The 71454-nt window shown below is 45.5% G+C and overlaps 1 protein-coding gene across 3 annotated transcripts; it reads left to right on the forward strand.

The window, feature by feature from the left end:
• Positions 1–12573: 12573 nt before the first annotated feature.
• MAPK6 (mitogen-activated protein kinase 6) lies at positions 12574–41839 on the forward strand. 3 transcript variants are annotated; one of them, XM_017805058.1, is made up of 6 exons: positions 12574–12778; positions 32803–34015; positions 34738–34882; positions 37874–38038; positions 38665–38866; positions 39469–41839. In XM_017805058.1, exons 2-6 carry the CDS (start codon positions 33461–33463, stop codon positions 40565–40567), a joined length of 2166 nt encoding a protein of 721 aa, XP_017660547.1. In that variant the 5' UTR covers positions 12574–12778; positions 32803–33460; the 3' UTR covers positions 40568–41839. The 3 variants fall into 3 exon arrangements, with proteins under 3 accessions (XP_017660547.1, XP_017660548.1, XP_017660549.1); XM_017805059.1 differs by lacking the exon at positions 12574–12778 and adding an exon at positions 27280–27388; XM_017805060.1 differs by lacking the exon at positions 12574–12778 and adding an exon at positions 27828–27910.
• Positions 41840–71454: the final 29615 nt, after the last annotated feature.

The raw sequence follows: 71454 nt of genomic DNA on the forward strand, positions 1-71454 counted from the left end.
AATGGGTGTTTATTCTGATAGAATTTAACAGTTAGAGAAGGGGTGGGGGTTTTGCTAATTAAACAGAAAAAAATATGGTATCTTTGTTATGGCTGGCATGATCAACATTAATTAAACCTCTTATTCAGACACAAAATATTCACTATTGCATAAACAGTGCCTGCACTTTCCCCATACAACACTAATAGAGTCAGTGGTAAAGTTCTTGTCAGCATCAGGAGGCCAAAGGGGTTTCATGCTGTTCTGGCCCTTCCTGGTATTTGCTGCCTCACAGATCAGTGTATTGCAGAATCCTCTGTTCAAAAGAAGGCAGAAAACATGTTTTCCCTCTCCTTGCCCTGGCCTTTCCTCATCAGAACAAGAGAGAAAAGCAGGAGGCTGAAGCAAAACAAACATGACCAGGGCAGGATGGGACCAACTCAGGTGCAGTGAACTGCTCACTCATTTTATTACAGCTGCGATAGTCTATGTAAGAGAAAGCCACCTCCACTGCCCAGCAAGCCCCCCAGGCTGCTGCCACTGCACTGGGAGGGCTTTGTCCTGTGCAAGGGGGTGCTTTCCCCAGAAACAGACCCAAACTGCTGCACTGTGTTGTGGCTTCGTTCTTTAGCTGGTTCAGCACCCAGAAATCCCACCTCTTTGCAGCACAGTGTGTCGATCATGGCTTTGGCACTGATGTCAGATTCCCTGCTGTCAGAGCAGCAAACCAACCCCTGCCCTGTCTAGTTCTGACAATCCCATATCTTGTGCTATAAAGGCCCCTGAACAGCCTGTGCTGCAGGAGACTGGATGGCCACACCAGCATGGGTGACCCAGCTGTGGTGGTGGGGCAGTGCTGGCTCCCTCAGCAAAGACACATGAACTGCAGTTGTTTGTGTTTCCAGTGCACAATCAGGCAGGACATCCGCAGTCACCTACAGGGAGTTTAAACTGATCAGGATGCAACTTTTCGACCACTGGAATGGTAATTTTTTTAATTGCCCCACCTTGATTGCATGCAACCATCTGCCCTTCAAGGAGAAAATGCAAGGAAGGATGTTTTAACACTGAGGTCAACCTCTTCTAATTGCTCCTCCAGGCCTGCTTTGCAAACTTCCCATTTGACCACTGCCGAGACTCAGACCAGTATTCATCCAAATGGAGGCTGCTTTTGCTGCCATTCATTTATCTCTTGATCATTAACTACAGAAATTAATGTGGACTTTCAGTTCATATGTATATTAAAAGCAGATATACAGCACCATGTTGCATTACAGACCCCTGCAGTATACATATAACCAAGGGGGTCAGGTTCTACAGCACCGTCCTTCCTGATTTTTAAAGCATAAAGCCATGTGGAAGCAACTTCAAATCTCAGCCTTGCTTTGGTTCGTTTGGGGTTGGTTTGTTGGTTTGGTTTTTTTCTTAGTAAAAAGCTTTTCAGAAATGATCCACAAAGCCTGGCCTTGAGGCTGTTGGTCTGATGGGAATCAGTGTTGCACCGATGGAGATCGCGTGGTGCTGGGAGCAGCCGGCCCTGGCTCGGGTGCTCCCAAGGACCTGCCGTCCCCTCTGCAAGTCTTCCTGCTCCCCTAGCACTCATTTCCTGCCCCTGAGGAGCAGAGCTTGTCCCTTCCCTCCTCCCAGCAGCAGCGTGACGTTGTGTGTTTATTTTGAAAAGCTGTCTGCAAAACTCTTCAGGGTTACTCTCTATTGTAAGGGGAAAAATTAAAGTCAAGTGAAGTCTCCTCTCTAAAAAAAACACCAAAGCAAGTGCCTTTGCTTTGTGTAGCAGGGTGCACTGGCTTCTGCATCTGCAAAGGATAATGGTTACAGATTTTTCCAGCATGAAATGACTTATAGGTTAAATTTGTCCCACAGGTCTTTAAGGCCAGGCCCACATTAGAAGCTTATGATAATGAAATGCTGGTTAAAGAAAAAAAAGTTATGCCATTTCTGTATTATTAAAATGCCATTGTAGGTATATAATTAAATCAATGTAATCTTCTTCCTGTTTAGGTTATTTAACTTACTGAACTGGGAGATGCTCTGCCAGCAGAACTAACCTTAGTAGGAAAGTTTGTCTTTTTTACTGTATTGAGAAAATCTGGTGTTAGAGACAGGGCTGTTATGTCAAGGCTTTTTTTTTTGGTCTAGATTGTGTCTTCAGAGCAGAGATTTAAGAGTATTTTGAATAGCAGATAGTTGCCAGACTGCCTTTAGCTGCCTGACTCCTGGGGACCAAATCTGTTGCCTGTCAGTGTCACTTCAGACAAGGTGACCGTCTGTTCGTACCACCCAGCAGCATCAGTCTTGCCAAATTAAAAATGAAATCTGTTAGACAGAGGACATGCACTCTTTCCTAAAGAAATATCAGCATCAAAATCATGGGACAAAAAAAAATATTTATTTCATTTGCATGTACAGCTTAAGTGAATCACATAACTGAGGTATCAAAGCAACTTTTGAGTGGAGAATCTGAGTACTCTTTTGATTCTGATTCAGCAAACTGCTTAAGCATATGCTTATCTCTGCTATAGATCTGCCTGGTTAAAAAGTAAAAGAGAGAGCTGTAGTGTAGTAGCCAAATCTCCAATGCTGATTAAAGGCTTTTCTTCCCTCTGTGGTTTTCTTTTGTCTGTGGCTTATGAAGGAAAAAAAAAAAAAAAGAAAGTAAAGCGAAGAGCAGCTTCTGGCTGACCTGGCAGCTCTAAGAAGTGGCTGAAAGGTGCAGAATGGCCTGTTATCCAGGGTGAAGAACAACATATCCAGCTCATAGAGGGGAAGAGTTGTTCCCACATTCTCCAAGGCTTGCAGTGGTGTTTGTCAAGCTGCAGTTCCACTCAAGGAGCCAGGGAAGCTATTCCTGACATCAGGTACCCCATCCAAGCACTGTTGTGTCCTACGTTCTTAGCATTGCTGGGTTTATAACAGATATGGAGAATAGGCTGCTAAAAAGAGTAAGTGAAGTAGGCTCCCAGCTTGGATTACAATAGAGAGGGAAGGCACAAAGTCATGGCTGGAGCATGAGCAGACTGCGGAGTGGTCATGAATCAGGGAGAGCAGAAGCTCAAAAATCCCTCATGCAAGTGTTGGAAAAGTTTACAGTCCTTACTCCCAGTGGGCAGCAAAACAGATGTGGTAATTAAGGCAAAGAACTTCATCATCACATACAGGGACTGATGTTCAGAAATGCTGACAGCTCAGGAACAGCTTTGGTGGTTCAAGCAAGAGATGTGCAGAGCTGCTGGGTGCACTGGGTATGGGCTGCTGCTCTGGCAAGCAGGGCTGGGCTCCCGGCTTTCCTGCTCTCCCTCTGCCTTAGTCCTTCCCATAGAGGCCCCCAGCTTCTGTTCTCCTCACCAGCCTGAAACCCTGTGCCCTGCCCGCAAGAGAGATTTGAATTTTCAGCAAACCTGTGCTAAGGTAGTTATTTTGGGCAGAGCTTCTGTAAAAATCTGTGGTTTCAGCAGTTTTGCTTTGAGTTTTGGGTGGAAAACCTGCACTTAACATGGGGTTCACATGCTGCAAAACAATCAGGCAGAACAATCACCCAACTTCTGAAAGTTAAAGTTTCAGGTTTGTTCAGCCCCAGAATACCCTCTTTTCTGTTCCCAGGGTGCTGGATTGTAAAGGTGTCTCTCAGTGAGAGCAAAGTCAGTGTGTATCCTTCTGCTTCTCACCCTTCTCCCTCCACAGGAGCTTTTATCTTAGGGACTTCCAGCTGGTGTCTGGATCCTTCTCCCAGCAAGGGCACCCCAACCTTGTCTGCTGTGTGTGGCACTGAGACCCCACAGCACAGTGCCTGGTAATGCACTGGCCATCAGCTCTCTCGGGGTAGCCCTGGCTGAGGAGCTGGGAGAGACAGGACCTGCTGCTCAGCCTCTGGAGGGGTGAGGGGGGAGAGAGGCAGGACAGAGTTGATGTGATCCCTCTGGGGGAGGTCTAATCTGAGGCCCGGGGAATGGCATGGCTGGGTGCTTTAACGGCAAACAGGGTGGCAGTCTGGAATTTCAGTCCCAAACTTCCCTCTGATTGCAAGAGTGGTGAACAGTAAAGGCAGACATCTGAGAAACATGGGGAATGGTCAACCCTTTGTAGTGGGGATGATGACACAGAGTGATGGCATGGCCTGAGGCAGTCCTGCTGCTTATCAGTACAGTCCTACAGACTTCTTGGCCCTTTGGGTGTGTGTTGAATATAATGGTTGAACCTTAGAAACTCTTGACCTGCTTCTCTTTGGCCTGGGCCTGTTGCTGGTTCCCAGGTACTCACTGGTCCTGCTTCGTGGGCAGTGTCTGGATTGTTATCAAGCCCCGATTCTGAGAGGACTGTATATCATGGAGTTCAATCTCTATTTCAGTGCTAATCCACTTGCAGTTCAAAGATGCAGTTTTCTTTCCCTCCCCTTGTCCTGCAGTCCTAGTTGCATGCTGGAGGATTTCTCCCTGTCCTTTGAAGGATGAGGTTGTGGCCGTGCCCCTTATTCTATGACGAGCTCAGTATATTTTGGAAATGCCTGTTCTGAAATTCATGGGTAAAGAAAGAAGTGGCCCAATGCAAGTGGGCTCCCAGCCCTCCCTCCCTTCCCTGTCTTCCCAGCCCTGAGGAGAATCAGTACTGGTCTCAGGACTCAGTGTGATATCTGAATTCATGAAATAGCTCTGTCTGTAATGGGATAAATGAAGATCCAACTATTAATACCATAGAATGTTGGAAAAGCCTGTCTGATTTGAGATCCAAATGAGCATCGTGTTTCTATGTGTCATTGTTTTTGTCCACCCCTAATGCCACCCCCTCTCCAAATGCACAAATGGAGCATCTAGAAGAAGCAAGCTCTGTGACTTCTCAAGCTAAGGACAGACACTGCTCCATTTGTCCTCCTCTAGTGTGCTTTGCATGTAGGAGCTGGAAGTCATTAACTGGCATGTTTCCACCTACTTTGCACTCTGATCTAAGCTTATTATGGCAGAGTTTCCTCTTTGGATCTGTACAGTGCTGGTTTTGCTGCTGCTCTGATAAAAGAATAGCTGTTTGGTGGCTTAAACACTACGCTTTTGCTTCCACTATGCCCTTGTGGCCTGCTCAGAAGATATGGGCTTAATAATGCAGGGTCATGGGTACTTACAGTCCCACCTGCATGGTGGGAAGGAAGTGTGTGCCTGTTTAAATGGGAAGCTGTCTGGGATACAGGAAATCTGCTCTGGAGCAGGCAGTGCTGGGAGGCCCTGGCAGTATATATGAGCCATATGTAACCTGCAGCATTATTAAGTATGTTTCTTGTCCCATGGGACAAAGCGAGGAAATGAGCCCCATTCATCTTTGCAATCAGTGAGATTTTGTCTGAGCCAGTGGGGTGGAACTCAAAATGTTGACTAACCTTCTGGCAAAAGAAAGGATTGAAATAAAAAAGGGTAATACTGCACCAACCTTGACTGTAGTGAACTCAGCAGATGGGGACAAAAGGTTTAAGAAGTAAGAAATCAAAAACAAATCTGTGACTAGGTGGTCCTGGAGAGATTTAATTGAGGGATATCTAAACTGTTTATCTGTTCCCAGGGGTAAGGAGAGTCATGAATAAACCTGTGTGTGCTTTGATGGACAGTTAGTGGCTCATTCAGTTCTGTCCCTTATCTCACCATGAGAAATGGTTATTGTACAAAGCCCTATCCAGCCTGGGTGTATAAATGTATTAAACAGTTTTCATGTGAACTTGATATGCTGATCTAAAGTACTCTGTAAGTATACAGGTACATACCACCAGTGACAGCAACTGGTTCGAAAAGGAAAAAATATGGCATCCTTCAGGCTGTTATTATAATCACTGAGGGCAGCTGCAGTTTCCCTGAGAATAGCTGCTATTTCATTTTACCGCAAGAACATTTGTATAAAGGATTTTATGGCACTTTAAGCTGCCTGATCCTCACTCACAATATAACCTCTGTTGAATTTTCTGCCTTCCCTTTTTCCCTTTCCTCTTCCCTCTGTTCTCCCTCCCTGTAATACTTCTGTTTGTTCCACAGTTTGAGCTTCTGACAGAGGTTTTGCTACCTTCACCAGCATTGGGCACTGTTCATTTACAGGGTCAAGACTGAGCCAGCTACAGTGAGGACGTGGCAGGAATATTTCCATGTTCGGGGTGGTGTATCTGTTGTAGATGTTATGCTTCTAGTCTCTGAATATACACATCCAAACCTCTTGGGTCAGGTTCATAGGCAGCAGGGTGAATCACTCCTTATGGATTTACCTCTCATGGTTGGGCATGTAGAGCAAGCACTGACACCATCTCTTATGAACAAACTTCTATCTTCAGAGAGCTCTCCCTCTGCACTGCTCTCGTGACACCCCACCTGGAGTGTTGCACCCATCTCTGGGACCCCCAACATGAGAAGGACATGGACCAGTTGGAGCAAGCTCAGAGGAGGCCACAAAGACGTTCACAGGACTGGAGCACCTCTCCTATGAAGACAGGCTGAAAGAGCTGGGGTTGTTCAGCCTGGAGAAGAGAAGGCTTCTCCAGGAAGAGCTCAGAGCACCTTCCAGTACGTAAAGGGGACTACAAGAAAGCTGGAGAAGGACTTTTGACAAGGACATGTAGTGGGACAAGGGGGAATAGCTTTAAACTGAAAGAGGGTAGATTTAGATTAGATATGGGGAATAAATTCTTCACTATGAGGGTGGTGAGGCACTGGCACAGGGAAGTTGTGGGTGCCCCATCCCTGGAAGTGTTCAAGGTCAGCTTGGCTGGGGCCTTGAGCAACCTGATCTCATGGAAGTTGTCCCTGTCCATGGCAGAGGGGGTGGAACTAGATGATCTTTAAGGTCCCTTCCAACCCAAACCATTTTGTGATTCCATGATTCTATGAATTTGTAGGACTCTATAAGGATGACTGTATCTGAGCTGCCCTGTTACAGTTTCCTCCCAGCTGTGACCTTAAGACTAAATGTTTTACCATCCAAGTTGTTGAAATTACTTTAGGTTGGCCTAGGGAAGGCTGAAGGGGAGGCTGAGCAGGTAAAGCAGGTAGAGCAGAGTGCTGGGTTTCTCAAGCAATATCTCAACCTGCTCGAGCATCTCTATATGAGAGTTGCTGATGCTGAAGGCAAAATAACGAGAGTTTGACCACAAGCTCTGGAGGGAGATGCCAGACAAGAGTATCCCATAGACAGCTCCACTGACAACTCTGTCATGCTGAGCCAGCAGAAGGCCAAGGACTGGCCAGGTGGCCAGCACCCGGCAGGCAGAGCAGCCCACGCAGGTGGCAGGGCTGAGGCCCTGGTGCCAAATCTGCAGTGTGATTAACCTCAGTGGTGGGCACTCCAGCCTCAGGTACCTGGCCTGGCAGTGGCAGCTCTCATAAGTAGAGGTGCTAACTGGACATTGAGACAACTGAGGGCCATATGGAATTTTCCTTTGTTTTTTTCCTGCCGAGCCTTGGAGGTCAGTGCTGGACACCTCTTAATGAGCATGCAAATGAGCAGCCCAAAACCTGAGCCTCCAGAAGCACGGGGCAGCTTAGGGCCCTTTGTTACCTTGTCCCTGGCAGAGCTTGACCAGGACATGGCATGTACTTTGTTCCCTGTGTCCCTCAGGATCTGCCCAGGGCCCCTGGGAGCACAAGCTCCAAAGAAAGCCAGGGCACAAGGGGGAGAAGGACCTGCCTGTGCCGGACTGGTCCAGCCCTGGTGGAAGCCAGGGGCCCTCCCTGGAGCTGTGGACTCTGAGCTGTGTGAGCTTGTTCCCGTACACTGCCCTAATCTCTCCTCAGCTGTCCTGCCTGTGCACTGACTGGTGTGTACAGGTTGCAGGGCTGATTTCGGAGTAGGAGTGGGGTTTTTTGTTTGTTTAGTTTGGCTTTTTTTTCCCTCCTAGGGCAGCACTGTCAGGTCTGGGCCAGCGGGCAGGGCTGTAGCAGCCTTTCCGCAGGAGGCTGGGCAGTCTGCTGACACTGAGGGAAAAGTGGAGTTTGGTTTGGTTTTTAATGAAAAGAAAAATCTTTTCCTTTCTTTTCTGGATCAGTGCTCTTTGTAAGAACATTAAATTGCCTTGTTCTTCCTCACCCAGCCCTTTCCACAAAACACTCTTCTCTATATGTCTCTTTTAACAACTTCTCTTGTTTGAGTTAATCATTCTAATTACAAAATAGCTCTGGGCTGCTGGTGCAGGCTTGGCAAAGTCATGCAGCTCTCCTGAGATGGATCCCTGTGCAGGGCAATGCCATCAGGGATAAAGCTCCTCTAGAAACCTGGCTGGAAGGGAGGTCTGGTGTTCTGCTTGGTTGGCACCCCAAGAGCAGGGTCCTGAACGAGGCTTTCTTTTCTGGGCTTGCTGATGGGACTGAACAGTGTGTCATTGGCTTGCACAGCCAGCCTGTGTATTATGACAGGTGGAGCAGAGAGAATTGTGGGTGTGGAGAAGTGTGGGTGTAAAGAAACTTACTCAGTGGAGGGGTGAGGTAGGAAGGAGTGAATAGGGAAGAGCCAGAGGCGTAGGTGTCAATTAGGATACTGATGAGGTGGCTCCTGCTCACGTGCTGCTCTGGCATCACCCATGACCTTCTCCTGGGCAAACACTCTCTGTGGGGGTTGTTGGAGTAAGGAGCATCTCACCCTCTGACACCCTCAGGAATTTATCACAAGGTCCTGGAGCTCCATGGAATGACAGCTCTGGCATCTCCAGTGTCACAGTTCCTGTCCAGCAGCAACGGGTACAAATTCGTGCCCTGTTTGCTGCAGGCACAACCGTACATGTAATGGCATTCAAACATGTGGTGCCCATGTCACTCAGCCTTAGAAACCCCTGAGGTGACAGTGGTGCTACTGGACTCACTGGTGCTCCTGATTGCAGGGCATGGCTGTGTCCAGGGAGCTCTGTCAGAGATGAGTGTTATGTTACAGGGGGTGACCACAGCCATCTGGTTCTGCAGTTCCCTCACTCTCCTTGGCACCACATTTCTCCCCTTCCTCCCCAGCCCTCAGCTCTTCAGAGTGTGCAAAGCAGCCAGGTCCCCGGGTGACGGCAGGCAGAGCCCCTTACACCAGGCAGCACCACTGGGGGTGTGTATCAGGGAAACTGAGCATCCTTGGATGAGGAACAGGTGTCCTGGCATTATCTGCCCCACTCTCATCGTATATAATGCTCAGTAGAGACAAGGAAGAAATGAAAGTTGCTGTTTCCCATCTGCTTCTTTAAATATAGGTGCCATGTAACTGAATCCCAAATCTCAAGGAGGTGTGCTGAAAATACAGGAGTCCACGGTGAGGTCAGTCATGGGTCACAAAGCATCAAAACACAATCTCTGCCACCACGAGACAGGGAAGGAGGTTAATGTTTCACAGTATAGTCCGCTGAGCAGTGTAGCTCTGTCAGTGTTTCACTTGGTAGAAATTATTTATTGACAGTCAGGGTTTCCAGACTGTCCCAAGGAAAATTCTTTGTGTAACTGTTGGTATTTCTTCCAAGTTAAGCTATGAGGAACATGAGTTGAAAACTGACCCAGGGATGCACACTCCTATCAATCAGTCACATTTAGGAAAGGAAAGATTAAAACACTCTGAGGCAGAGCCAAGCACTTAAAAGAAAGAATTCTTTGCATTGATTCCAGTGGTAAAATGCCAGGACAAGCCTTGTGATTTCCTGGACCAAAATCAGAGAAATGAAAAATATGAATAGGCCAAATACTGAGATCCTCATTACAGAAAAGGGCCACTTGAGGTTACCTAAGATCTGGCCTCTCATCAGGGAGATACAACAATTAAGGCAGCTCTGGTTGCAGTCCTCAGCCATAGCCTTGTGCTCAGCATCCTCAGCAACCTTCTTCTTCCTCATCTGCCAGCTTTCTGTTCCCATGCCAATTAAAAAAAAAAAAGGAGACAAAACTACCTGCTCTATTTTTAATCCTGTTTGTCTGTAGATAAACTGCGTGTTAGATGATTAATAGATCTTTATCACTCCATAAAGTTTAGACTATAAAAAGCCTACCCCTCTCTTTTGACTGCTAAATAACTATGTAAGCCTTGCTGCTGTTACTTGAAATCTAAATTAAGACAGCACTTTTGAGAGCATTTCTTAGTATCTCAAGTGGACCACGTGGCCTTCGCAGAGCCAGAGGGGAGTTTGTCCTCTTGTGTGGCCTTTGAGAAGCTCGACTGCTTCCTTCAACTAGGAAGACAAACCATGGAGCCTGTCTGATTAAGAAAAATTTGGGAATGGGTGCAGGCTGTGTTTGACCATTCCAGGGGCTGTACCCAGCAGTTTGCACATGGGGGTTGTACCTTTAAACCCTAGTGATGCTAATTAAATTAGAATTTGCATATGATGAGTGTTTGGGGATTGTGGTGCCAGCGTGGCTCTTCACATTGACCCCTCTGTTCCAAGGGCAAATGTGATTTTGCCTTTTTTTTTTTTTTCCCTTTTTAACTAAGAGCATAGGTTGGAATGATGTGGCATTTGAGCAGACATTACACAAAGCCTGAAAAAGCCTTAACCTCAAAGGTACTTGTCAACAGAGGCTGTAGCCTCTTCTGAACCAAGACCACGGATTTGGATTAAACTCGCAACTTCTGTCACTGAAAGGAGCAAATCTGAGCCCGGGCTTCTGTGCCTCCTCAAACTTTGTACACTGATCCAGTAGCCACCAAGTCCAGCTGGTAACTGATGGTTACCCACAAAGACAGTTATAAAAGCTGTTACAATGTTGGAAGCTATTAAATCTGTCATCTCATCCAGCCTGTATCTGAAAATATTTATCTTCCATCACACATTCACCTTCAATTAATAATTCAGTGGTTGCTAAGACTTTTTAGCCTTTGTTCACCAGTTTTTCTTCTAATTTAAAATGATATATCAGCCTGGGTGCATTAAGTGGCTGATTCCAACCTCATGTATCTGTCCTACTCAGGAGGCAGGAGCAGTGGTGGAGCTGGAGGGAGGGTCTGCTGGGGATTAAAGCCAGCGTGGCGAGTCTGTTCCTCTAGCACTCCCAAAATCCGGGAAGAAAGAATCCAACTTCTGCAACTACTGTGTTAGTGTAATTACTAAACCAGAGAAGAGGGTATCTTCCTGCAGCCTCTTGTCATCTACTCAATATTCCCCATTCCTCCAGTATGTCCAGGGGTCTGACTCTGCTTTATGTACAAACGTTTGCAGCAAGTTATGGAGACCAGTTTTAAATGGTCTGTCTTCCGGGATGTTGACAATGGTTGTGGAGAAGACCTGACAAGTGGTGTTTTCTGCAGTGTATTAATAACACAAATCCTCTTGTACAGATTGCAGCAAATAAAACCTTCATATCAATCAGCTAAAAATAATATCGGTGTTAACTCAGATTGTTTGCAAACTTGATCATGGAGGATTAGGCTAATGAAATGAAAGGAGGGGGGAATGCTTTTGCTTGAATAGGAAAAAATAGAAAATTTCTGATGAAGATTTTACCGTGGTGTGCTGAGAACTGATGTTACTGCATGAGTTTGGCATCTCCTAATGGTTTTACTTTGTGTACCCTGCTGAGCACTGAGCCAAATGCTTTTCTGTGGATTTGTTCTGTTACAAACTATTTGTTATTTAGCCTCATGGCCACTTCTGGAGTCTGTGTCTGTATGTCTGATTAAATGGTTGCTTATTACCTTTTTAGAGCTATACAGCCAACAAGGCGATGCTCAGCCAGGGCTGCCACAGTAACACTCTTTCTCTAACAAGGAGGAGGGAGTTGTACAGAATTAAAAAAACAGTGCCAACCCTCCAAAACCCAGCATGTGAGAGGTGTGTTTATATTGAATTATTGGATACAGTTGTGCAACCCTATATGCAACCAAGTGTAGTCAGGCTGCCTCTCCTGCCAGGGATGCCACCCACATCTGTCTGGGTTATGCCTGCATCAGCTGTTTCCTCCAGCCCTCCACCTCATGCTGAGCCTGCTGTTGCTGGGTGTTGCTGCTCTGCCTCCTGCAGCTCCCCCAGGTTCCCCGGGGCTGAGGCTCTGCTCCTCACAACACCCCAGCCTGCAGGGAGCTCCTCCTACTCCTCCTCAGGTCTCCTGAGCTTGCCCATCCACAGACCCTGATGAGCCAAGGTAACACAACCAGCCCGGAGGTGAGTTAGCCACCATTAAAGAAATGGTTTTGTAAATGTGTCTGTAGACAACAGCAATTCAGCAATTCCCTGCAAGGAACTGCCAGGCAAGACTCCTGCAGGTAGCTCTTTGCAGGAAGTGTAGAAGCTTGCTGGAAATACACTGAAATCCAAGAAACACCACATGCAGACCTGGAGCACTGGTTGCTGGATCAATTTGTTCATTAGGTAATGGCTGCTTCTGAGAGCAGAGACAGAATTTGAATTGCAGTAGTAAAAGCAGGATAATTTCTAGACTTCTTCAGGGACCAGTTTGCCCACTTTTATTCATGAGGTAATGAAAACAAACCTTCCCACTCTATATAGTTCCTAATGCTCTTTCTTTATTGGTGGCCTATTTTTCTGCTCGAGGACAGGGAGGGACTGTTGAGTCACACACAATCTCGTGCCCTCCTCCTCCTCCTCTCATTTAAATATTAATATGATGAATTATTACTAGAGTAACAGCTGTGCACTACTCATATCACAGCCACATAACCTTCCCCTCCTCATCGGAGCACAGCTATTCCTGCCTCACGCTTTCTGATTGACCTTCTCACTTCTTCTGGATGACTTTGGAAAAATTACTGTGGTAGTTCTGGTGTGGTATCATTAGGATAATTGTTTGTTCTGTTCTTTCTGCTTAAATATTAATGATACTGAGGAAGTCAAAAGATAGCTGCAGTAATGGTAAGTTAAATGTCTGTGTGTATTCTCCCCTGAGATCTGTTTGTTTAGAGAGAAAGAAGTATAAAGGATTAAGATCAACTTTTCTAACTAACACTTAGAAACATTTCTTTCTCTTTGAGAATTGCCAAAAGAATAATGTCTTTTAGAGGAGTAAAATCATTGTATATTAGTCAGCTAGTGCCTCTAGATAATTCAGAGGAATACCTAACATTGTCCCTAGAACTATTAATGCACTGCATTCTCTGTAGATAAAATATTATAAGAGAGACTGCTAATAGAACTGTGAGCCAACTCTGTATAGAATGCTGAAAATAAATATTTGGCACCAAAGAAAGACAGGGAGTGAATAGGAAGCAAAGATAAAATACCATGAGTTAGCTCAATACAACTGGAAACACCAAGGTATTCCTGGGCAGATTTGGAAATGTTAGTAAATATTAATTTAAGTTTTATGTGTAAAGGTCCTCCTCTGCTGAGCACCTTTTGCATGGTTCTTGTGTTTGTGCATGTGTGTGTGGTTTACAAACCCACAGGGTTTTTTCTCCTTGAAAATGTCACTCCTTACAGTACTCTGATCCTGCAGAAGGGTGTGTTGGTTTCTGCACCACTGTTGTGGAGAATGTAATGCCAGCAGGAGTGTAGAAATCAGGTTTACTGGACCTCATATTTAGCATTGGATGAAACTTTTAACTCACTGCTCTTGTTACCTAAGGGAGAAAAAAATCTGAAATGCTCTTACAAAGACTTAAAAATTAAATGTCCATATTTTCATTTCAAAGTTTTCATTTTAAAATTCTGTTTCAGTAAATAATTGTTCTTAAAGTCCAACAAAATGCTTTCAAGTTGAATAAAATATTGTTTTATTCCTTAATTGGGGGGTTTTAGGAGCTCATAAATGCAAAGGGAAACGTAAAAAATTAATCCAAATTTATAAATGATGCCCTTCTTTTCCCACCCCTGAAGAAATCAGTAGAAACCTTTTTCTCCAATCAGCCTTACCAGTGACAGGAGAAAGGGAGGCAGGAGGGCTCTCCTGCTGGAGAACTCTTCCTGTTCAAAACCACTGTCTAAGATTGTGCGTGGTTAGGGACAGAAAGACTGAACAGAGAATACTGCAAATTGTGTTTCTAACTCATTGACTGATCTGATGTAATGCTAAATGTTAATGCTGTAACTTCTTGAATAGTTTTTCAACTCTTGCCTTTTACTGAACAAGTATCTAGTGGGAACAAAGAGCCTGATCCTGATTGTTTGCAATTCCTGCTGCAGTCAACAAGAGTAAAGTCATGGATTGAGACATGTTCAGTGCCACCTATATACATATATATTTCTTGGGGGTTCCCTTCATGTTCTGTCCCTCCTAAAGCTTGTGGGACTTAGAAATATTTTTTTTTGCCCCTCAGTTTACTGTTCACATCAGGGATTTCTTAATTCTCATGCAGGCTACTGCACCGCAAATTATTTGGCAAAAATGCTGCTTTTATAAAAAGCCGTGATAAACTCGTAGCATATGCCCCAGATAAAATCTCCTTCCAAACAGTCCCTTTAGATGATTATCTGCAGTGATTGCAAATGAACCTTGTAGCAATCTCATAACAACTGTCCTCGTGGACGGAAGAGAAACCTGCTGTCAGAACTACAAATAATTTACGTAACCCAATTTAAAGCTCTAACAAAATGTTCCCTGTTAAGAGGATTGTTATACTTAATGTGTGAGATGAAAATGCTTTCTGAAGGTCAGGAATGCACAGGAGATAGATTAGATCTCTCAAAAAGACAAAAAATAGTTTTTTACTAGAAGTTTTTCCTCTGTCAGACTTTCAACTTGGCATTCTCAGAAACTTATATAAGTGCAGCTTTATTCCTGCAAATGCTGTGTTTGCTCTGCAGAGGGAGAGGAGCCTCAGACCTTCAGCTCTGCACATGGAAAAATGTAACTGAAGGTAGACTGGGGACTCAGGTTGTTTTTTGCCACCAGCAGCACAGCATAAATAAAAGTTTGTTTTAAGGAACACAAGGGCAGGTTTGGGGACATATTTCCTAGACTGTGCCTGCCACAGCAGCCAGTGCTGTGCTGAAGGGCCCCAGGCAGTGTGTGCTCCTGCCACAGGTGAGACAGTCCCCCAGGGCCACGGGGCCAGACTGAGAGAGGTCCCACAGGTGACGGTGGCGTGGGAGTGGGTGGGCATTAACCCATGGAGCAGGAGCTGTGGGACAGAGCTGTCTTTCTCTTTGGGGTCTTCTGCTCGTGCCCAAACCTGCTGCTGAATGACAGAGGGGTGGGACAGACTCTGCTGAGGCTGGAGATGGGGGCCCCGAGAAGTGCATCAAACCCAGGCAAGGCATCGTGGCAAGGAGTCTGTGCACCCCTGATATTCAGGGACCTTCTGCTCAGCTGGGATTTAATGTAAAACTGTCAAACAGAGCCACAAAAACCTGAATTTGACACACTGGAAAACAGCTTTGCAAGATCTAGCTTTTCATAATAGGATCTAGGGAGTGCAGCAGGACTTGGAATGCTTTTCACACAACATACAGTGGAAAGAAAAAGAAATTACAGCCTCTGTAACCATAAGAAAGCTGGGCTAATGCTGCCATTCTCCTCATCCCTTGCACACAGTTGCATGTGGTTTCCATCTCTCCAACCAGCCAAAACCTGAGATTACAGAGAAGCTGATGATGGAGATTATATAAATACTTAGCTCCTCATCTCCTTCACTGTTGCATTCCCCTAACACTTGGGGTTTCTCCCTGTAATTCTGACTCCTGGCTGCCCTACAGCCCTGTAACAGCAGCTGCAGTGAGGAGGTGCAGGGTCTGCACCCAGGACTCTGGGGAAGCAGCAGGGTTTGGGTGGCAGGAGAGCCTGTGTGACCACATATTGGAGCAAAATAATAGGAAAAAAATTTGTCCTGGAGCATGAGATATTTTCTTACAGCCTCCTGCTTTGGACTGCTGAGGTCCTTTTCCCCAAAGAGATTTGTGAAGGGGAAGAGAATCTTGAATAGAGTGCTCTGCATCCCAGCAGTGAGTTCCCCACGCTCCCTGGCAACCTGTGCTCCCCCACAGGTGAGAGCTGGTGCCTCTCACCACCCCAGGGCACTGACAGGGACATTTCTTCAGAAAGTCTCTGGGCTACTTTTTTTTTTTTTTTTTTTTTTTTTTTTTTTTTTTTTTCCCAGAAGAGGAGGGCATTCCTGGAACCCAGAGTCAAAGATGCACGCTTTATCTTCGTGGAAAATCTCTTAATGTCTATGAACTGGAGACCTCAGGTTTTGCAGACTGAGAGATCTATTAGCAGATAAATTCCCATGCTGTGAGTCCTGGGTGTGCTCCAGCCCAGACAACTCCTGAACAGAAATTTTCCTGTGACTGCATCCACAGGCTGCTGCAGGCTGTGTTGGGATTGGGCACCTTAATTGAATATAAGTGGACTGTTCCTCCCATGTACTGCTTCTAGTGGCTCCAGCAGGAGCTACCTGACTCATGAGGGGAAGAAACAAGGACCAAATGGGCAGGGAATTTTTAAGAAATAGGTTGGGAGAAAAAGCTTGTAAAAATGAGATTTTAATTGGACAGGAGAAAAGAAAATAGAAACCAGGAAGTGGGAAGAGACTTGGAGACACTAGATGGGCAGCTGAGAGGGAGTGGAGAGACTGGCATGGAGGGTGTGCAAACGCAGCTACTTGGGGTGTACAAGCACAGTTACTCAGGGGCTTCTGGTGCTGGAGAAAATCAGAACTGCCTGGACAAAGCCTAGAATAACTTGCAAATATCAAGAATTCAGAGCTTTGGAGGTATGTATTTAGTGCCAGGGGCAAGCACTTTGAAAAGTGGGTTGAAAAGTTGAACAGTGGAATAAGTACCAATCCCTTGCAAAATTCAGTTCTAGTAATCTTAAACTGTGCATCTGCTATTCAGGGCTACTGTGACCTTGATCTTTGTGACTCAGTTCAGGGCAGTGGAAATTATAATATTCTTCCAGATTGTAAAAATTCACTTAATGGTTATTTGCAGAGCCCGTAAACCCTGGTGATTCTGTCCTCAAACTGGAGCAATATGTGATGAATAAGACACAGGGCAGGACACTGATTTTGTTTTTCTTGGTATCCATTTGCTGGTAATCAGGTGAGCACTGTCTTATGCAATGAATCAAGCAGAGCAGTGAGCACTTGTGAGGAGAAAAAGAAGTATCTGCTCATGCAGTAAAGCTGTATCAGAGCAGACAGAGCTTGTTCTGGTTACTGTGATTGTCATGTCACACAGAGTTCCCCTCCAAGGTCAGAGACGTTTACGAGCTGCCATGAAGGCCCATATTCCCATGTTCTTCTGCTATCTGAAACATTACAGCAATCAGAAAGATAAATCTTCTTGTTCCTCTGTGTGAAAAGGTTCAAAAGTTTCCATTACTGCCCTGCTGTTTCCCTTGATTTCAGCAGTTACCACAGCTTCTTTGTTGAAATTTTCCTTGATGACAGCAGCCTATTCAAGCCCTGCCACTGATTCCCTGCAGCCTAGCAATGGTTACATTGGTATTGTTTACTAGCAAACATCTTTGGACCTGGGATGATAAACATGGGGTACAGGGTAGTACTTTGGTCGCAAATTGTACACTGCAATTTTACTACGAGCAAATGAATTGCCTTAATTATTTAAACAGGGGTATTATCACAAGCCATAATAATCTCTCTTTACTCCGTACTTCTAGGAAGTATCTAGATAGCCCATGCAGTTGTGGAAATACCAGCTTGGGTAGTCTGTCAGGAGAAAATAAACAGCTGACATCTCAAAACCTTTGCTAGGTTGAGTGGAAAATCATCACCTTGGTTTTGATGAATATTGTGCTGTTTTATAAACTCTTTGTGAAGCATCTCTGACAGACAGGTTTGAGAGTGTTAAGTCTTCCTTGAAGTTGGCCTTGGAGCAGGATGGTTTGGGCAGTGGTAGTGAGACTCTTAGTCCAGCCCTGGCAGGATGGTTCAACTCTGAAAGCAAGGGCTGACACTTGTGTCCATCCTTGATTTCTAGGATATACTTTTCCGACAGTGTGTAACTAGAGAGGCTATCCTGGAAAAGTTAACAGCAAGAAAAAGATGAGAGGTTTGTAAACTGCAGTCTTATCCCTCTGGGCCACCATTTCAAAACACAGACTACCAGGAAGAGTTTGGTCAGTGTTGTCTGGTGGCTGAGCCTGATTCTTCATTGCTTTGTCAATGAAGTGAGAACTGCCTGACCTTGTCACAAATGGTCTCCCACTACTGAACATGAGTGAAAGGATTTGTGCACCTAACCTCTGTGATAATGGATGCAAGGGAGCAGAAGAAGGTCTGTCAGCTGGTTTATAGTTCTGTGAGCTCCTGGGGACATCAGATTACAGGTCAGAAGCATGTAACAGCTCTTGCTGCCATCCAGGGCAGTGCTGGAGTAGCTCGTGGAGCACACGTGAACACTGTCATCCTATTGGAGTCTGCTGAATTGCAGCAATCATGAGAACTAGGTAAAGCAATTAGAGCTGGTCCAAAGGTTGGAACTCATCTTCTTTGAGTCATCTCGATTACTTTTGTTTTGGGAGTGTCCAGATTAAACAATAAGAAGAAATATGAGATAATGGTTAGCAACTTTTTGTGTTTACTAAAATAGGTTTATCAGGAATTGGTTTTATTTTAATTGAGGCTTAAATGGTTCTCCAGTGTTTCATAAAACACAAAGAACAAACCATTCTCTTGTAAAAAAATATGGCTTTAGATGTATATGGTATTTCTGAAGTTTTCATTTAACAGGTTTTGACTGTTAAAATTTGCAGATGAAGACTGTGTAAAGATGCTTGAGATAAAAAATGCTGACACACTAAAAACCAGATTTCTGGTTTTAAAAACCAGAGTAAATCTTGCTATTTAGATCACAAAAGAACCTCTAGGTATAACTATAGAGTGAAATGTTTACCTGTATGAGATGACTTTCTGGGTATAGGATTGCTTCTCAGCGATTCCTCAGCACTGGGGTGTCCTATGGAGGTATTTCTGAGAAACAGTTTGCACAAGCTCTGTACAGGGACAATGTGTCCCTGTGGAGAAGGCTCTCCAGTGGTGAAGTAGGCATGTGGGATACGTTTCCTCCCAGGTTACAAAGCAAAAAAGATATACAAAATCTCTTTCCAGGTGCAGCAAAGAATGAAATCTGGGTTTACAATTCTAGGGGCTTTTATGTTTGTGATCCTTAAGGTCAGTTGGACCAGTTGGCACTGGAGCTCTCACTGAGCTCTGCAAAGCTGACAGCCTTGTCCACCTTCTCTCACACCCTCCTCTCCTGCACACACACAGTTATGTGAACACCCACTAGCAAGTGGATTTGTTTTTCTGTCCTGCAGTGTAGGGACAGATATATTCCATTTCCATTTGCATAGCCTTTAACTGAAAAAGTTTGGGATGGCCCAGTTTCAGCACTGTTGTACCTCTGAGAGAGGTAATAAATCTTACATTTCCAAAATAACAAAATAACAAAGATTCAGTTGGATTTAATGTCTTTAACGGAAAAAAAAAAATTTAGTTTGTTCTTCAGGCTTACAGAAATGTAGATCATGGGTAAAATCAGTTACTCAGTACAAAAGTTAAAAAAATGTGTCATGTATTATTTATTCCTTTCCTAGGTAGGAGTGCTTCTAAGGTCTTCTGTCTGTCAAAGGAACAGATAACTCAAAAATCCTGGGTAGAAACCATCCACTATGAAAGTGGGATGCCTCTGAGGTATGGTCATGACAGGGATCAAATATGCCATCCTCTCTTAAAGTAAAACCTCAGCAGAAGTCTCAGGCAGCCTGGCTCCGGGGGAGAAAGTACTGTGGGGGCTTATGGCAATGCCCTTGTGCAGACAAGTCGTGTGGTTACACGCTGATGCACTTCGAGTGCCCAGTGCACAAGGGAGACTGGTCTGTACTTGCCTTGAGGCCCCCACAGTGCTTAACTGTAGTGTGGGAATGCAGAGGGCTTAAAATGCATCACTCCCTGGACGGACTGACTGACTGAAAAAGCACATCTGCTGGGAAGGTACACTGCCTACTTCTCACTCATGTTAGTGGTCCTCCATGTTCACCACAATGCTCAGTCACCCGCGGTGTCAGAGCGTGGCAAGGAGTGGGCTGAGAGGGGCTTCCTGCTGTCAGGAAAAGCAGACAGCCTGGTAGTGGAGGGGAAGGCTGGAGCCACTGAGTTAAGGTTACATCTGTTCAAAGTTTTGTCATAGACTTAAGAATGTTGAGGGTTTACCCCTATCCCAAATAAAGCATTTATTAAGGGTTAAGTTACTGTGCTTTATCTTCATGGAGGCTGATGGAAACAAAATGAGACAGGGAGTTAATGTTCCATTCTGTATTGCTATTGCAAAGAGTAACAGAGAGTTCTTGGGATGAGATGAAGAGACACAGCTTAACCTCAAGGCATCTATTATTGGAGCCCATTTAAAGCACTTTAAGTTGGAAGAGCTTTTGCTGGAGATGATGGTAAATGCCAGGGTAGGAAGATGATCCCAGTGTTTGGCATCAGTCAGAGCTTGGAGAATCTCCAGTGTGTGTGTTGGCATTTATAGCATGTTAGGAAAGTGTCTTTACTCCTCAAGAGTAAAAGACAAAGCGAGTTTAGACAATTCTGGTCAGTTTTTCCTCTTCAAAGGAAAAAATAATTTCTTGTTTTTCATTGTAGTGCAGTTGCAAGCAAATAGTTTTTGCTTGAGCTGCAATAAGAGATCTTGTGTTTCATAAGCAAATGGTGCTTCTGTGCATTAATTTTTTCCCCCTGTGTAGTAGTCAATGGTGCAATTCCCTCTTTCCTCAGCACTTCAAACAGTTGTCCTCTTTAGAATGGCCTGAGATCTTGCATCATTTCCTGTCATCTGTCCAAAGCTATTTATAAGACGTCTGCTGATCCTGGCACATAAGCAAAATCCAGTTTTCATGAGAAAACAAATAGTTTTGAAATAATTCCTCCCAGCAAGTGTCTCAAAGCTATTGAGAAAACATAAAACAACCCTGAAAATCTTAATGAAAGCTAAGACATAATGGTGTTGGGGAATACAGGGAATTGAACAGTCCCTTATATATTTAGTGCAAATCTTTAGAAATAGATGGTGCAACATGAACTAAGAAAAAGTTACAGAGTATTAAGGAAGAGGAGGTGTTTCCAGAATATATTTGTTAGCAAAATAAAAACTTTGGGTTTTGATGTCTGAAGATACAACAAAATTGACTCAGGGTAGCTTTTGCAATACTGAGTATTTGCCATATAATTTGATGGTAGATGTTCTATAAAATCCCTACTTTTTGGTATTTCTTAGGTTTTCCATCCCTGGCTTCAGGAGACTGACTGGGGTAGGAGTCTGGCAGGGACAGTTGCAGTCATTAGGCGAAGCAGTGTGCTTCCAGTCAATCTGCTGGTTTTGATAAGTGCTATTTTGGGAATCCTGAAAAAGCATTTTGGCCACAGACGAAACACACCCTGAGCAACAGCATCACATCAGCTTCCCACAGGCCTGCCCTGACCCTGCTGGCACAGGGCTTCTTGGCTCTTTAGCTATTCAATATCCTGCTTGCTTCCGAAACCTCTGCGTCCGTGAGCTCGGGACATTTGGAGACCACGGTGTGTGGGGCAAATTGAATCGGAGGGTGGCCTTGGCCTGAGCAGCCACGAAGACACAGTTTCTTAATGTATCTTCCAATGCAGCTTGTTTCATCAAACCACCCTAAGAGGTACCAGAGTGCCACAGGTTCCCTGGGCAGGATTGGAGTCCATGTCTCACTCACAAAGGCCTCTACAGGGTACAAACCTAAGTAGCAGCAGAGGTCTGAGACTCTTCCACTACAACCAGTTGGTATTGCTTTTCCAGCCTCCAAGTTTCTTGTGGCAGTAATGGATCATCTTCTTGATGGCTGACTAAGATTCCCTTCTGGCCCTGCCATTTGTATGTAGTTTATTGCAAAATAATATTTGAAAGTGTTTGAAAGGCCTCAACTCACTGCACCTCCCTTGTCTCCTTGTAAGCTTGTAGAAAACATTGTTGCTACTTGAGATGTAAAAGTTGTGCAGGTCGAGGCTGTTAAAGCAGTGTATTAGCTGGTGCCCCTGTATTTGTGTTGAGTTTTGCCCCCTGTAAATTTATTTCGAGAGGATTCTGGTGTGGGTGCAAATATTAGTAAATGTTCATCTGAATTTTTTTCCCCTGTAAATTACAAGCTCTGCAGCACCAGCTGTATTTACAATTGCACAGCAGAGGCTTTATCTCTGTAATGCAATAGGAATCAAAATGCTGCATGTAGGAAAGTTTACTGTGCTACGGGAATGAACAGAATATTCTGAATAGCAATATGTATAGACCTGCAATTAAATGCAATATATCTACAAAACCATAAAATTGTTCTACATAAATCCATCACCAGGCCTTTATAACTTCTGCCCAAGAGCTGATGTATTTTCCAGTAGGGGTATAAAACCCAATGCATTTATTGCTGAGAGCACCCAGTCCTGCTTCCAGGACATTGCTCCACATTGGAGTACTCAAGGTATTAGAGATATTTAAATAATATCTGCTGCCTTACAACTCTAGCAGCACTGCAGCTGATGTGATAACCAGCACAGAGGCCTTTTAACAATTTCTCTTGTGCCACTTCAATTGGCAGACGTGTTCTCCTAACTACTTTACTTGAGGTTTTACAGGTGAGAATGAGAGTGGTGCCTTCCTGCAGGTCTTAACAGGGGAGAAGTGTCGCACACAAAATTCTCTTGCACCTGAAGTGCTGAGACAAAAACATTTGGTGCTTCTTGTTTCTACTTCATCCCACACTTTGCCTTGCCCTCTGCTGTAGAATATTTTTCAGCTGTAGATTCATCCACTGACTGGATCACTGCTTGATTCCAGCACACCTCCCATGTCCCATGCTGGAAAATTACAAGCCACTTGGGTCACCTGGGGAACCCAAGTGTTAAACTGTTGGTATTAGTCCTTCTTTAAAAAATTAAACCTAACACATCCTGCCTTAATTGCCTACCTTAGTAAATTTCTCTACGTGTTTGCTATTCTGTGCATGAAATGCTGATAGGTATCTGTGCAAGGAACTAATGAGGAATCAATGAAATGCTGCGAATGTGGGAGAGCTCCAGCCCTGCAAGTCAATTACACTCACAGAGGGCTGACGCTTTCAGCGATGACCCAGCTTTCTAAGCTTTCCTGTTCTCCCAGCATTGACACGGCTTTGCCAACTCCTACTTTAGGCAGATGCTCTGTCCCCTGTGGTAAGAGTTGTTTTAAACATAGAAAAAGTAGGCAACGGAATTGCCTGACTTAATAAAACTGTGTGATATTAAGCAGGGAGCCTGCATGCTGTACCTAAGTGTCCTAGATTGCTGATGATCTACCAAGGGGGAAGAATGACTTGTTCTGTTTTAAGTGTTTAATGACTTTTTGTCCTCTGGAATTTCCAAAGTATGTCACATAACCAATTTATTTCTAACCTCAAAGCTGAACATCTTCTTTGACTTCCTTCTTCCACCTCCATTTGCCCTTTGTACTTGGTGGCCTTTGGTTTGAATTGGTCTGTTAATGGTTTGTTCTTTCCCAGTCTGTCTATCGATTCACACAGGAATGAAGATCTTAGGGTTTGTTTTTTTCCTTTCTTCCAAGTTCTCTAATACTGCCATAGTTTCTTTCCTGATTAGAATGTAGACAGTATAAATCTTGCTCTAGCAAAGTCAGCCCCATCCACTGAGTGCAAATGAGGTGATAGCATGCTGTCTGTGCTCAGGTAGCTGTGGCTACTGCCAAGTAGACTTTAACTAAAACAGGATTTTGATGCAAATATTTCTTAAAAGTTTGTAAGATGGCAGGTGGTTACCTGATAATAATGCTGATATAAAGTATATTTTAAGATTTATTGGGAAAACTTTAAAGTCTGCAAATCCAGAGAGCACTCGTTAGAAAAATATGTTTGTGTTAGAAAGAACAAATAAAAAAACCCTGTGTCTAGTATAGAAAGGTACAGTCTGACCTTTTCCAGGAAATGGAGGTGCCCAAGAACTGAAGACACTTGAGCTGTCAGGTTGCCAGTGGAACTCATATTTATCTGAGCTCTTTGTGCTGAACGTCAGCACTGTGAAATTGTAAGCTGGAAGAACAAGTGATTTGTAAAAACTTTGCTTAACACCTACAGGGAACTAGGCTGATTGGAGGAAGCAGCAGTTAACAGAGATGCAAACTATTAAAAACTCTTGGGATCTGTGCTAGGAAAACCAAATCCTACTTCAGGGCCCAGAGTACAGATAAGCAGGAACAGGCCAAAGAGGCAGCAGAAACTGAGTGTTTCTTGGACCTCTCCCCATCCCCTTTTAACAAGTGGATTTTTTTCTCTAAACCCATCCCTATCCCCATGCAAAATCAATTTTAGACATCGGTAAGAAACATGGTCAGTCCTTAAAAATGTATCCTAGGACAGATTTCCCTTCCTCTCGGAGGATGTGTAAGTTGAGCAGGAACGGACTGGTGGCACCCCAGGTACTGGCTGCTGTCAGAGGCTTCCCCTGTGTGTCCTGGCAAATTCAGCTGCCCAGGGAACTGATCCTGCAGACAGGCCAAGAGCCAGGTAACACCGTTGATACCTTAATCATCACTGGTGGTTGAGGCTGCCTGCTGTGAGGTACACAGTAAAGTTCAGAGCCTCCTCTGAAAACACTTGGAATCATTAGAGAGGGCTGCATAATGCCATAAAACAAAGATTTCCTGCAGAAAAGCCCAGTGAAGCAGTGAAACTGAGACAAAAGCCTGAAGCTGCCAAGTTACCTTGGGCAACCTTTTCAAACCATCTCCAAATCTTTCTTCCCTTGCCAATCATAATGGGTGTGGACACTTAAAAATACTTCATTCCCTTTTATGCCACAAGGAACAATTCGCACACAGGACTGAAATATTACACTGGAAATTTACTGTTTGATCTTTTTGAACTTGGATATAATAAATGAATCATTCCTTCAGTTCTAATTATTTTTTAATTGCTGGTCTTCATGAACTTTGAAATGCAGTTCTTTTTTTACTCTGCGTTTCAGTGACAGTTAATATCTGCAAATGCTTTAGAATGGGTTCGTATCATATAACATGTAATAAAACATATCATCTACGTGCTATGAAAATGCATTCTTGTGGGGAATACTGAAAAAATTTGTCACAGTATTTTATAGCCTAATCAATAGGATATTAAAAATCTGAGAACAGATTAACAATTTGCTGGATTAGATAGTTATAAATTGCCATGAGACACACAAATTCTCAGCAACTCTCCTGTGTACTATAATTCTATAAAAAATGAGACTGAAGTAACATTCCTGCACCATGCTCTTCCTTGTCAAATGATTTTCCTCTAGATTGAAGCATCTCATTCACTAGATCCTACTATAGACTTGGAATTGCAGAAAAGAATTTGGGAGGGAGGGGAGAAAGTAGCTCTTGAATTAGGAACCCAGCTCTTGAATTAGGAACCCAGAAAATGGTGGCACTTCTGAACTATGTGAGATTTATCAGAGAGTGTGTGCTACACAGGTGAGGTAGCTTGCTGCTTACTTCAAGCCACCTATGTGTTTACTAGACTACTTTTGAAACAGTCTGGGCTGCTGCAGAGCAAACTTCATGGATGTGCAACTTCTCCACCTGACTGAAATGCCACTGTGGGTGTTGGCATATAGTCCCAATGGGCACAGTATGATGGGCTCTCCAGGTGCTGTTTCAAGGATGCTGTTCAAGGATGCTGTTTCTTACTGCAGCATCCTAGAATCTGAGGATCAGCTTGATCTTTTGTTTCTTATAATGAAAATACTTCGTATGGATGGAGGGATTCTTTAATTAACTAAATAGCTCTGGATTTAGACATGCAACCACTGCTGCTCCTGCCTTTTTTTAACCCCCAAATGTCTTCCTTTAGTTCGAGTGAAAACTCCTCTGTGTCTTGGCTCTGATTGTTGTCCTAACATCACCTCTTCCAAATATGCACTACTGCAGTTTTTTCTTTATAGAGTGTATTTAAATACAGGCCTTCTGGAGCACACAGTGCTGTAATCTTCCAGCTCTGTTTTGCTGGGTGGGCAGAAGAACTGCAGCTTTGTTACTGACTTTTCTGCACTGTTGGCAGCATGGTGAGCTGCCTACCAATTAGCAAACATTGTAATGTAAAGTGTCAGTTTGGTTACTGACTTCTGTATGTTTGCTATTAGTACAGTTCTGCACTACCCAATGCCTGGCTCACCTCTCCTGCCAGTGGGGTCAATAGCAGAGTTAGCATGCATCTGGCTAATTGAAACAGTTAATGTTTGGCTGCATAATTGAGAGAGTTTAAAAGTTATTTAAATAACTTTAGAGAAGCAGAGTAGGGAGCTCCCTGGATGTTGATGTATGACTTGTTTATTTTTAAAAACTGAAGTTACATGATTTAAAAGCGTAAGGGTCAATTGGATGCTTCTGTCCAGATGACAGCAGAGCCAGCTGTAGAGCCATATTGCATGAGTAACTTCTGTCCTAGTACTAGCTAAAAATAACCTGTTCAACCAGCAAAAATTAATATTAATTTTTTATCACCTTTTGAGTCATCCAGGCTTATAAGAGATGTACGAAAACTGCACCTTGTCTTGACAGTTGTACCGAAACTGGGTTAGTAGAAGCATAAGGCTCTTCTGATACCTAGAGGCCTGGTGTTTTCATACCTTTCTGTCCCCACTAAGACTGCTGTATGAAAGCCTCGGGGGTAAAAAATGTAAAGTTTTAATTATTTTTCTTTATTTTGTTGCATTAGTTGTGATTTGGGGGGAAAAGCAGGCTCTTACTGCCTCTGGTGCAATAGCAAGGCAGAAGTCCTTTCTGGCATATACAGAGGTGACAGCAATGGCGAGGTGTTTGTAGATGTTCGTGAGGAGGACATTCAGGTCCACCATGGCATTCAGACCGCAGAACATCAGAGCCGAAGTGTCACCTCCGTTGAAGGGAACCCTGCCTGCGTTGTGCTGCCCGCTGCCTTCCAACTGTGTTTGTTTCTGTCCCATGAGGGACGTTTGATGACGGGGCAGTTGAACTGGTCCCACACAGGCTGTCGCTGCCGGACCCCCGCACGGTGACAGCTGCGGGGACAGCGCTGGGCCTCCCTGTCCCACCGCTGCGGGCACACCCGAGCCCCGCACACCGCTCCCCCTGGCCCCCCTCTCTGATGTGTTTGACCCCGCTGGGCCTCGACAGCGCTGAATTCCTCAGGCTTACTGGGCACACTGGGAGCGCCGTGCCTTCGGGCCGCAGGCGAGGCGGTGAGGCGGCCGGGAAGGGGGTCGGCAGCTCCCGGGGGCTCGCGGCGCTTCCCCCGCACGGAACACCCGGGCGGTGCTTCCCCGCCGCCAGTCCCCGAGGGCCGCCCGGGGCCGCCCCCGGCGGGCGGAGCCGCCGCCGCGCCGCCCCTCCCTGCCCTCCGCGCCGGGTTACATGGCGGCGGCTGCGGCAGCGGCAACTGCGGCGAGGCGGGCGGGCGCCGGTCGGGAGCCGGTGGCGGGGCCGCGGGGCTCGGCCGTGTGAGCAGCACAGCCCCCGATGAGCCTGGGAAGGCCCGTGAGTGTGCGGGGGGCGGCGGGCGCGGGGGGTCTCGTTCGCCGCACGCGCGGGCCCGGTCCCGCCGCACAAAGGCGCTTTGTTCCCTCCCGCCCGGCGGTGGCGGCGGCGGCGCCCCCGGCCCGGCCCGGCCCGCCCCGCTCCCCCTGCCGGGGCTCTGCCCGGCCCCTCCGCACTGCGGCGGCCGCGGGGCCGAGCGGGGCCGAGCGGGCGCTGACTGGGCGGGCGGGGGCGGCCGCGCGGGGGGCGCTGCCGGCGGCTGCGGCGCCGGGCCCGGGGCCGCCCGTGCCTGTGCCGGGGGCGGCGGGCGCGGCCTGAAGGGCGTTTGAAGGTAGGGCGGGGGCGCTGGGCCGGGGCTGCCGCCTCCCCCGGCCCGGGCGGCGCTGGCGGGCGAGGCCGGCTCGTCCTGGGGGGGCGGCGGGAGGAAGGATGTCCTTTGCCGGGGGGGGCCGGCCCATCCACAGCCTGCGGAGTTTTGCTGCTGCGATCGGCGCCGCTCTCCAGCCGGGAGAGAGGGCACAGGTACCGCTTGCTCCGGCTGCCGGGCGCCCGCAGGATCCGGTAGCCTTTTGTGGGGAAAAGTGACTTAATACTCTAATAAAGTAGCTTGAAACGCCGGACGGAAATAGCTTGAAGAGAGACTGCTCGAGTTTTGGGATTTGGGAGAGCAGGGACCCTTGCCTGGGCAGGCAGGATGCTCTCACTTGACATCTGTAGGATGTGTCTCTTTTTCTGACTAATTCAGGGACCAGCCTGACAATGGCTGTTAATTGTGTTGTGGGAAAAGAAGCGGTGTTCGGCATGTTGTTTTATGGCCGGTGCAAGCCTTGATAATAGTGCTGTTGGCAACAAGCTTTTTATGTGTATATAGATGTGTATATATATAAATAACATTGTCATGTGTTTATAAACGAGCTACAAATTCCGGAAAGCAGTGGCTTAAAATAGAGGTACATTTTGGTTTGGTAATTGCGTTCAGAAAATGTATTTAGCTGTAAAGCTAAAATGGGAACTTTGATTTCAGCCCCTAGCTCGGGCTCAGTCCTTGCTTGTGTGGTTGTTATCTTTAATTCACTCTTGACTGGTTAACTGTTCAGTGGAACACCAGACTGTAGCAGGTCTGCCGAGGTGCAGGAGGCTGTGGTAAGCTGATGGTCGGCTTTTTCAGTTGGGGAGTTTCCACTGAATTACCCAAAAGGACGGCCAGACCATTTTTATACACAGTACAGCAAAACGCGCTTGATTCTTGTGTGTTTTTACAGATACTTCACAAGATTTATAAACTAATAGTAACATTTGCTTACTGCCAGCACAGAGTTCCCTAAACAGTGTGGGGAGCAAGTAGGAGGCTGTAGAAAAGCGACAGTTTCGTGAGTTGGACGATGACTCACTCTGCCTACTGACTGCAACGTGGCTGATCTAAAAAAAAAAATACTTCTGTGCCCCGTATTTTTATAGTCAAAGGGATAGTACTTAGCAGTTGTATAATATGTCATTAGTCATTCGTGGTCTTTCTCTTGTGAGTAATGATTTGATCATTATATGATCGGCATAATCATATTAACTGGTATCTTTCAGTCTTGTTTGTATTTCTGAAAAAGTAAACATCTCATACCTGACTGATTCAGTGCACATCCTGTTTCCTGAAAACTGTGATAAATCCACGTGCAGAAGTTGAGCACAAATTGAAGGGGCTGCTTGCGTAATGCCTGAAGCTGGTCATGTGTGACGATGTCTGCTGGCACTAGGGATGATTTCTGAGGCTTTCTGTGGGTCACTTCTGTTGCCCTGTCCCAAGAACTGGCCCATTTTAAAAGCATAGTTGTAAACCACTTAACAAACCAGTATCTTTGTGTTTCTCTCTTTAAACTTTGTAGGAGGAAGGAATAAAAATGTCACTAAAAAAAAAAAAAAAAGAAAAGGTAGTCTTGGAAAGGGGATATCCTAAATGAAAACGTCAGTGCTTGCGTCAATAGCCTGTTAATCGCAAATTGGGGTGATGAACCCCCCTTCTTTTTTATACTGTAATCTGTGATGTGTTTTAAGTGGTTAGAGCAGGTACACAACTGAGGAGAGTTTGTTGGTTTTGTGTATTTAGTGTGTATTTTCAGGGTAGACAGTTGGACCATTGAAACTGAAAATTTGTAAACTTCTTGCTGTTACACTTCTTAAGTATTAGTGTCTAGAGAAACCCTGCATCTCATTATTTTCTAAAGTTAAAAACCACTCTAAAATGCAAAGAAGAAAGTTACTTTGAGCTCATTTTTTTTTGCTTTGAGAAAAGCTTTAATTTCTCCTACTTGATTACCTTTTAAGTAATTATCATTTTAGAGGAAGGGAAAGTTTGGGGTTAACTTTTTGGTTCAATGAGAATATGTGAACCTGCTACAGCATCGGCATCTGTTACGTTTCTAAAATAGAATTTTCTGTGGCAATAAATGAAAGATCACTCTCGATTACTGGATCTTAATATGTTTCAATAGTGGAGCATTTTTGCTAGGACAGTCCCTGACTGTCCTCACCATGCTCTTGTGAGGGTACTGTATGTGTTTGGTAGATGGGCTGCCTCTTGGTCAGCTTCCTTAGAACTACGTCCTGGTTTGAATGATAGCTGGGCCCTGCTTTTACTGAGTTTGGTATTAAGTAATTTGCTCACAGATAGGAAGTTTGTATCAGGATCGGGTCAAATTGAAGGCTGCAATGGGTTGCTTATGTTTGCCAGCATTTGTTTTCTTAGCTAAATCACTGTAATTGTGGAGATCATTACATGCTCCCTGAAAACACTGTGATTAGTGGTCACCTGGTGCAAGGAGTTATAGTATAACTGATGGTGAAAAATGCATCATTTCAGAGATGCAGAATGAAAATTTTAGGGCTCCTGCTTCAGTAAGCAAGTGGGCCATAACTCCACTTCTCCCTGAAGCAGTCAAGTCATTGCTGCAGTCGTGCTGCACTTCTGCTGCTCCCCTCATTCAGTCATGGCAGTAGGGGGTAAGATTTGAGTTAGGGTGAAGAGATCTTAATCCTTGCTGTTGGTGGTCATTTTTTTGAATCTGTTCCTGTGCTGTTTAATGGAACTAGCTAAAAGAGAGGTTCCAGATGTGTCACCCAGCTGGTGCAAACAGATTCAGCATTGCTGCATATTGAAGACATCAGCGTGTAAAACAATAAGCCTAATTATGAGGAAGAATACAACTGGTTTTAGATGGTCCCAAGGATATAAAATACAGCTTATTGCAGGGTGTTTGAACAGAGGCCTTGGACCTTGAGTTAGCACAAAATTTAAAATGTTATGGAAATTCATTTTTGTAGCTCATACTAATTTGAAAGGGGAGGTGTCGGAATGAAAGGAAAATGGTGTGATGTTAGTTGTTTTACAGTCAGCAGCTCAGAATGAGTGATCCTGAAAGTGATACATGTGAGTGAGAAAATAATTTTAGGTGTAAAAGTGTTAATAATCAAGAGGCTAGACTTAGTTGTTTTATAATTGTAAACAGTGTTGGATAGTCACTGATGCTGTCCTCTTAAGGATAAATTTTATTTTTGTTCTTTAAGTGAATTCATGAGTATTTTAAGAGAGGTCCTCACTTTGTCTTAATATTGATAGAAAGGTAGAAAAGATAGTTTTGGGAAAAGTAATAGTGCTACCTCATTATGTTTGTACTGAGGCTATAAACCCTTGTAAAACACTGTTAATAATTAGGACTTGCCAGTGCTCAAAGAAGGGAATCCCAAGGCAATAGTTCCATGTACTGAGTAGAGAAAGCTCTGAAGATCACCACAGCAGTGGAGGACAGCTCAATGCTTTTCAGTTTAGAAACACTACATTTGGTGATCTTCATTTAAAAAGAAACTGAGCAGAGAAGAGCATGTGTTTCCTCCTTTCTGTGTTTGTGGTGTGGCTGTGTAAGTACCTGGAGGCAGGTGGTGTGTGGGAGGAGAGTGTGAGTGAGCCCAGGGCACTGGAGCTGTGTGTTTGGTGACAGTGAGGCTTTAGCCTAAGGAAAGGCAATATTTAAATGTATTGAAACAGTCTTGTTTCTGTTTGCCAGTGTGTCTTTCTTTCCTTTTTTTTTCTTTTTCTCTATACAATTCTGATTACTTTAGTGAATTTAGGCCATTATTTAGAATATGTTAATAACTTGTCAGCTGCTCTTGCTGTTCTGTCAGGATTTAGGAGACTTGTTTTGCTTGCTCTCAATTGTCCCACTGAAATCCTAGCACAGTTTTAAGGAATAACACTCTTAAAATTAATTCTGAAGTGTTGGGATAGTTTAGAGACCTTTACATTTATGTAGAGAGCTGGGCGAAGAGCTGAAATTTGTTAATCTAAGATTGAACAGAAGGCATTTAGTGGTTTGATATGACCTGTAGTTGTTGGGGAAGAACATACAAGTGACTTGTAATGGAGTTGCCCAAACCTTACCACACTGTGTAAGTTACACCTTTGACTCTTCCCTTTGTGGCATTTTTGAGCATTTAAAAGAAAAGAGGATGTTGTATGGAAATCCAGCATGTGGTCTTTATGACCACAGCATTCTGCTGCTGCTGACAGGAACTTACTGAGAAAATTACCAGTTTGTTTGTTTGTTTGTTTTTTCATAAACAGTAGGTGAATTCATTACACTATTAACAAATAAATGATGTCTGAAAGTGCCATATGTCAGGGGAAGTCGTTGTAGAATATATCAGTTACTCTGTAAAATGTACGTGCTGTTAGTTTTTCTCTGTAATCTAGCTGGATAAGTGTAGAAGTAACTGTTAAAGTAATAATATTTGTCTGATATGTATGAATTACCCCTATGATTCCTGTAATAATGAGTCTATAGAGGCAAAGTTATTATTTGAGATGTGGGTAAACTTTATCCAAAATCTTTATAAGCTTTTAAGGCACTGGATGTGTGCTGTATATTCTGGGAAGTCAGTAAATACTGGGAGTGCACAAGCCTTACCCTTTTCATGTGAACAGTACCCAGTTATTTCTTATGATGGTGAAATAGTTAAACCTGATTTTGTCTTTGAGTAAAAATTCAGTGAAAAGAATTACTCCAAAATTTAGTGACTGATGTTAAGGATATTGTTGTGTCTGAGTTGTCTCTTGGTAATTCTCGAGTAGAGATGTTTTCTTTGTTATGCCCTTCTTTATTAAGATTCAGGAGGATTTTTCATTGTGTGCCATATATTTTCAATAGATTATATCAAAAATGTTTTAGAAATGGTGGTTGGTCAGTATCATCAGTTTTCTACAAGCATGAAAACTATATGTAATTTCTAATTAGTTTAGCTTTTGTGATCACTTCGTATTTTGTAACTGGACAGCGAATAAGTTGTTTATTTGTTAACTTAATGAGCTGGGGGAGGAGGAAGACTTTTGTATTTGCTGCAGTACTGATGTATTTTTCTCTGCTTTTCAGGTTGTCACGGAGTAAAATGGATGGTAGCTTTGATTGTGATTGTGGTGAGCTGGAGCCACCTGATCATTAACAGAAGGCATCTTTTGTAAATCAAGAGCTGCCAGTTTCCCACTTAACTAGACTGTAAACAAAGGAGAGGAAAAGGAGGAAGAAGGAAAAAAAATAGTGCTTACCAGCACCATAGAATGACGCTGCTCAGGACCAGTCCAACACTGAATGTATCTGCACTGTGAGGAGGAGGATGTTAATAGAAGCCTATTATGTGCATATTTATTCACATTTTTGTTAAATGTTAACCAGTTTAGCACAGTAGAGCTGAGTGCATAGTATGTCATTTCATTCCGTTTGAGTTTCTTGTGAGTATTTTCTTCAATGTCTGCAGAAATGCTGCACCTTTCTTGAACTATGAATGCTGCAATCTTTCTATCTTATGCTCAGTTTGAGTTCTAGAGCTTACAGGCTCTAAATTCACAAGGGGACACAACAGGCCTGGCTGGCTCATAATGAAATGAGAGTGTCAAGAAACCATCTTGCCGTCAAAGCCAAGTGTTTCTTCTCCCTTTCTCTAAGACCTTTCCTTCAGATACCAGTGGAAGTGTCTCCGTGTGTTTACAGAAGCTTAGTAGTTTGAGGAAAAAGAAACGTAAAGAATTTAAAAATGGCAGAAAAATTTGAAAGTCTCATGAACATTCATGGTTTTGATCTGGGCTCTCGCTATATGGACTTAAAACCACTGGGCTGTGGTGGAAATGGCTTAGTTTTTTCTGCTGTCGATAATGACTGTGACAAGAGAGTGGCTGTCAAGAAAATTGTCCTTACGGATCCCCAGAGTGTTAAACATGCTCTACGTGAGATCAAAATTATTAGAAGACTTGACCACGATAACATTGTCAAAGTATTTGAAATTCTTGGTCCCAGTGGAAGCCAGTTAACAGATGACGTGGGCTCCCTTACAGAATTGAACTGTGTTTACATTGTCCAGGAATACATGGAGACAGATCTGGCTAATTTGCTAGAGCAAGGCCCTTTACTGGAAGATCATGCCAGGCTTTTCATGTACCAGCTGCTACGTGGGCTCAAGTATATTCACTCTGCAAATGTTCTGCATAGAGATCTCAAACCAGCTAATCTTTTCATTAATACTGAAGACTTGGTGCTGAAGATTGGTGACTTTGGTCTTGCACGAATCATGGATCCTCATTATTCCCACAAGGTATGCAGAGAGTGGGAATATCTAAGTGATATACTGACAGCTGTGCCTTCTTAAAATAGCATCTTCCTCCCTTTTCCACAGGTAGACAGGCTGTGGAAGGCCTTGTTAGCAGGTGGGCTGTCATGTTAGGGATCATGCAATAGAACTGGAATGCTTGCAAATAGAGTAAAACAGATCACTGAATGACATGTTTTGTCTCAGATAGTTTTATTTTATGCTTGCAGAAGTCGGGTTTTTTTGGTTTTTTTTTACTAGTTGTGTTCATAAAACATAACCTGAGATTAAGAGCAACATTTAGAGGCACAACTATAGCAGCCTTAGATAAGTTTATAAGAGGTGCATTTGCAATGTGCAAGTGTGGCCACTTCCTGGGATTGGTTTAGAGATAGCTGTCTTCCTAGTCTAGATGAGGTTTCACAAGAGAGTTCAGTATCATCTCTGCATGAATTTGGCACCTGGGAATGAGAAAGTTTTGCTGCAGTACCTCATTTAACTAATAGTGTCATAGTTCTATATTGCTGCTGTTCACTTGTAAAGATACTTGTATTTCATTTAAAAAGGTAGAAAGGTGTAGTAGGAGGCATGTGGTACAGTCCCTGGGACCTTGAGACCAAGAAATCCTCTAGGAGTGCATTTAAAAAACAAGAAATTAAAAAAATACGTCTTAAAAATCTTAAGTAATTTTTTTTCCTTTTTTTCCCCCTTTTAATTAATTTCATTAGGGCCATCTTTCTGAAGGATTGGTTACTAAATGGTACAGATCGCCCCGTCTTTTGCTTTCTCCTAACAACTACACTAAAGCCATTGACATGTGGGCTGCAGGTTGCATCTTTGCTGAAATGCTGACTGGGAAAACCCTCTTTGCAGGTGGGTAGAATGAAAATATGTGTGCATATTCCTAAAAGGAGTGGTACTGCTTAATTATCTTCCCCGAGAAAGATTGGGTTTTATGGTTTATATCAGTAGTCATTGACTGTCAGAATATGCTATATTATTGTGCAGTTATATAAACTATAAATAGATGTATTTATAAAGCAGAAGACACTTCAATTTTGTTACTTGTGTTGGTGTGTATTTAAACAAATCACAATTTAATGCAATAATCGTGTATGGTAAATCTGTCTGCAATTATGTTAAGCTAAATTTATTGGATGCCTAAGGTTCCAATACCTGTGTGAATTGGGGAATATTTTAGGGTTATGAATGCCCTGAGTATCATGTGCATAAAGATTATTCTGTTTAAGGTAGTCAATCTAATCACTTCCGGCTTCTCTATATTTAAAATTATGAAGTCCCAGTGGTATAGATTTAAGGTTTAAAAATGTCAAATTTAGTGTGACATAGCAAGGACATGTGCAGCCTTCAGCTGTTTCTGGTAAGACAGGAAGCAAATGCTCTGGTCTCATTGGACATGTCTGTATTAGTGCTTTGGTTAGGACTAGGAGGAAATTTCTGAAGCAGATCTCTTATGGCCATCCTGTACCACGTTGCTGACTTAGCTCAGTGCACAAACAGGAGCCTTTTAGATGAAATGAAACTGTCATTTGCACTGTAGGAGGTCTCCAGTGTGCTCCACCTGCTGACAGGCATTCGGTCCATGGGAGCAGATGAGCTCTAGTCTGCAGTAAACCCGAAATGCTGATTTTGTGTGCACCCTGGGGCCTCAGCAGCAGCTGTATTACTCAGGCTTGCTCTTGGATTTGCTCCTGTTGGTCTAAATTACTGGAGTAATACAGCTAAAACCCCAAAGAACTAAACTTACATTTAAAATGTGTGTGGACTAAGAGGACACCTCTGCAGTAATTCTTAGTGTTGCATGAAAAGGTAATGAAATCACCTTTTTCCAATTAAGTATTATTAATGGAGAACAGTCACTTGAAAGCATTGTTTGGTAGTAATCAGTGATTAATATGTGCAAAGGTTTTTCTTAATTTGCAGGGAGTTGCTCACTCTTTGAGTTTCTAACTACTGGAGTAAGGTCCACAGTGTATTAAATGCTTGGCTGATAAGAGATTTATTAGGTTCCCATTGCATCAAGCACTTCTTCTGGCAAATAGTGAAATAGTAGGAGAAAGTCTGCTCAATGATCACAACTGCCAGCATTTTGGCTGTTGTTTTTTTTTTTGAGCAGCATTGGTATTTTTCACAAATTTTTATTGGCCTAATAGCTGTGTAGTGAGTTAAATTTTGTTTTTTAAACTTAGTCTTAGTAACCAAATCCCTAAATTTGTAGGCTTGGTAATCATGTTGTGTAGATCCCTAGAAAAATATTTTTAGATACGGATGTGTCCCTCTGAAAATTTAGCACTGCCATGGTTTTCTAATCTTAAAGAAAAGTGGATTTCTTAATGTCATGCATTTGGAAAAGGAAGATGGTTGGAGATATGACAGTGATCCTGTCATGAGACTCTGAATAAAATTCTTTTGCAAAGTTGTTTGAAGGGCTTGATTTGGTTAATTTACAGCTTCCTGTCTGCTTCTGAACCATCCCTTAGGAATGCTGCTCTCCGGAAAGCTGATGAGAATGGGAAGGAAGAATGCAGATTAAAATTGCAGAATACCTGGGATAAATGTGGGAAGGGAAGTTGAGGCAGAGGAATTCAGTAGCTGTTCCAAACAACTTCTCTGGTTCTTTTTACTAAATGAATATTTTAAAATGCTCATTTTGCTTATAGTAGAAAGAAGTCTGATTAATTATTAAGCTGGCAGTAATTATACAGTAGAATTTGTTTTCCAACAAATTACAGGCACTATAAATCTGGTAGATAACATATTAAGTAGTTTGTAGTACTTTGAAGCAGAAGGACAAAACAGCTTTTTCAGCCCAGTAAAGAAGTTAACAGGAGGCAGCACTGATTCATTTGGGGAACATAGGTCTCTCAGATTTTCTGTAGTGACTTTGCCTCAGCTTTTCTTTAGGTCACCTGACAGGATTTCCAATGCAGGCTGCTGAAGTGAACTGATAGTGTGTAGGTTTTGAGATGTACAGTCTCTTGCTGGCCCCATTTATTTTTATATGTAATGTCACATGCCCAGTATTGCTTGTCATTGCCCAGAGCTGCTTGGTGAAGGAGGGAAATGCTGGCATGCAAATAATCCTGAATAGTTTCTCTTGCTAGTTGAATCTCTAGGGTGCTGCATCTTTCTTGGAGCTGAACAATGAGTTGAGTTTAACAAGCACTATTTCTGAGTACTCCAGTACCAAATATAGATGCTGTTCATTATTCAAAACTGACCTGCTATATGGGCCCTTCTGGTTCCTACCCAGGGAGACGTCAGGTAGTGCTAGAAAAGTACTATAATTTCAATTATAATACAGTACTTTTTTTAAAAACAGTATCACTCTGCTTAATTGACAGGTGATTTTTGTCTTGTACCTGACAGCTAATGCAGGATTTCAGAGTAGAATATTTGCCTGTAAGATCTCTTCCTGAGCTAAGCCGCTACTGTTTTTATAAGGAAGGGGCATATAATTCAAACTGAGGTCAAATACTGAATTAATAAGGTAGATCAGTTGAAAGGGAAGGATTGCAGAATATAGTATATAACAAAAAAGTGGGGTGTTTTGTAGAGTACCTCATCCATGGTGAAAACATCCTTGCAAAAGCTTAAGGTTAGGTCGCTTTATCTGTGAGTAGCAGCTCTGTAATTCTTCTTGTGCCAGGGCATTTCTTGAGAGCTCTTCAGATTTATTATCATTTAAATTCAGAACTTCACCCTTTCCTCTGTTGTAGGAGATTATAATCTTTTACTGGAAATAGCTGCTCAGAGCACAAAATTTTGACGTGCCTTTCATGTGCAGGGATCAGAAGTGTTTGAAGTTGAAATGGCAGCTTGTATTTTCTCTTTGGTGCTCAGGTGCACATGAACTTGAACAGATGCAGTTGATTCTAGAATCAATTCCTGTTGTACATGAGGAGGACCGTCAGGAGCTTCTCAATGTAATTCCAGTTTACATTAGAAACGATATGACTGAGCCACACAAACCTTTAACTCAGTTGCTTCCAGGCATCAGTCCTGAAGGTAAGTAAATTAAAAAAAAAAAATACTTCCCATATTTCAACGTTATAAAATAGTGAGAGCAACTTTGCAGTGCGGGTATGTGATTGTTAAAAGCAATTTTGAGTTAGAAGAATCTGCATTCTCTGCAGAACGATTGTCTTCTGCTGCAATAAAATAATTTGCTTTCATAATAACTGCTTGGTGATCTTTGGAGTAGAATTGTGAATCTCTGCTGGAGTTATTTTCACTGGAATTGCTCTATTTTGAGACACCAGCCTTCTAAATATAAGGGAACGTTGGAATGGAGTCAGTGTAAAAGAACTGTCTTCCAAATGTTTTTAAAAGAGTCCCCCAACCAAAGTAAGAGCAGTGTTTCCTGGTGTTGGTGGATACTGATTCAGCTTGAAGCATTTGTCTCTCAGTATTTTTTAATGCTTTAAGTTAAATTACTGTTGACCTTAGATTTGATTCACTCTTCCAGCTTTCCAGTGGCTCTGGAATGCATATTTGGCACTGTACTGTCAGTAGCTGATATTTCTCGGGTGGCTACTGTGAAGGAAGGAGAGCTCTAGAGCAAAGCACTGCACCTTAATGTTAAACTCTGAGTGTCTGGAATGTCCCATTTAATGGTAACTTCTTCTCTGCAGCGCTGGACTTTCTGGAGCAGATTTTGACGTTTAGTCCCATGGATCGATTGACAGCAGAAGAAGCTTTGTCCCATCCTTACATGAGCATTTATTCCTTTCCAACGGATGAGCCTATTTCAAGTCATCCTTTTCACATTGAAGATGAGGTTGATGATATTCTGCTAATGGATGAAAGTCACAGCCATATTTATAATTGGGAAAGGTAAATTTATCATTTACTTTGGTAACATAACTGGATGGTTTTGTGCTTCACAGGCATCAGTTCCTTTTCTCTTTGTTTCTTCTTCTGAAGTTGACCTGAGTATATAATTTTCCCATATAGACATTCTTATTGAGTTTATAATTGATTACACTGGTTTGGAAATGCTGATGCATTCCTGAGATGCACTCAGGACTCTAGAATCTAAAGTTAATCTCTCCGTTATTTTTTTCCCCAAAATATTTCTCTAGAAAATAAACTTTAAATAAAGAGAGTTTTAAGTATGATTGTCTTATCTAATGTTTAGTGCATATAATAGTAAAGAGACTCACAGTAGTCATCTTAAGTCAGTTAAACTCACTTTTAGAAAGAGGTCTGTAAATGGAGTGAGCTATTGTACATAATTCCAGACTTAAATCTTTCAAATGTGCATTTGGGGATTGCTTATGCCAGATTAAATTAAAACCTGGAAGATGTACCCAATTGAATTAAGGATAACTTTGTGTTGAATTGTCATTATTCTGTAAGGGAAATTCTAAACTGTCCCTGTCTTTGGAGCTAGAAGACAGTTTTTAACTGCTAACACTTAGGAAATTGTTTTACAGATACCATGAAAGTCAGTTTTCAGACCATGACTGGCCTATTCATAATAACTTTGAAGCTGATGAAGTTCAGCGCGATCCAAGGGCTCTTTCTGATGTTACTGATGAAGAAGAAGTGCAAGTAGATCCTCGCAAATATTTGGATGGAGATCGTGAAAAGTACCTGGAGGATCCTGCCTTTGACACCCACTTCTCTACTGAGCCTTGCTGGCAGTATTCAGATCACCACGAAAACAAGTATTGTGATCTGGAATGTAGTCACACTTGTAATTACAAAATGAGGTCATCTTCATACCTAGATAATTTAGTTTGGCGAGACAGTGAAGTAAACCATTACTACGAGCCCAAGCTTATTATAGATCTTTCGAACTGGAAGGAACAAAGCAAAGAGAAGTCCGATAAGAAAGGCAAGTCTAAATGTGAAAAGAATGGGTTGGTGAAAGCTCAGATAGCACTTGAGGAAGCATCACAGCAGCTCGTTGAGAAAGAAAGGGAGAAGAATCAAGGATTTGACTTTGATTCTTTTATAGCAGAAACCATCCAGCTTAGTTTACAACATGAGTCTACTGATGTTGATAAATTAAATGACTTGAATAGTTCAGTGTCTCAAATAGAGTTGAAAGGAATAATATCGAAGTCGGTAAGCAGAGAGAAGCAGGAGAAAGGAATGGCTAATTTGGCACAGTTAGAAGCTCTGTACCAAACCTCTTGGGACAGTCAGTTTGTGAGTGGTGGGGAGGAGTGCTTCCTCATAGACCAGTTCTGTTGCGAAGTCAGGAAAGATGAACAAGTGGAAAAAGAAAATACTTACACCAGTTATTTGGACAAATTTTTTAGTAAGAAAGAAGATGCTGAAATGCTAGAACCTGAGCCAGTAGAAGAGGGGAAGCTTGGGGAGAAGGAGAGAGAAGAGAGCTTTCTCAGTAACAGTGGCGAACTCCTCTTCAACAAGCAGCTTGAGGCTATAGGTATTCCTCAGTTTCACAGCCCTGTTGGTTCGCCTCTGAAGTCAATACAGGCCACGCTAACGCCTTCTGCTATGAAATCATCTCCCCAAATTCCCCACAAAACCTACAGCAGCATTCTGAAACATCTAAACTAAAACACTCAGCAGACATTTCTTTTATATTCATGAGATGTGTTTGTCTTTTTTTATTACTAGTGTAAGTAATTTTTTTACTTGAATCAGACGGTGTAATTTTGGTATGGATTTCATTAGTTTTCTGTTTACCATTGTTTTTACAATCCAGAATTACTTTCTATACATGAGTTAGTTTTGTTTTTAAACTGGCATGTCGTTTGCACACAAAATTAAAGAATAGAGCAAAATAATGCAAAATGCAGGAGGTAACAAAAAAATGCACTAAACCAAGTAAAAAACATTCTCTCAGTAAAACAGAGTCCATGTTTTGCAGAAAAAGAACCTTGCCTTGAAATTTACACAGTGAGACTGTACATAATTGCATGAAAATATCTATTTTTCCCAAAACATTTTTTTCATTCATGCGTATTTTAGAGTTTTTCATACTGTACACATTTCTTAGACACATGATACCAGCAGCAACTGAAATGAATGCAGAATTTGGTACGCATGTGTTATCTACCTCAAGGTAACAGCAGTATGTGGCAAAATATTAACCACCCATAGTGCTTCTCATTATGCACTTCTATTTAGCCAGCATTATTGTAGTAGCTATTCCTATTGAAAATCATTCAATATTTATAAATGTTCTGGTATGCATTCTTTATAGTGAAGTGTTAATATGCAGCACTTTTATTTATTTTAGCAAATAAGTATATTTCTGTAATTATAGAAAGTCAACTTAATTTTTGAGTTACTTTTCAGATAAAAGGTTTTGTTTAGCACTATGGTTTTATTGCCTACATAGCTGGATATATATTAACATCGGCTTATTCTGAGGCTATCCAATACATTTTTTATTTTTTAGTTTTCATTTCAAGTAAAGCACTCACTGTGTATAGGAATTTGTAATTGGAGGTGCTTGATCTCTACAAAAGAAATTAGGAATTGCTTTATTATCAAATGCTCCTAGAAGTCTTAATTGTGTTCATTTTTTAAAAATTTTGTAATGTTAGTTGTGTGCATGGAAATAATTAAGGTACAACATTACTGTAGGTTAAAGTTCTATATGGTGAGACATTTTGTTTTTACTGTCTGTTTTTACTGAATGATTCCTGTCCCACTCCCGACCCCCCTCCAAAGCAAGCATGAATAAAATTAGGTTAAATATAGCATGTAGCATCTCGGTCTTTTGAAAATTTGTTTTACCTTCTGATTTTTTGAAATACTGGATGTATCATTGGCTCCCCTGTTTAAAATGAAAAACAAATAAAAACATGGCCAGCAAAATGACTGTTGGTTTGTGATGCTTTGTACACACTCGGAGAGACGAAGAGCTGCTCCTGTCCTGCAGCCCTGTGCCTGTTCACCTGCACTGCCTGACACAAGGTGCTCATGGAAGCAGGAGAGACTGTCTTGTAGTCTGTCCTGGAACTGCTGCTGCTGGTGATGCAACACCCTGGAAGGAGACTCCAAGGTTCTTTCTGTCCCAGTCCTTGCGGCCTGTGTTGAGGAAAATCCCGTGTGGTGGTATGGCTGTGGAAAGCGTAAGTGTACAGTAGTGTCCATAAAGGTTTTGGGGGAAAAAAATTGACTGTCAGAGTATAAGTGAATGCTACTGTTTTACCAACATTTTAGATAGACTAGCATTGAAGTGGAAAAGCTGCTGTGAGTGTGTGTGTGAGCACCTTCGTCGCTGGCAGCCTGGAGTGAAGGTAATTGTGTGGGTTCCTCAGCCGAGAGCCTGGCTGCAACACTCTCATGAGGAGATTTTGGGAGCATGACCAGGTAACTCCTGTGGGGTGTTTCAAAATGTGCAGGTCAGATCTCTGTTGCAGCAAGCCCTGGAACAGTATGTGTTTCTCTTCCAGTTCCTCCTGTCAGAACCGTTCCTGAGGGAGCTAATTAACCGTACAAAAGCTACATCTTTTGGCAAACTCCTACAACTTTTTCCATGACAGTGTTTTAGTTCCTCCAAATTTTTCCATCCCTGCTCCTCTGGCAGATAGCACAGCTGCAGCTTGCTTAAAACAAGGATCTGTCCCTTCAACGTACCTCTGGGGGAGAGGGGACAGGGTGTGTGCCCTTGGGTAGGGTCTGTGAACATTTGTGCAGCCCCATCAGTGAGTGGGGGGGGGCTGTAGGGGGGGGACTGACCCTCTCTGGGCCAGAGACTGTTCTTAAGTCTGTGGTGGGTTTTGTTGAGATTGAATGAAAGCAGTGGGTGGGAAGTACATAAGAACTGGAAACAAAAATCAGCTTAAAAGCACATCTTGTACAAATAAAGCATTTTTTTTTTTTTAAGAACACAAACTTAATAGTACTTACAAAGCTGTAATGGTACAAAGGAAACATTTTACACTAAAAGGAAGGGGAGAGTCAAGCGTTGAGCCTAAATCCAGCATGGTGCTTCACTACCTTTGTCTTCAGCGTTGTGCATGGGGAGCAGGCTCTGCTGCCTGCTTTGGTTAAAACCCTGCTCATAACAGGCCCCTTCCATGGGTCACTGGAGAGTACAGCTAGACAGTCAGGATTATTAAGTAGAGGGAATTCTCTATGCAGAGACAATTAAAGAAAGTAAAAATTATTTGTAAGGACCATGCAAAGTGAAATCTACTGCTTGAAGATCAAGGTACTTTGAGTGTGGTGTTGAGTTCTCCCTTGGCAAGCTGCAGGCGTCCTGTGTTGGGAGAGCAGCCTGCAGAAACTGCAAGGTGTCACAGGGTGCTCCCATGAGGTGGAAGATGGTTTCTGCCCCACACTCATCAGCCATGCCCATCCCTGCAAGAAATAAATAGGTCAGTGATGTGTAGCCTTCGGCTGTGACCTAGCAACTGAATTGTCTTTAAACACAAAATATGGAAGAGGCTTAAATTATGAACCAGATAAAGGGACCACTGTTTCAAGCCAAGGTGCTTGCCAAGTAAAGTGGAACACCCGTATTTAACAAAAAAGCAAATAAGAACTGAGGATGTTAACTGTCTTTTTAAGATTTCTCTATGTGGCCTTTGGTCAAAAGGCAGCATTTTAAAGTATATCTAACAAGAGCTTCAGCTAGAAGAGGTAATGTTTAGAATAGACTGTATTGTCATCACATGAGATCTAGTGATTGCAGAGTGGCCCAATGCTGAACAGTTTGTTCTGATCAAGAATTCTCAGTAACGGTCAGTTAGCTTTCTCACAATTGTATTTAATTTTAATTAAATCAGAGTTGCTATATATATCTCAGCTATTTTTGTAAGTCTTTGCCCACGCTGCTGTTAGTGGTGTGATTACAGTGTGAGTAGCATGTCTTAGCTGGGCTTTGCTGGTGTGCTGGGGCTGTGGGCTGAACATGGGGTCTGGGAACTCACTGGGGACTGGGACAGAGGGTCAGGCCCTGCTGCTGCTGCACCTCCTCTGCCCTGCTCAGCAGGGCAGCCTGTCTCTGCAACACTGGGTTCGCTGCCTACAGCAAAATCTGTGTGCCTTGGTTTACTTTGTTTTCCTGTTACCTTGCTATTGCTATTTCTGTGCTGGAGAAGCTCTTAGAACTGTGCCTGGGACATCCATTTAAAGCCTTGCTAAGTTCTTGCTTTGGTCGGGCTTATTGCCTGGAGGCATAGGTTTATGGACAGGTTTTTAATGCATTTTTACAGGGGGGAGCCATCCACCAGAGAGTTTTTTTCCATATGGAACTAATGTTGCTCTGAAGCTGGTTTTGTTTTTTTTTATTGTCCCCTTCTAAACTCTGTGGTAGTCAGAGGTAGCAAATTTTTCCACATGCGGATTTTCATTCCCTGCTCTACAGGTGTGTATACTGCAAACCCAGAGAACTGTAGCTAGGGTCCTGAGGAATTCAGTGGCATGTTGTGGTGCAGATTGTTTCTGCATATCAAGAGGGAAAGCATCCTTGAGTTACCTCTGCTCTCACAAGTCTTTTTTTTATACTCATGTTGCTTTTCCATTGCTGAGATCTGGAAGTGCTTGTCAAGTCTTCATTTGAGTTTTACACATAATGAAACAGAAACCTCTCCTCATTCTTCCAAAGATGCAATCCTGAGCAACAGCAGCCCTGAACCAATTTGTTCTTTACTCCTTGAATTATTTCAGTTCTTACAAAATCCTGTAAATTCCTGTTTGCTGTTCTCCCATTGTTTGCGTCAGACTTGAGCTGAACAACCTGGGAAGTAGTGCCATGGGGTATTTAGTAACAAGCAAATAATCCAGATCACTGCTGGCACCCTGCACTCGGGCTTCCATTCCAGTGTCTCTATATTTAAAATGGTTATCTGCTTACTCTGAGTGTTATTCGAGAGCTCCTTAAAATATTGACTGCTGAAAAGTTCAATGGCTTCTTTTGGCTGAGAACTGGCGCTGGTGACATGGTTCTTTACGTGTACCAGGCCATGTGCAGAGGCAGCTTTGCCCCAGTAGCCCCTGTGGATATGGGGATGGCCAGGTATGGCCACACTCTGCAAATAGCTGGGTCAGTAGCTGGCAGCAGCCACACATCATTGGCTTTCCTCTGGAATCTGTCCGCTGCATCCTGACTGCAGAGCAGCCCTTCTATAGTGAACTCTGATAATAAAATTCCTTTTGTAATCTGTGTGCTGGGCTACTGCAGCCAAAATTACTTTTAACCTTTAAGTCACCCAGCCTGAGTGCTATGTGTGGTATGAAATACGAAAGTGTGTGTTTTGCAGCTGGGTGTGGGACAGGGAATTTATGACTTACCCGGCTTCAGAGCCAGCGATACCGTTGCCCTTCTCATCCCTCTCACCCTCCCCAGCCTGGGTTGCCTGGTAGCCAACATGAAGGTGCTGAGAGGTGGTTATGGCAGGGCTCCCACGCTGGGCAACGTGCTGAACTGCCAAGGGCCTTCACTGTCCCCTGGGCTGGAGGGACCCTTCTGTGTCAGTGGGGGCTTGGGTTAATCTACCCTTACTGATAATCTGCTCAATCTGTGTTTCTAGAGCAGAGTCAGTACTAAATTGGTGGCTGATGGTTTGTTGGGTTTTCTTCTATTCTAACGTTGGCAGAAGTCTGATATATTTTGTCTGGATTTGATGTAGTTCTGCATTACTTGTGTTTTTGCTTACACATTTGATTCTTCCAGATTTCTTGTAACTTTTGGTTTAAGTTTATTATAATCTTCTAGTAATCATTTCCAGTTGAAAACAGTCCAAGGCCTGTGGGTGATCTCTTGCCTGCTTAGTTAAAGATCTCTGGCCACTCTCAGAATAGATGAGAGGCCAAATAAAATACAGGCTTTCCTTTATATCTCAGTTTTGACATGTTCCTCAAGCTATATCCCAAGGCTCTGGTGCTGTGCATTGTGAAAACTTCTTTGCCACACTAATCCTGCCATGACTAGTGCAAGGTTAGTATAAACCTAGTTGTTTTTCTGTGCAATCATCTCCACAGCATCTTCCCAAAAAAAGTTGTCTCCACACCACAAGTGTAGCCAGAGTAGATTTTCTGCTTTACAAGATGGTTGACCTTGTTGTTTGCAGCTCAGGCTCCAAACCCAGACTCTGACAATGAAAGGACATTTTCTCATTCTTATTCTTAGGGATGCCATTCAGACTGGATTAGAGTTTAAATCTTCAGTGCTAGAGGCTGTAGAAAAACAATGTTTCCTTTAATGTCTGTCTTGAATTTTACCTTTTTTTTTAGCATTTAAAGCCATAGACCTGAATAACTGAATGACAGATTTATTGTGACTTCTGTGTCTGTTTGTATATAGATTTAAACAGTACAGCTCTTGAAATAGCTGGATAACTATCAGAGACATTTTTAAAGCCTATAATTAAGACAGCAGATGGGTTTGGTTTTTGTTTTGTATCATATTTGTCTGAGATATTTTCTGCTAATGTTACAGAAGATCTGATGCTGACACATATTGAAAGATTAAGTGTATTCTATATACTAAATTATCTTTTGGACCCTTACACATGATATTTTGCTGGTTTTCCATGATTCTTTTTCTTTTTACTTGCTGTATACAGAGAGAGCCTCAGGTGTTTGAGTTTCTCAGTTTTACATCACATCTGGTCCTGTGAAGCAGCAAAGTGCCAGTCTATGCAGCTATTGGAGTTCAGAGTGGACCGGAATGTCCTTTGGGATTGCTGACGCTTATATCTGTATTTCTATTGGCCTTGCTAACTGCATCACCTGGGGTACAGCATCCATTTCCAGCAAGGAAAAGTACAAACCTCACTGGTACGGGCTTAGGGACCCACACAGAACAAGGAGATTCATCATCGAGGACAGAGCAAATCCAAGAGAAAAGCAAACCCTGGAAGCCTAAGTGGAGCCGTGGCAGGCTGGGCAGCCACAGAGAGGCTCACCATTTGCAGCTGCCAAAAAATTCACCACTAGCAAGGAGGAACATGAAAGATTCTGGCTGCCCATACCTGTGTGGCTCTTGGATAGTTAATCAGTACCTTGCATCATTTCTCTCATCCTGAAAAAAGCATAATTACCTCAGCAGTGAAGCTGGTCTTTTAGTTCTTCAGCTAACATAGGCAAAAATATGGAAGCACAGAGTTGCTCGAGCGATTTACTCTCTGAGTGGACTCAAAATGACTCGCTGTGAAGCAGCTGGTTGGCCATGGGGGGGCTTTGGGGCCAGCAGCAGGTATCAGCACCGGCAGTGGAGAGGAGCCAGGCACAACCAGGGGCGAGTCCAGCTCATCCTCCAGAATGTTGCTGCAGCCCAGGGAGGAGATTTCCACCCTGCCTGCCAGGAATTGTGGTCTGCATTGGCATGGACAGGAGGAAAAATATGATGGGAAACTGGAAGATTAAAATAATCCTGGTGAAAACAGGATGTTGGAAAGCTGGTAACAGTGGGACTGCAGGGCTGGCTGGCTGTAGAGGGCTGCTGGGAGGCTCTCACACAGGGCTGCTTGGGGGAAAACACCCAGTTCTCATGTGGTTTTAGGCCCACACCGAAGCCCCGAGGCAGAGGCAGCACAGCTGCCAGCCTGGTACCAGTTGGTACCAGCTGCCAGCCTGGTACCTTGTGCTCCCCAAAATAGGACTGATCATGGTTATTTACACCACTGTGTTCATTCACCTTCTCCCAACACCTGCCTGATTTCTTTTTCATCGGATGAAGGTCATAAACCATTCCCTACAGCACATCAGCCTGGCATCACATTTATTTAACCGACGCGACCTGCCAGGCGGTGGGATGGAGTTGTTCCACAGCCCGGCTGTCAGCAGGGAGCTGTATATCTCCCAGCTGATCACAGCCTGCTCTCCAAGCTGCGATCCATGGCGTCCTTCCAGCCTCAGACAAAATAAAAACCAAACGGTGTTTTTCTCTTGCTAACTGCCTCTTCCTCTCCGGGGCCGACAGCAGCAGTTACTGCTGTGGATTTATGGCAGGGGGCAGGTCCCTGTGGATGGATGAGGGAGCTGGTTCCCATCACCAGTAGCTGGTTTGTGACCTGTCAGGGGTTGTTGCTGTGGCTGGTGTTGGGCTGCTGGCCCAATGCTCATCAAGTGCCTCTCACACCCAGCACTGAGGTGTTTCTGCTTCTCTATGAGCAGGAAAGCCCGAGTGCCACATACTGGTCTCAACCTGGGAGAGCGTGATGGGCTCATGAGAGGGCTCTACACTGCAAGTCCCAGTCTCCAGGATGTGTAGACCATGCTCAGAAGCAAGCGTGAACTCAGTACCTCATAATTTATGAGGTCATTGCACCATTAGAAAATGCATACTAAGATCTCTGAGGCTGAACCAAACCGGTTTGTTCTTTAAGATTAAAAAAAATTGCTGTTTTCCATGAGTCCAAGGTGCTATCCAGCCTTTGGGTGAGGCCCATGTCACCAGCTGGCTCAGATAACTCAGCTGGCTCAGATAACTCAGAGCAATTCTTTTCAGCCATCAGGTCTTCTCCCAGTTAAGCATCCCAGCTGGACAGACATTGCTGAGGAGGAAAGTTCAGTAAAGGGCAGCCTGCCCAGCACGATGCAGGTCCTGCAGCAGTGAACCTGGGCTCCACTGGCTTTCCCTAGTGTATCTGGAAGTTGCTTTTCTCACCAGTGTTCCAGATGATTTGGGTCCTGAAGATGCCACTGTGACTAGTGTTTCCTATAGCCTCAGTTTCTCTTCTTCATGCTCAAACAATGAGATGAATTTGCTCTCCAGGTCCATAAAATAGTCAAAGTCCTGTGCTTATCCATGAATGTCCGAGATGTCCACTACATCACTTGACTTTTATGACAGGTGATAAATAATAGAAAGAGATGGAGTGCTTAAAATGAGATACATGACTGGAGTCAGTGGCCCACCTGCCCCTGGAGCTCAGGCAGTTTTCTGGAGCAGGGAGATGCCCAGCTCCTTTAACAATCACCCCCAGCACGATTTCTGTCCAAGCAGAAATAAAATGATATATTTTTAAGCTGAACTTCTTCACTGTTGCAGGTTTTGACATCAGTTTTGGTGTCTGCAGGCAGTGTCACAGGAGAGCTAGTTTAAAACTCATGGAGCCAGAGCTGGAAAGCCCCTTGTGCACCAGGAGGGGAGTATGGGGAGCAACACCCCTGTGGCAGCCCAGAAAACGGTTCAGATTCATGATAATTTTAAATATTTGACTCCAGAAACCTCTCCACGCACCACTTCAACCCAATTTACAGTGCCTGGCTAAAGTGAAGTATGAGAAGAATTTGCTTAAGCTATTTGAGCAGTGGTGTGCAGCAGTGTGGAGCTGGGTGAGCAGGCAGGGCAGCCACAGCACCATCCCTGGGGATGGTGGAGCTTAACAGCCAGGAGGGCTCAGGAAAGATCCAGGCCCTCAGCAGAGGCCAATGGCTGCAGGTCAGCTGCAGGTCATCTTGGTCCTTCCCCCCTTCTCCTTAAAATACTCATGAAGCTGCTATAAAACCCAAGTTGGAGATACCACTGCTCATGCCCTTGGGTAATTCCCAGCAGGGAATGTTGCCTCTGGACATCAGGGCACCCCATCGCCACCTCACTGCTCCACAGCAGCCCAGCTCCATTATCTGCCTGGCTAAGCTCACAGAAATTTGAGAATGAGATGGTTTTCAAACAGTTTAAGCCACCTTCACTTCCTGGTGAGGGAAAACATGTCTCAAGAGGCTTTGCAGCATGTGCAGATGTTAATTGCCTTCCTCTTGCACCCCTAAGTAATTTCTGTGTTGTCTTCTCCACTTTGCAGCAGGGAAAATGGAAAATGGAGCAGTTAAACCTCATCCTACAAGAGCAGGGTGCTGACTGCAGAGGAACAAACCAGACTCCCCCAGACACTGGAGTTTGAGTCACCTTGTGAGAAGCCTTAAGGAAAGGAGAAAAGTGACTTACAGCTTTAGCTCTTACCTTGTCCCTGAAATCTCTGCAATGTCCTGGACATTTATAGAAACTAATGAACCATGCCACCTGAATATGGAGCAGTTACAGGGAGAATTGAAGCAAAGATGGTGATTAAAAGTAGCATCCAGACGAGAAAGCAGTGGGAGAGCTCAGCCTTGCTCCTTTGGGAGAGCAATGTGTTTCGTGGAGGCAGCGCATCCTGCCTGGAGACCGTACATCCAGCCTGGAGAGAGTGCTCTGGCCATGCTGCCTTGGAAAGCAAGCAGGGATGCTGGGCTGTGCTGGAGTTTGCTGGCTGGCCTTTGCAGCAGCAGAGGAGCGGAGCTTGCTGGAGGCTGTGCTGCCAGCCTGAGAAGGTGCCCCTGGCATAGGCCATGCCCACCTGGGGGGTGATGCTGGAGGGCAGAGCAGTGACCATGTGTCTCTGGGCTCTCAGAGCTGCTCAGTATCCCCCAGGAGTCCTGCGGGAAATCCCACCAGATCCTCCTCCCTCACACTCTTACCGTCAGGGTTCACAGGGTTCCCTCACACAGCTGGCTGCCCTAGACAAGTGACAGTCATGGTGGTGTTTACCAGGACTTCTCTCTGTTTGCCTTGTGGCATTTCTATGCCTCTGACCGGGGCTCTGCTGTTCACAGCTGCTGCTCCAGCCATTCCCCTTGGGGGAGGAGTAATTCCTGATCTTGCTTTCAGAGACAATGTCAATGTGGAAAAGAAAGGCATAGGTTTGGTCCAGACTGACTGGAAAGGACGGAAGGTCAGTTGTACCTGCTATTACTGGAGCTGTGCTGTTCAGCACGACAGCACTCACAGCTTGGGCCAACAGGGAGGTCTCATGGATGGAATCATCACTCTGAGGTGGGATCTTCCACTTCTCTGTTTTTGGAGTTTCTCACACCAGGAAACCGAGATGGGAGCAGCATCCAAATGCTGCTTAAGCACTTGTTTGCCACAGCAGTGCTGGAACCCACCACGTGCTGGTGGGCCACCATAGCACCTCTGTCTGCATGAGCAGGGGCTGCCACTCCCAGAGCTGTGCTGCATTCCCATGGGGAGGCTCTAACACAGACCCCGTGTGCACCATGGCCCAACAATATGGTGTGTGGTGAAGCTCATCCCAGCCCTGTAGGAAAGCAGCTTTTTCTGGCATATGGTGGGAAGCAAACATTTCCAAAGCCTCAGCAGGGCAGCGTGAGCTGGCCCAAGGGCTGGTGTCCAAAAGGGTTCAGCTGCCTCCAGTACACTGGGCATGTATTTTATGGCCATCATCACCATCTTTCCTGCATCCTTCTCGGGGAAGGGCTTGGGGAATAATTAATTCCTTAAAAAATGCTGTTGCACTAATGCCGACGTAAGTAATTTTATAGTGCTAAATAGTCAGTTCCAGTTAATGCATTTTTTAATTTCTGAGAATGACTCGGCAGCCCTTTAGGTGATGTCAGCAGTGTTCCCACCTGCTGTCACAGCCTGGGCACGAGGAGGCTGGCTGGGCGCTGCTGAGCTGCCGTCTCTTCTATGCTGGCAGCACATCCAGAGCATTATAAATGAAAATTTCCAAACACGAAGGCAGCACTGAGGAAGAGGAAAATTACCCTTCAGCGAAGTATTCTGCTATTGTCAGGGCAGTGTGGAATGAAAGCAGAAAGGATTTCAAGACTGGGCTTTGGCTGCTGGTTGAGACTGTGATTATAAACTGCAGCCTGAATGCACCATGCCCAAATCTACCCCTCCTCCTGCCCAAGCCTTAAGCCAAAGGATTTAAACAAGCTCTTATGTAATATGGTTTTAGTGTTTCCAGTAGAAATAGGTGTTCTAAATATAAATGATTTGCAGATAAAATAGGCTTATATAAAATGCTTTTACATTTATGTAACCCTGTGTTGGCATTGCACCCAACACCTCCATGGGCTGTGAGCCCAGCGGGGCAGAGTGCAGGGTGCTGGCAGTGCCCCGTTCAGGTGACATCCTGCCGGGCTGTGACATGGGACTGCACTGGCCTCTGCAGCCACAGACCGGTCCCTGTCCTGTTCCCCCAGCCTGTAGTCAGTGCCCTTCCAGGGATGGTGCCTGCTGGAAGAGATGTAACTTGTTTTTGCATTTCTAATATGTAACCCCCTTCCATCTCCCAGCCCAGGGGTTCATTTGCAGCAGCAATTGCAGGATCCTGCGGTGTTCCTGTTAGTGTCAGCTCTGGGATGGTAGGGACACCCCCAGTTCCAGCAGCAGTATTGGTATTCATCCAGGCTCAGCAGCTGGGCACTGCAGATACTGTCCCTTGGGGTAAATTGCTTTGGTCCTTTAGGCAAATAAAGTTCTGAGTGTTGGGAGGTGGAATTCTCCTTCATCCCGATGTTCATGCAGGGATATGTGTGCATGTGTGTGTATGCATTTGTGTGTATACATACACATACATATATATGTATGTATATGTTTATATATACACATATAACATAGTAGAAGAGCTGACTGCCTCCAGCTCTGGGTTTGCAGCATGGCCTGGACCAAGGGCTGTTCCCAAGCAGTGGCCACAGTCTTGCTCAGCAGCCAGACGTTGCTTGCCATCACAGTGAGGCTATCTGAACACTTCAGGCTCGTAAGCCAAATATCTCCTTCACCAAAGGGTGTGCCACCACAGGATGAGCCCTTCTCTCCCCGGCCACCTTCATCAAGACTGTAGTTGATGGAAGCTGCTGAGCTTCTTGCCCAGCTCAGCAGTGCACCAGGAGCCATGACAGCAGACACTGATAAAGGATAGTGACAATTAGCTTGGAAATGGTGTCTTCTGAGCAGAAAACAATGGTTGCTACGTTACAACCTTTACGTACGGGAAAGATACTCAGTCAAATCTGACACAACAGCCCTCAGTGCATCACACCAACCGTTTGCTTTTAGGGGAATGACTGTTTATTTAGTAAATTTAGCTACTGTTATGCGTAAAACACATGCATAGAATCCTACACAAATATACGGAGATATGAATAGATATGCACATCTTGTTTATAGACACGCACGTATATTTTCATATATATGAGAAACAAGAACATGTTTTTCAGATACAATCTATTTTTGCAACAGACCAATATGATTTATATCTCCTTGCCATTAACGTTTCCATTCAAATAATGCCTTATTTATGCCCATACCGGAGAAGCTCTTTTGACAACGTGGGAAGGTGCTTTTTATCGTGAAGCCAGAACTGTCAGCAGCCTCTATTATTTCTGGTGGGACTGTCAGTTCTCCAAGTAACACGACTTCATTTTTAATCCAGGTTTGATGGAAGACACTTGATCTGTCCTGCTTTTGTCAGTCACAGGAGGCAAACTTGCCATAAAGAAATGGTGTGTGTGACCTTCGAAAATGACTGTCACCCTTTCCATCTTGTCTGTGCTCTATTTTTCATAAAAACCTGTTTCTGTGGTGCATTAGGGGGAAAATGAGCCATTCATCTTTGTCTCCACTGCCCTCACTACTGCTGGGGAGTTACTCCCTGCAGGCTCAAGGAGAATGCTGGGTCAAGCAGCACTTGGGCATCTTCTAGAGCTGGACCTGCAGTGATCCATCAGCTGCTTCCCTTTTGGAAATCAATAGTCATCTGTACTACAAGTGCTTCTGGCCCCTGAACAGATAAAAATTCAAAAAACTCCCCAAAACCTAAAAAAAATAGCCCTACAACGTGGCCACAGTGTGTTTTATGTCTCCCAGCACTGAGATCACCTCAGCAGCCTGCTCTGGAGGCTGGGCTCCAGCCTCAGCTGGACCTTGGTCTAAATGCTTGGTGCTGGCACCACTTCTTGAACCAAGGGCTCTGCCAGCTCTCGTGTGCTGTGGCAGTCAGTGAGGTACTGCAGCCCTTTTGACAAGCATGGTGGGGCTGAAGGACATGATGAAAACCCCACAGTAGCTGCAGACAGGACTGTACACCAGTCACAGCCTGAGGGTGTTTGATCCTAACAACAAAAGAAGTTATATTACATGTATAGTATGTAACATTGAATATATGTCTGTATATATATATAAAATAGAGCAGTAAATTATGTGTAATACAACTTTATATTATATATAAACATTATATGTGTATGTCTCTACATCTATGTGTATGTGTAAGCATATGCATATACATATACAATGTGTGTGTATATATATTAATATATATGAATGTATATAGACTCTATGTATAGAATATGTGTATATATACATGTGTCTACATATGTGTGTATATGCACATTTATGTGTGTACACATATCCATACACACAGAGACACAGAGGGAAGCTCACCTCGTGCAGGGCACTGTAAGTAGGTGGCCCAGTGTCTCATAGTGCCAGTGCTTTTTCCTTCAGGAATTCAACAGTGATGCTCAACCCAGGGCCCTTGCAGCGGAAAGTGATTCCAGCACCTGAGTCAACCTGTCTTTGCACTAATGCCACTTTTCCCCCAAGCTGGTGTGAAGGCAGACAGACACTGCTTTGTGCTCAACACGGTGCTTGGGTGATGTTCTGTGGAGCCCCACAGGGTGACAGTGGCAGTGTTTGTCCTGCCCAGTCAAGGGAACACAGTGTGTTTCCCACTCTACAGATTTGACTGTTCAGTGCCCCAGTACATGGCAGTACATGTCTGGTTTCTCTTGCTGTTACTTTTCTCTGAGGTTTTTAAAATAAGGTAAAAAGACAACCTGAAGTGTCGTGCTTGCAAACGTGTAGCAAGCTCTCTCCCTACTGGGATTTGTGTTTACAGTTCATTAAGGAAACTAAATTTTGTTTACAGCAACTGGTCCACAAAAACTAGCTGTCACTAAAAACCCACTCCTTGCCCTTACGCTGTTTTGCTGTATTTCTGAGGTGACTAATGTGCCACTTTATTTTACCAGTAAGTATGAAAAAAAACCTAATAAAACTGCTGGAAGAACGTTGCTCATTTTTCCTGGCTTGAAGCTGGATGACAGGGCAGTTACCATGACAATGTATGTAAGACCATCAGCCTCGTTCATCACAGCTTCAGGCAACTTAAGGAGCAGCTCCTGGCAGGACTTGGCACAGCAGGTGAGCACCATTTCTTTGGACATCTCAGAGACTCTGCCAGAGGCCTTCACTTGGCCACTGTGTGAGCCTTCTCCTCCTCCCCGCTGATGCCTTGTCTGGTGCCAGGAGGAGGATCACACCCCTGCAGTGCACACAGAGGCAGGGACCTCCATCCTCCTCTAAACCTCACTGTACATAAGGAAGGCCCCCCAGGTACCAGTTTCCTTTTCTAGTGAAGGTCTTTTGCATGGCATGAAATCATCAAATGCCCACCACATTTCCCACATCCCTGTTACCTTCCCACAAGTTAACTTGCTGGTGCTGGTCTCTCCACCCACAACGGAACCTAGATGTATATAGACACATTACATGTGTACAGGTATATGTGTGTGTACATATAAATAGACAATGCTTTTATACACATGTATGTGTATATATGTAAAAAAATATACATAAATATATAACATGTATACATATATGCATGTGTGTGTATTATACATATAGGCATATGTGTGTGCATTGTGTATGTATATACATACACATATATGTATATTTTTATTGTTTTATATACATTTTTATTTAATTTTATATACATCTCTGTGGCTAGATGATAGAAAGCACAGAGCTATTGACTAAACTCTTGGTTTAATGTCTAAAACTACAGATAGAAAAAATGTCATTTTATTGGCAAAAGTATTCAGGTGAGTACTTTTGCAGGCACAAAATGAGTAGCTCCTTGATGGCCAAGTAGCAAGTGGCTGGGAGAGGACTGTGTGTTGCAATGGAGGGTGCTACTGAACCCATGCTCATGGAAAGCTGACAGCGACATTTCTGAGCTAGACAGACATCTGCAGAGATGAAGGCAGCTGAAAACAGTTGACCCTTGTTTAGGGAGTAAATCCTATCTGTTTTTGCAAGAGGCATGACATGCATACTTCTGCTAAAGTAACAGCATAAAGCACCAAGCACAGCCACTGGAAAGTTGGCAACATCTGGTTTTCAGTGCTGAAAAGATGCCAGCCTGCTCAGGCAATGTGGGACAATTTTAGGAGATGAAAGACAAAAGATGAAATGGAGCTACGCCCTCGTGTTCTGTGCCTGGTGTGGTGAGAGGCTGGCCATGGCCACCACACTCCCGTGCTCTGCAGGCTGGTGGGCAGCCCGCTGCCATCCAGGCACTGGCCAGGCTGGGAACAAGTCCTGGCACCCCCAGTTTTGGAGCAAAGCATGCAGGAGACAGTGCCTTGATCTGCAAATGAGGCAGTCTCTCGCTCATCAAACAGCACTGCTTGCCCTTGAGCCACCCAGCTCCCCTTCCCATTGGCAGGTAGCAATCCCAGCCTGCCCTGACACAGCACCTGTGCTGCAGGACTCCAGCCTTATCCACTGATCCCAGTTTGCCAGGTAGCAGCAATACAAACAGGTGAAAAGTAAAACCACCAGCAACCTCAGTTTGTGCTTGACTCTGGGTGTTTTGGCAGTTTCTCCTGAAGGATGAGATGAAAGCTCCATTTTGCCTGGAACAGATCCCTCGCTGACTCTCAGGAACATCAGCACCAGCAGGGTTCAAAACACTCAGCCCTTCACTAGCTTTGCCCTGGGGGCACCTGGGGCTGGACCTCCACTCACAGGAGCACCAGTCATTACAGACAGGGCTGTATTCATGGGCCTCTTTCACTAGGTGACCTTCAACTCCTGCTTTTCAGGCTATACCTATGGAATTTAGGTTTAAATTAATCCTTTGGCACAACTGGGTTCAGGACTTCCACCCTAAAAGCTAATGAGCTGCATTAAGGTTAAATCTCATCAAGGAGAATACCAATGTCTTTGCTTCTCAGTGCTCCGTTCAGATCCCTCCTAAAAGACTATCACAATGCTGTTGATCATATTGCTCAGGATGAAGGGATTCACTGCTGTTGAGAAGCCCAATGGAGCTGGACCCAGACTGAGCAACAGCCCGCCAGGTGGGCTCTGGAGGCATCTTCCAACCTATGTTGTCCTCTGGTTCTGATATCAAAAGCCACCTTGTGGAAATAAAAAATGAAAACTAGCTCCACAGTAGGTAGAGCTTCTCTCTTCTGCTGCTGTTTTTGGGTATAACATGGTCACAAACAGCACTTTCTTCTGTACCTGTCTTATCAGAAATAAAAGTGACAGAGAAAATGCACAAGAAAAGAGTAATTTTCTAGTAAAGTCTTTGGCAAAAATGAAGAACAGTGACTTGCAGGGCTTTTACTTGGACTTTTTCATCTCTCTGGCTGAAGTGCATGGGAGCTGTAAGCCCAGCCATTCTCACCACAGACCACATGGCCAGAAGCACCCAAAATCCATGACCATTTTTGAAACATTGGCTGCATGAAAGCAGCTTTAAAAAGGAAAGAAGACACAACCTACCCAATGCACAGTCATCACACAGCTGAACTGAAATCCTCTGTCTGCCTTGTGAAGATTGTCTCGGGATTTGGGCACAGATTTGTGCCTGAGCTTTGTGCCTCTCAGCCCTCTCAAACATGCAGTTTAAACGCTTCAGTAATCTCCAGTCTTTCAGGGTTAATGATCACATGTAACTTTGAAGTCGCTGAACTTGTGAACCAGGATGTGTTGGGAAAGGCTGAGGCATGTAAAGATTAGCCGTTTCTCAGGAGGAGAGTGTTAGCTGGGATGACTGGGAGGGTTTACATTTGGTGGGATTTCACTGATGGAGGTGATGCCATGGCCCTGCACACGCATGACAGCCTCCTGAGCTGCTTCAGGGAGCTCAAGCAGCTTTTCCCCCATTTCTCTCTCCACGCTCATGCTGCAAAATCAACAGTCAGCATAAAACCCCATGGCTGCTGCATTCTGCTATATGGGGTTGGAGTTTTTCAGTTTGTTTCAGTTTAAATGAGATGAAACCCAGTCATTTATTACAATTTTTCTGCAAAGCATTACTTTCACCGTCCTGCAGCTACTCACCCAAACCCACCTAAACATCACATTGTGCAGCTGGAGGGTGTCCTGCCTCAGTCAGCCCAGAACCCGAGTCTGGGAGGGGACAAGCCAGAGGCAGCTCTGCCAGCCCCAGATGGGCTGCGTGGCCATGCCCACAGCCACTTGTGACAGAGAAAATGCACAAGAAAAAAGTAATTTTCTACAAAAGTCTTCGGCAAAAATGAAGAATGACTTGCAGGGTCACTGCAGTGACTGCCTGCTGCCAGCCTGTGGTGTGTGGGTCTCAGTCCCAGCCAGGACAGCCCCTGCTTTACTTCTGATTCTTTTGCCTCTCACTCCTTCCAGGCACAGCAAACATTCCCCAAGCGACTTCAATTTTACAAGCTATTAGGATATTACCTGGTATGAAAACCTAAGCAGAGCAATTCGAGTGGGATGAAAGACGGGTGAAAACTCATTTCTGTACGACAGACGCGTCTGAAAACCGCGTCGTTCTCCGGGAGGGATTTTATTCCCGTTTCTCCGTTACATACTCAGAGATTACCGGGGTAATATTTTCCATTATTAACCTTTCCGAAGCCGTGCTTGACCCGGCACCGTTCCCATCCCCGTCACCGCAGCGGGGATCGTGCGGCCAACAGCGTCACCCGCCGGCCGGCAGCGGGATGGGCCCGGCGGGGGACACGCGTGTACGCGGGTATGTGCGCATAAATGTGCGTACGTGTGCGTGTCTCCATGCGTGCGAATGCATGCATATGTATAATTTATGTACATATACACGTGTGTGTGTGTAGGCACGCCTATATACGCATTTATACATGTGTATATGCATGTAGAGAATTTCTATACATACACGTTTATATACACGCACATATATATATATGTTTATACGCACATTATAAAAATTTATAGAAACACACACACATCTTTACGTGTGTACATATACACAAGTAAAGATACGTGTTTATCTATATGCATTCTGTGTGTATGTATATATAAATTGTTTCTACGCACAGCTGGCGCTGTTTATTCCAGCTCCCCGGGAAAGGCAGGCTGGCAGCGGCTCCCGCTCGTCCCCAGCCGCTGTGCACCCTGCAACCACCGCGGGGTGCCGGAGCCCCGCAACAGCCCCGACCGGCCCGGGGAGATGCGCCGCAGGAAGGGGGGTAGGAGGGAGGGACGCAGGGATGGAGGGAGGCAGGGATACAGCCCGCAGGAAGCCGTGCTGCTGAGGAGCCCGAGGGGCCGTGTCCCACCCCCGCAGGGCAGCTCCGGCGAGAGTGGAGGTGTTTGAAGCCTTTTAACGCCCTCACTCAGCTGCTGCTCCAGCTGCCGTGTAATACCAAAGCGCTCTCCTCATTTAGTTACCCTCTGGTGTTCCCGGGAAGTGAGCTGACATAGGTGACAGGTGGGAATGGAAATATGAGCTGCGATGATTAGCCCAGTGCTCATTTAGAAACACTGACTGTGTCAGGGCAGTGCTAGTTTGCCCCTGCCCTGTGTGGTGTGTCCCCACACCCCTAGTGAAGAGGCTGGGACACCCCAGCTGCAAAGCCTGGCTCAGGCAGGGGAGTGAAGCCAGGCTTTGACAAGCCCAGCACCCCAGAAAGCTTCTGCTGCAGCCTGCAAACCTGATCGGGCTCCATCCTGTGGGACAAAGCAGGAATGTCAGCCTGTTGTGTCTGTCTAAATAGTGCCAAAGGCACCCAGGCAAGGCACCAAAACTACCTACCTGCAAGTGGATAAGATCTTTTAACCTGCAAAAAAGGAAAAGGTGCAAAACTGAGAATTTGGGAGGGGGAGGGACCAGCAACACTACCAGGGCTGGAATCTAGCTGGACATCCTCCTGGAGGCCTCTTGCTAGAACAAGGTAAACTTTCAAAGTTCAGCTTCTTCTCACCCATCATAATAAAACACATACTTCTAAGTACAAAGCACAGCAGCACATCAAGACTGGCCTTTAACAATTGCATTTCCTACAGTCAGCCTCCAACAATAGCAGGTTTCTGCTGTTATTGCTGAAGACTCCCCTGTGAAATATCTATTTTAGAGGCAGGAGATCCCCATCCTCAGTATAAAATACTTACAGCTTAGTCAGCCTTTAGCTCTTCAAAAAATGTTAGATCATCTGCACCAATACTGAACTTCTACAGAGTAAGGGGAGGAGAATTTTTTTTCCTTATGTTTGCTTTTGGCATTGCCAAAGAGCTTTCCTGCCCTGATTTTCGGAGTCACTTGATTACTGGCGCAAGATGCACCGTATGATCCCAGTGTATGACAGGGTGTTCTAAGGCAGGGAGCTGTGGCCCTTGTGCCCCCAGCTGGTGGCCCTGCGCTGGCCCATTGAGACAGACACCCTGACACTGCTGTGGTGGGACTGACTGGGGTAACTCTGCCCCTGCTGCACACTGTGGGCATAGGCAGAGCACAGAAGGCTGCAGTTCATTACTCCAGTAGGCTCTGGAAGGAGCTGAGCTCCAGCTTGGCTCACTTACAGCCAAACCCACCTGGCAAGCTCTCATGAAGGAAATTGGCAGTGCTCCCCAATATTTTGCATTTGCCATCCTCCACCCCAGCCTCAGCACAGCCCAGCAAGATACAGAAGTGGTCTGTTATGGGGAATGGTGCTGATAAGCTGTGCTGTGCCTCTGGCTTCTGTCCTCCACACAGGTTAAATAGCCTGCAAGACTTGTAGTAATTATTAAATATATTTGCTCCTGGGAATATACCCAGAGTCTTCCAGACTGCCTGCCTGCTGGGTCCCACTCATTCATCCACATGGTTGTCCCATTGTGGAGACAAGGACTGGGTCAGAAGGAGCTATCAGGACACAAGGAGCTACTGGGATGGAAGGAGCTATCAGGGTGAAACACAAGAGCTGGCAGTGAGAAGATAGTGGGTGCCCCACTCGCTTCACCCCAACAGGACAAGGTGACCTGAGGGAGTGCTGCCCACCCAATAGGACAGGGAGTGGAGGAGCTGGGGTGGGCTTCACAGCCAGCTCCAGCCATGCCTCTGCTCAGCAGGACATTGGTGGCAGCCTGGACTCTCCTCTCAGGAGCAGCCCAACAGACTCCCTGACATCCTCAGCTTTACTGCAGCCATCTGTGTACGAAAAGGCCACATCAGCCCTCAGCAAAAGGCGGCGCCATGGCCAGCAGCTGTGGCAGCAATCACCCTGGCTGCAGTGGTCACTAGCTGCTTTCACACTCCAAGGAGTCTGCAGTGGAAAAAAAAAGTCTCAAAGCAGCAAATGAAAGCACCTCTGAGCAGTAGCTGTATGCCCACAGGAGCACGCAGCAGACCGGACACGCTGGAGACGTCGTGCAGAGCTGTGCTGGTTTCACTCTGATCAGATGAGGATGAGGTTGGTTTCTGCAATTTGTGGTAACAGCATTTTGCAAGCATGACAAAACTGTGTGGTAACCCTTGGGTGAACTGGGGCAGTCTTTGCACAGAGAGCATGGGATATGGGGTTTGGAAGAGTCAGCCCCACGCCTGTCCCCGTGCTCCCGGGGCACAAGACAAGCTCTGCCACCCACACCAGCCCTTGACCACCTCCTCCAGCTTCTGGGCTTCCTCTGGGACCTGCTCCTGGGGTTCAGCAGCACTGCTGTGGGATGACCTGTAGCAAGCGTCCTCAGTCCTTTGGGGTCATGGCTGCAGCTCAGCTGTGGGTACAGCCCTGCAGCCAGACCAGCAAGGAACCCCAGAGGTGTGTGGGGCTGAGCACTGTGAAACAAGGCACACAGCCAAGAGCTGGAGATGAGACCCACGAGCAGTGCCCAGAGCCTTACAGTGGGTGAGCAAAACAGTAGAAAAAAATCAATTTGCTCTGACAGCATGTCCTTACTGACTGTGAACTGGTGTGTATTAATGAAATCGCTACAGAGGAGTAGTGAACTGCTCATTTGTCCATTAGTTTGCTTTGCTTGGGAGAAACTGACATTGAAGTATCCTTCACATGCCCTTTCTTCATTTCTAAAACACACCTGGACTAACTGAGGACACCCACACTGGCATGGCGAGTGGATGTGTGTCCTGCCCTTGCTCCAGCTGCTGAGGGACTCATCCGAAAGAAAAGTAAGATGCCAGCATTTTGAAAGAGTAAACAGGACAATGCTAGAGGCAAGTCACTGTGACCCAGTTGATTAAATCAGGTCCCCTCCCTTAAAAAGTTTATTCTGCTAATCGAGAAGGGTTTGCAGAAAACAGATCTGGTCACAGAAACTTGCTGTGGTGCTGATACAGGATGCTCACGTTTGGTACAGCTCTTACTTGGTATTGTATTTTGACTGAGAACAAGAATAATGCAAAAGGTCAGAGCACATAATAACAGTGGCAAACCCTGGCCAACTCACAGGTCTGAAAACCAATTCTAAGCCATGAAACAGCATCAAGGAGACACTTTGTCAGACAGGAATTTTTTCCTTGTCTCTCTGAAATTTCACATCAATGAACTGGATGAAACCACCATAATTAACACAGAATCCAGGTCCTGGCTCCAGAACTGGGCATACTGGGCATGCTGTGGAGGCAACATCATAACACAGCTGCTTCAAATGGGCACCAAGAGAAATAAAACCAAAAAAAGAGCTGCAGAGTCTGTAAAATCTTTTATGGCAAGACCAGTCAGACATACAGACACTGAGCTGAATTTTAAAGGAAATACTATGTTTGGGAGATCCTTTCTACAATTGCACATACTTTTCAACGTCCATGGTAAGATAGTTAGGGGCTCCTCTTGCAAGTGAGAAGCCACAACCAGATCTATGAGCAAGCCCCTTACCTGAAGGGGATCCACAGGCCCAAAACACACACCCCAAAAACATCCTTTGGTGGGACACAGTCAAACCCCCCTGGCCTAGGCAGCAGGACAGCTGAGCCACAGGCTGCAGATGGCCTTATACCCTGTAGCCTGCAGCTCTTATGCAGTACTTTCTTCTAGTAATTAGCTAAAGCAGTTTTCAGACTCAGTTATCCCAGAGGAGTAGAGGCAAGAAAGCTCAGCCACGGCCTAAGCAAGACATGGGCAGCTTTGGGTGTCCTTTCCTTCTCTTTATGACAAACAAGGGTGACCAAACATGGGCAAGAAACTTGTACTATTCCCCAGGCTCAAAACTCATAAATAAATGCTCTTGGACTTCTTTTTCTTTAGTAGTTATCTCCATGTTATCTCCCTGAGGAGTCTCTAGGACACTTTGGAGGCTTCAGATAAGATTATGGACAATTAGGAAGGGAGGAAAGAGTTCATCTCTTGGTATCTTCTTGGACAAATAATCGGAGGCAAACAAGGTGTAGCAACATCTCTGGGATCACAGGGTTTAGGATCCCAATAACTCACTGTAAACCCAGCCAGTTTCCCGGCATGGCAATGTCTTATCTGCTCCAACCTCTCACTCCTGCCAAGCCCACCAGCCAACCCTTTTATGGCAACCTGCCCATGAAATGCTGTAGGGACGATGTGTTTTCGTCACCTCTTGCTCTGTTCTTTGAGATGTGAGCAGCCATCAGCTGGGAGTGCCAGGTGTACCTGGGGGGGTTTGTTCCCAGCACAACCAACACAAACCCTGCATTGACCCTCTGTGACCCTCCTGCTTTGCAGAACCCTGATACAGCAGTTCACCAGCAGATCACTGAATGAACTGAGTTGTCTCCCCAAGAGGAAACGTCTCCTGCAGAGGAGCTGCTATTCCCAGCATCCTGTTTTATTTGCTTTACTGATACTACAGCCCACGCCACACACCTGGCGCCATGAAGGCGAAAAATGAAAAGAAGGTAAAATTTCTGTGCCCACACAACAAGACCTTTTTATAGCCAAGGGGATGAGGTTTTTCACTCCCTCCCTATTTTCCACTTAAGGAGTAAACAGGAAAACCAACCTGACCTGGTAGCTAATTTCGGAGCACACAGCGTCCCTCTGTGTGCTTCCCTGTGATGCTTCCCACCCTCTCCTGTTGTGCCAGGATTGGTAGGACAGCACTGGGTCCAAAACCCCATGCTCCCAGAGTTTCCCTTGGAGGGAGCTTGTCAGCGGCCTGTGGCCACTCCTGAACGGTAATGGAGACACCCAGAGCTAGTGCTGGGCATGTGGGGCTCGTTTGCATCTGTGCTAACAGCGGGCAAAGGGCAAGAGTGTGAGCACTGCACCACAGGCGCTCATAGGGTGGGCATTTCACCTGGTTGTGCCCTTCCCTTGGTGCAGTGTGCACCAGCATGCTGGGACATCACTGCCACGGCACAGCGGGGCTGGAGTAAGGCTGTGGAGGTCAGGCTGGGGGAGCAGGAGGACATGGGCTTAGTTCAAGGTACACAGCTCCCTCCCCTCCTCAGCACATCCACAGAATCTCTACAGCTCCCACCACAGCCAGGCTGGGAGCCAGCACCTCTGAGAGAGCTGCAGATGGCCTTATACCCCTTCCATGGGGCTGAAAGTGTTTGTGTACACTGGCATTCACACAGCCTGGACTCATCCTGTACCTGTGCTCATGTTTGTGTCACCACATGACTTCCCAGGCTTCCCCAGCACCACCATATGTCACTCTTTGCTGACTCACTTGGCCACGTGGCTGGGAGCTGAGCTAGCCAGCCTCTGCCATACACACACACACAGGTGTCACCACCAACTCTGAAATTCCTCCCCCTGAATCCATCCACATGGAACAAAGCCAAAGGAACTCCCCTACCCATACCAGTGTTCCCACCTTCCACCTGCAGCCCTCCTTCCCTGGCCACATGCACCCCCATAACACTGCCAGCACTCACCACCCCGGGGGGTGTGATGGATGAGTGGCCCCAGGTGACCAACATCACCGGGCAGTTGCTCTTAGAGCAAAGCATCACCTCCTTGCTGGCACTGCCCAGGAGAGCACGTCTCTGCCTTTAACAAGGGAAAGACATTGGCAACTGCAAGAGAGAAAAAAATAAGCAGCAGTGATGGCAACAAGTGAAACCCAAACTGTAGCAAATCCTCAGGCCCTAAGAAATGCAGCAGGTCTCTGACTTGCTCAACAAGACAGCCAGTGTGAAAGCTGTGAGCCCAGCAGAATGAACCTTGTAGCAATAAGATGGCTTTAGTCATGGTCACAAGGCTGGAACAGCCAGGAGGGGAACGTTTCCTCTAATACCAAATAGGAAAGTTGCATAACCACTGCCCAGACCCTTCAAACTGGGCCTGATCTTCCCCTCCACAGTTAGGATGACTTCCCCTTGCATCAGTTTCCAGCTGAATCTGTGGCACAGAGTTAACCAGGGGTTGTGGACCCAATCCACAGGGTGCACTGGGATGGAGGCTGTGGAGGGAGGGCATCCACCCTGCCACAGCTCAGCAGCCTCTGGGAGGTCCTATATGCTTAAGGGAGTGGAAAAGTATCTCAAAAAGCATCACCTGCAAAGTTAATCACAGCAGGCAGCTTTTAAGCTCCTTCACTGAGCAATCAATCACATGCTGGTAACCAAAGGGCTGAAGCTGGGGGATGCCTCCTGTGGGTACTCTGCTGTGTGACGAGGCTGGACCATACATCTCCCAGGCCTGTCCTCTCAGGCCACTGGGATAGCAGCAGGAAAGCTTCAAGAGGCTTTGTCAACATGGCTACAGTGAGAGTTTAGGTTTGGTTATTTTTGATCCCTTTTCAAAAGGGACAGCAAAAGCAAGGCAAAGAGAACTGAGGCACGGGCATGAGAGCTCACTGTGTACAAACAGGTGTTTGCCCAGTGCAAGGACATCCGTGAGAGTGGCACTGGTACCCCCAAGCAGCTGGACACAGGCTAAATTCTGGAACTCAAAGGCCACCCTGATCAGTGTTGCTCATTCCCAGGCACCATTCGTGTGCATGAATCACTGTGCTTCCCTTTGACCCATTAATCACTCCAAAATCAATAAAGGCCACATACGTTTTTCATGTACCAGCCATTAGTCTGACCTTGTGTCTATCTCTGTAGAGGGTACGAAATAAAAGCATGTGAGATCAAAGCAATCGGCACTAAATTTACCCAGCACCAGTGCCCGGTGGAGCTGCTGATTTACGGCCGCTGAGCTCATACCGCGGTTGTTTTGGTTCCCGAGAGCCCTGGCCAGTTACAAAGCACTCGTTGTCCTCTAAGGACAGAGCAGGCAGGAGGGGGCTGCTCCAAAAGGATGTTCGTTGGGATTTGTTTATTTCCTTAAAAACAGGGACTGCTTTCTTGTCCAGGAGCAAGTGTCTACCTTTCACTCAGGGATGAGCAGAGGCGTCTCCTTCCCGAGGCACTCACACGTGGCGGGATCACACCCAGAGCTGCTGTGTCCCCCTCCCATGGCACCTGCCTCATTCCCATCCTTCACCCGAGCCTTCTGCACTCTGCTGCTTTAGAACAAACACCTCACAAAACCCACTGGAGACCCATCATCACCAGTAAAGGGGGACCAGAAGGACCAAAGTCATTCCCTGGGGCATGGTAAACTAAGCCTTCCATTGCCCTTGGACCACAGGGTGAAGCCCCTCCAGCTGATGCCCAACTACAGGAGCTGGACCACCTACATGTTTCTGAATGCATTTATTTCTTTTGGGACCAAGACACCAAGAGCCAGGCAGTGCTGCTGACCAATTACCATCACTATTGATCACTTCTGCATCCAGTTTTCTGGGTCAGGCCTGCTCTAATTTTCTTAGAGGCAGGCGCAAAAGGCCAATGAACCAGGAAATCACAGTGCTCAGAGATGCCTCTGGGGCACAGTGACAGGTCAGCCAGGTCCACAAAACCCAAATGCCTTCCAAATGCCACATGCCAGAGGCAGATATGCCGCTGTCCCACATGGACCACTGATGACTGCACACCAAACCCCTCATCAGCCTGTCACAGCGCTCCTAACGATCTCTGGTTAATGCTGCAGCAGAAGCCACAGAAATATTTGCCTAAGGAAAGAGAGTGGTTTACTTTTCAGAAAAATAAAATGGTCCTTTGCACTAAGTGGGGAGGTGGGAGGATGGGTTAGGACACTGCAACGTGAAGCTCATGTAATAGCAGGAGGTGCACAGCTTGGACCTAAACAGCTTCAAGACTTCTTAAAGCCTGAAATCAGTAACAATTATGCCTACTGGAGACAGCCATTTATCACAGATTGTCTCGTTTTTAATTTAAAATCATGTCCAATTCACGTTTCTTCAGCTTTCAGCCCAGGGAACTATGAGATCTCAGCTATCCAAAGCCTCTCTCATGAATGCCATGGTCCTGGCAAAGGCACAGGGGCCAGCTGAGGCTTGCAGGCTGGATTTCATCCACCTCTCAGTGCCTGTCCACCATTCAGCCATCCTCTCCAGAACACTGTAATCTACTTGTCCGGCACAAACAGCCCTTCACTACATCAAAGGCATCCAGCAGGCACCCTCCCTGTTAGGTGGGGTATCTTCCCACTGTACCCCTCTGCCCCACCTCCCTCCCCACCTGACACCTCAGACTCAGCCCTCTCACAATGCAGTAGCTGTGGCCAGAATGTTGCTGGGTGCTGCCCTCACAGGCAGCACTTTTGTAACTCGGTCTGTACTGGCTGCCTCCCCCCAGTGACATCCACCCCTTCGTGTTCCCCCTCGCAGTTACTGATTTCCAGGGCAGCTATGGTGGGGTTTCTCACCCTGTGTCAGGTTGACACACCATGTGTCACACACAAGCACTTCCCCTTTGGCTTTGCCCAGAGCATCTCCCCTTCCATAGTTTGGGGAAGGCAGACACAGACTGCTGATCTCAGCCTGCCTTTCCGGGGCAATCCCGCTGTACATGCAATTCAGGTTTGCTGCACGTATGCAACCCGTGGCAGCGACCTCCCCATTCATATTTGGTAGTCAATGGCACACACCTCTCTGGCTCAGCAGGCAAAAAGCCCTGCCCCACTGCTTTGTCCTGCTCTCCCTGCAGTGAGAGCTCCTCTCATGCCAAAGCCTTCAGCATCCTGAATACTCATGTCCCAACATCCCCCATGGCAGCACGTTCATGGGTTTCTGGGGTTTTCTGCTGCTTGATAGGCATCAGCTCACAGAAGTAAACACACCCAAGCTGCACTAGCAAAAATTCCCCAAAGATTATATGGGGGATTTTACTCAAGGGTGATTCCAGTTTAATCTTGCAGCTGGGCTTACTATAAGCCTTTGGACTAGAGCACGTACAAATATCTCCACCTGCCTGGCTGATTACATTGGGATATTGTTATAAAAAATGTTACTTCAACATTTATAATCAAATGTGCAAGTTGAATGCTGAAGGATGGCACAGGGCCACTGCTGGGCAGCCATGGGGGAGGACAAGCTTCTCCTGCCTGTGCCAGCGCAGGTCACCCTGGGACAGGCAGCCCCTGCCCACCTCTGCCAGCACACAGGTGGCACTGGAGGGGAGGACTCCCACCTGGCTGAACACACCAGCAGCAGATGCTGACACTCTCCGTCACGGCTGAAATGGGCACACACAGAGCCCATCCCACTGGAGCCAGTCTCCTGCCGTGTCCCAGCAGCAAGCACAGCACCTAGATCAGTGCTAACCAAAACAGGCAAGAGGGCTTGTTTTTTTTTTCTCCCTTATGCTGCTTTTTGCTTTTTTCCTCTGCCCTTTAAAATTGCAGATGAGAAGAGTAAATATTGGAAGGTTATCCTTTGTATCTCATGATCAGATCACAAGTTAGCATGTGACTCGGGAGGGAAAAACAAGTCTTTCCAGCAGATGTCAAGGCAGTGAGCAGGCTCCACAGACTGCTGTACCTTGCTGTCTGCCGCCAAATTCCTGGTGCATCCTTGAGGTACAGAACCTCATGATTCATCAGGATTTTATTCTAATTAAAGAAAACCCAGATGACTTTCATTTTGGCTTTGCCTGTTTAGCAAATCTGAATGCAATGTGTATGTAAGGATAAATAGCAGCCCTCAGCCACTGTTTTGTAAACAGGCTCCAGCTCAGGAAGGGCAATAGCAGTTTGGAGCCACCCTGTAAATCATGTACTGGGGGATTGAGCAGACATCTCCCACTGAGCGAAGGGACCGATCAAATAGGAGCCCAGGTAGGCACCCCATGGGCTGATAGCCTGCAAAACAGCCTGTACTGTACTCTGAAGGCCAGGGCAGGCATCAGTGAGCAGCTGCTCCAGGGGAGCAGGGAAGCATCTCTCTATGAGACAGGGTCCAGTGGTACACAAGCTCACTGCGCTCCCTCTTACAGCACATTGGGGGTCGCCCATTCCCAGAGGGCTGGAGCCTGGGCACTGGGGGCCGTTCCCCACACGAGCACGATACTGCATCTTGCAGCAGTGGCCCCACCATGGCCCTGTCACATGATGGGTCAGCAGTTCGTGGGAAGTCACAGGCTGAAATCTTAAAAAAACCCTGTTACTTTAGCCAGCTCCTTCCCCACAGGAAATAAAAATTGGAGCTGAGCTTTAGCAATTTGGGTTTGACTAGACTTATCTCGCCTGGGGCCTGGGGTGGGTTTGTCTCGCCAAGCTCCTGACCAACCATCCAGCCACAAAACCCAGCAGGGAAAAGACTCAGAGAAGGGTATGAGCAGCAGAGACAGGCAGGTGAGGGGCAAAGGGGGTTGCTGTAGCTCTCCTGTAGCCCCACATTGGGATGACTCTGCATGGAGAAGAAAGTCTCTCCCAGACTTTCCCATCCCCATAAAGCCAATGGGAAAAGCCGGCACACCAAATATTCCCACGGTCGCTGTCCTCGTGCCCCAGCTCAGCCAGCAAAGCCAGTCCCAGCCTATGGGACCAGACGGTGGAACAGTGGAACATGGAGAGGCTTTTGCCCTTCCTTTGCCCAGACTCTACGGACAATCAGGAGCTATTTTTAACCTGGCTCTTTCTTTTCCCCTGCAGAGGCGCTTGAATGGCTTTCCCCTCGCACACGGAAGCACAGGAGCATGGACGTCGTCTCTCATTGTGATGGGAAAGGTTATCGGGTACAAAACAAAAGTGAAATCATCCACTGGCATTCCTGGGACCAAAATAGCTGCCTGCTTCCAGCGCTGACGTTATCACAGGGGAAGGAAGGCTCCGAATACAGGCTGTCCTGCTCCAGGGCTCACGTACTGACCCTGCAGCGAGCCAGCACTGGGGCTGGCTGTGAGCAGAAGAGAAATGAGGCATTCTTGCCATGGCAGGTTAAAGATAACTTAGGGCATGAGGTCCCAAACTTGCCATCACTCCTAAGCAGCCACAGAGGCTCACACGAGCTTCACTCAGTGACAGCCCAGCAAAGAAACTCATCTACCTCATGCTAATGTTCAGGGCTAGCACCCTCCTGGGGACAGCATGGAGTGGGGAGAGCTGTGGTAGATGGACCCTCCTAACAGGGGAGTCTGTGAGCTGCCCCACTACTGGCAGCCTCAGGGCTGTGGTGCCCTGCCTGCAGAACTGTGCAGGGACATGGCAAAGGGTAAAGGCAAGGCTTGGCTATCAGCTCACTAAAAGCATCTTTGCTGTTGGACTTATTTGAGATTCTCTGTTGTTGTTTTTCCCTCTTGCACAAATAGATTAAATGCAAGAGCTAGCATGGCCTCAAAGCCAGGCACATTGATCAGGCCTGTCCTGACAGAGACCCTTAGGTGTTTCTCAACTGAAATTTGTCACAAAACAGTGGTTTGCTGAAAGTAGAGCTTGACACCAGCCCACAGGGCTCCAGTACAGGGCTGCCCAGTGTGTCACCCTGAGCCAGCAGCACGTCCCTGTCCACCCAAAGTGCTGCCCCAGCCCCGATCCCCTTGCTCCCTCCTGCCTTTTTGCAGCCACTCCCATCAGGCCATCTGTAAGAAATACCAGGGAAGCACCCAGGTCTGGGGGATCCCTGATGCCACTGCCTCCTGGGGATCTCCAGCCCCTCCTGCTACGGGAAACACAATCACTGGGAAGTCCTTGTTGCGGTTTCTCAAGGCAGGACTGTGTAGGCACATCCCCAGGCTGGATGTCCCTGGGGTGGTCCATGTGGAAACCATTTCTAGCAGCACTCCATGAAAAGGACCCAGAGGGGGGATCACAGGGAGACTCCAATACCAGTTGCTGCTCTCAGTCCTGCCCACCAAAGCCAAAAGCCTGGGAAAGGGCTGCAGGGGCTGTGGGATGCTTTGCAGATGGAGAAGGTAGGGACACCCAAGAGATCCTGCAGAGCCCAGTAGAGATGGAATGGCTGGAAGGTGGCACACTGCAGATATGGCATCAGCCAGGATGTGGGGAGAGCAGGATTTGAGGAATCCAAATGTGCCGAGCAGCATTCTGTGATCCCCTTGGCACTTCCAGCCTGGAAGAACAGCTCACGTACTGGGCATTTGAGCTAAGAGGTAAACCTCTAGCAAAGCATAGAGATTTCATTGCATAAATACCTCCCTGTGAGACCAGTCAGAAGCAAGGGGCAATTCATGGCAGTGCTGAAGCTGAGAACCAAGAAACATGAAAACTAGGCATAAACTTTACTTCCCTTGAACAGAGAGTAAAACATTTACCAAAATTATCCAAGGCATTTTCACAGTAAGCCAAGCCCTCCACTGCCTGCCAAACCCAGATTCTTCTCAGAGTTTTAAGACTCTTCCTCATTTGAATCGCAGTAATGAACTAACATCGTGAGTGCTTCCAGCTGCCAGCAGCTGCCTTAGACTTAATTGCACCCAGGAGCTTTTCCTGGG

The sequence above is a fragment of the Lepidothrix coronata genome, unplaced genomic scaffold, assembly GCF_001604755.1.
Source record: "Lepidothrix coronata isolate B3197 unplaced genomic scaffold, Lepidothrix_coronata-1.0 Scaffold11, whole genome shotgun sequence".
Classification (NCBI taxonomy): Eukaryota; Metazoa; Chordata; class Aves; order Passeriformes; family Pipridae; genus Lepidothrix; species Lepidothrix coronata.

Coding starts and splice junctions, on each gene's coding strand:
- MAPK6 (XM_017805058.1), top strand. CDS start 33,461: ATGGCAGAAAAATTTGAAAGTCTCATGAACATTCATGGTTTTGATCTG. Junction 34,883..37,873: donor TGGGAAAACCCTCTTTGCAG/GTGGGTAGAATG, acceptor TTTGGTGCTCAG/GTGCACATGAACTTGAACAG. Junction 38,039..38,664: donor TCCAGGCATCAGTCCTGAAG/GTAAGTAAATTA, acceptor TCTTCTCTGCAG/CGCTGGACTTTCTGGAGCAG.